This window comes from Miniopterus natalensis, chromosome 17, assembly GCF_054644295.1.
Source record: "Miniopterus natalensis isolate mMinNat1 chromosome 17, mMinNat1.hap1, whole genome shotgun sequence".
In the NCBI taxonomy this organism is placed as follows: domain Eukaryota; kingdom Metazoa; phylum Chordata; class Mammalia; order Chiroptera; family Miniopteridae; genus Miniopterus; species Miniopterus natalensis.
In genome coordinates this window covers 27,687,961-27,756,141 of record NC_142097.1, presented here as the reverse complement: position 1 = coordinate 27,756,141, position 68,181 = coordinate 27,687,961, and the positions used below count along the sequence as shown (strand labels likewise).

At 54.3% G+C, this 68,181-nt stretch overlaps 4 protein-coding genes across 4 annotated transcripts in view; 3 read left to right on the top strand and 1 right to left on the bottom strand.

The window, feature by feature from the left end:
* The first annotated feature begins 19,627 nt into the window (after nt 1–19,627).
* COL1A1 (collagen type I alpha 1 chain) lies at nt 19,628–36,576 on the top strand. Its single transcript, XM_087826190.1, has 51 exons — nt 19,628–19,724; nt 21,221–21,415; nt 21,557–21,591; nt 21,693–21,728; nt 21,811–21,912; nt 22,641–22,709; nt 22,966–23,010; nt 23,155–23,208; nt 23,376–23,429; nt 23,966–24,019; nt 24,134–24,187; nt 24,510–24,563; nt 24,651–24,695; nt 24,813–24,866; nt 24,982–25,026; nt 25,184–25,237; nt 25,479–25,577; nt 25,663–25,707; nt 25,805–25,903; nt 26,009–26,062; nt 26,230–26,337; nt 26,416–26,469; nt 26,744–26,842; nt 27,037–27,090; nt 27,171–27,269; nt 27,862–27,915; nt 28,073–28,126; nt 28,239–28,292; nt 28,400–28,453; nt 28,869–28,913; nt 29,000–29,098; nt 29,371–29,478; nt 29,880–29,987; nt 30,195–30,248; nt 30,442–30,495; nt 30,732–30,839; nt 30,928–30,981; nt 31,097–31,150; nt 31,285–31,446; nt 31,532–31,639; nt 31,796–31,903; nt 31,998–32,051; nt 32,158–32,265; nt 32,690–32,743; nt 32,859–32,966; nt 33,289–33,342; nt 33,663–33,770; nt 33,860–34,142; nt 34,256–34,446; nt 34,728–34,970; nt 35,094–36,576. The coding sequence occupies exons 1-51, from the start codon at nt 19,634–19,636 to the stop codon at nt 35,238–35,240; spliced, it is 4,380 nt and encodes a 1,459-aa protein (XP_087682316.1). The 5' UTR covers nt 19,628–19,633; the 3' UTR covers nt 35,241–36,576.
* A 6,134-nt stretch (nt 36,577–42,710) lies between these two features.
* Nucleotides 42,711–52,616, bottom strand: SGCA (sarcoglycan alpha). Its single transcript, XM_087826501.1, has 10 exons — nt 52,574–52,616; nt 51,710–51,829; nt 51,452–51,606; nt 51,207–51,279; nt 50,692–50,890; nt 49,256–49,418; nt 48,189–48,397; nt 47,961–47,987; nt 43,331–43,523; nt 42,711–43,060 (listed from the first exon to the last, which is right to left on the bottom strand). The coding sequence occupies exons 1-9, from the start codon at nt 52,614–52,616 to the stop codon at nt 43,343–43,345; spliced, it is 1,170 nt and encodes a 389-aa protein (XP_087682627.1). The 3' UTR covers nt 42,711–43,060; nt 43,331–43,342.
* On the top strand, nt 46,570–47,351 carry LOC107539178 (histone H1.9-like). The gene has a single exon (XM_016215599.2). It carries the CDS (start codon nt 46,755–46,757, stop codon nt 47,298–47,300), a length of 546 nt encoding a protein of 181 aa, XP_016071085.2. The 5' UTR covers nt 46,570–46,754; the 3' UTR covers nt 47,301–47,351.
* Nucleotides 52,617–65,814: 13,198 nt separating the features above from the next.
* PPP1R9B (protein phosphatase 1 regulatory subunit 9B) overlaps nt 65,815–68,181 on the top strand; it is a 16,719-nt gene continuing 14,352 nt past the window's right edge. Inside the window, exon 1 of the mRNA XM_087826183.1 lies at nt 65,815–67,651. Coding sequence (XP_087682309.1) covers nt 66,278–67,651 — 1,374 coding nt within the window. The 5' untranslated portion in view covers nt 65,815–66,277. The remainder of the gene's footprint in view (nt 67,652–68,181) is intronic.

The following is a 68,181-nucleotide window of genomic DNA, read 5'->3' as shown; positions in this document are numbered from 1 at the left end:
GAGACACAGAGGAAAATGAGGGCCTGGGGACGGTGACCCGCTGGGGCGTTGACGTGGCGCAGAGCTGGGGAGGCGAGGAGCGGGGCGGGGGGTGTGATTGAGGGACGGGAGTCGTCTAGGCGGAGGATTCAAACCCCGGCGAATCCTGGCTCCGGTGGGGCGGGAAAGCTCACCGCGAGCGGCCAGCCCTGTAACCGGGCGCTGGAAGGGAGCGCGCCCCGGGCCCGCGGGCCAAGTGCGCCCCGGCTCCGGCGCAGCGCCCCGCAAGTTTGGAGCACGGAGCGGCGGGGGGGGGGGGGGGGGGGGGGAGGGCGCGGGGGGGGGCGGGGCAGGGCGGCCGGGAAGCAGGGCCTCGGTCCCCCCCAGGCGAGGGGGAGGAAGGAGCGGGCAGGTTCTGGAGACCACTGGCCTTTGGGAGAAGGGGTTGGACAGGAGCGAGGTGGGGGGGGGGGGGGGGCTGATGCAGGGCTTCTCACAGCTGGCGGGGCAAGGCCAAGACAGGGCAGCTCAGACCCGATTCAGGGATCCAGAACTTTAGATCTTTAGATGGGGAGGCTCGGAGCCCAAAGCTCTGGCCATTTGGGCGGGGGGGGGGGGGGGGGGGGGGTGTTTAAAAACTGACTCTTGCCTGTCAGGCCTCAGTTTGAGGCTGATGTTGCCACTCCCTAGAGATGCGACAGAGGGCAAGTTACTTAACCTCTCTGAACCTCAGTTTCCTCATATGCAAAGTGGAGCTAATTAATGATCAATATTACTCACAGGGCTGCCGCGAAACTGGACGGGGGCAGGGTCTGGCGCTCATTCAGTCCGTAGCCTATTCTGTAGTTTAAGTTATTTTGCAGACATTTAAATGTGAGGGAAAGAGCCTTTCTGCGGACATAAAAAGGCTTGGGGTTTTTGTCCGAGCCCTTCCCCCACAGCCTTGGGAGAAGCTCCCTGGACTTTGGGTCCTATCTGTATAATGGGAACATTAATACCTCCCACAGTAGACTTGGAGTGGAGCAGATGGGACATTGTGAGCAGGAGTTTGTGACTCACCGGGAGAGGCTGTGATGGAGGGCCAGTCCAGCTGGCAGGCGGCCTGGACTAGACAAGCAGGGCTGCAAGATCTTAGGGCCTCTCTGGATTCCCTTTAGGGATTTCTTTATCTGCTGTGGAATGCGGCCATCGTAGGCAGTATGGAAAAATGTTCCCCACGCTCTTAGCATCAGAAATCCCTTAATGGGCACTGAGCTCACACACCAACCACCACATCCAAGCTAATTTAAAAAGAACATTGTATTTCTAAAGTAATAAAAATGCAGCTTTGTAATATGAAGGATAATTGTTTCCTATCTGTGAGAGAGATGACACTGTCTGAAAAGTCCCACCAGTATATCTATGCCCTGTGTGACAATAAGGAGCCATAGGAGTTTTCACATCCTGTCAGTTTCTTTTCTTACTCCTATTTGTACTAAATTAGAAAATCCTAAACCACAATTATAGGTCATTAGAAATGCCAGCAAATGTTTGGTCGCTCTGTCAGACGGTTGCGGATTCAGACCAAAGAAGCATCCAGAAATCACAGAACTGTTTCTCCCTGAAGACTATTTTCCGCTCTCTCAGACACTAACTAGGTCAACAGGTACAGAGCTTCCAAAAGTTACAGGACTGAGTATTTCACCTGGAGAGAGAAGTTGACCAAAGGAACCATAAATCCTGTCTTTGGTTGAATTTGACGTCAGAAAGAATTCTTTAAGTTCTGATGTAATATTTGGATGTGGTTTTTAAATAATCTTAATACCATGTCACTGATTCCTTTGTCCTGCTCAGAAACAAAAATCACCAAGTGTTGAGAAAGAATCAAACTCACATAATGGAGGAATGACGCTGCAGTTTGGTTTGAAGAAATTCTGCTAAGTTGATACTCAACAGTAAACATCGTAATAGTCTGGCGATGCTTGGGCAAGACAGATGTGGAACTTATGGCCACCTGAGCAGGTCACTGAAGATCTTAGAAGTGGTCTTGAGTGGCATTATCAATAACGACATAAAAAAATGGTTTTATCTCATTGCTCTTCTCAAAACTTCTTGTGAAACCCTTTTCCCTCCATAGCTAGACTATCTCAGGGTGGAAAAGTGGACTTGAACTTGCTGCCGTTGTCTTTGCATAGGATGCTGAAAAGACGTGTACTCAGTGAATGAAATGGGATCAGAGTTACGCTTTTCACTATTTCCTTCAACTGCATATTGGGTAGGATTTCGGTTTGACCATTCATTACAAGACAGCAATTCATTTCTCTTCCATCTAAATAATCCAGAGACAGGTGGTCCAGGGCTGGAAAGGTGGTTCTTGCTCCCTACTTTGGCCAGAGACCCAGGATCCTTCTATCTTACTGTTCTGCTACCCTTAGGCCTTGCCCTCACCAGTATGCTCCAAAGTGGCTCTTCACAACATGAGGTTCCAAACAGTAGTTGGAGAAAAACGTGGTAGAAAGACATGCCCACTCCCTCTAAAGACCCGAAAATCAGACTTCAGCTCACATCCCACTGGCCAGCACATTGTCACCTGACCACACCTAGCTGAAAGGGGGGAGGGGAAATGTCTTTTTTATTCTAAGTGGTCCTGTGTCCAGCTAAGAATTGAGAGTATTATTACTATGAGAGAGAAGGGGAGGAGAAATATTGAGGGACAACAACTGACGTTGCCAACATGCTGGGGAAAGAGCAGGAAACAGATAGGAATTGGCTTTTAGGCACAACCTCTTTCATCCTCGGAGGGGTGCCCTTCCTGGTGCTCCCTCAGCAGCAATAGCCAAGCCATCTTTTCACGTCATACTATGATTCACAAATAACCACTTAAGCAAAGAATCTTTTTTTCTTTTTTCTTTGTTTTTTTTGTTTTGTTTTGTTTTTGGGGTTTTTTTTGGTGTGTGTTTATTTTTGTTTAAAATATTATAGATGTCCCTTTTTCTCCCCAATGACCCATTCCACACCTAAGAACCTTTTTTCTTGAAGCATGGACTCTTAGTGATAAAACTGAAAGTTACTGAACCCTTTCCTCTATATATGAACCACACATATGTTAATGTGTTTGGCCTCTGCACATCATTGATTTAAACTAACTCACACACATGGGCCCACATGAATTTTTCAAAAGAGAAATGAGCTAAAAACCATTGATTATGCCACTGGAGACCAGTTCTAGATCTTAAGCAGTTTGCTCAGAAGGCAGTATGTTCAATACCTGTGATAATCCAAAGCTAACCTTAGAAAAGCAAAATTTTACAATTTTTAAGGAGGAGTATAGGATAGTAGGATTTATTAAAACCCAACTATTTTCTCATAATGTGTGCCATGGATACTATGTGGTGCCCAACCCTGTCACTTGATAAAGGAAATTTGCCAAAATGTGGTTTTATAGTCTCTCTGATAAAAATGTATATCCTCAATAAGCTGTTTTACAAGATTCTCAGATAGTGTTACGTGTATCTGAGTTTTACTAAGAGGAATGCAATTTTAAATGCTGCCTGAGTAGCTTTGTTTTTCTTCCTCCCTTTGGTGGGGTGGGGTGGGAGAGGGATGGGGGGGGAAATCCATCAATGTTGTCCTGGAAAGCTTATTTTACTTTTGTTCTGGGGGGCGGGGGGAGCTCTAATGGTTTACCAGAAAGGTCACTGTGCTGTGTTTGAAAATGATGTGAAAGTCTTGATGGCTTTATGCCACTATTTGACAAAGTTTCATAACAAACGCACACTGGGGATTAGGATGGGATGGGTAGCCAGGCCATGAAGTCCAGTGCTGGCTGGTCAACTTCATACTCACTATTTACACTTTTTTATCACAGCTGCTTGTGCGAAATCATGATGCATGTCCTGGTTTTTAGAGATTTACATTTTTAGACTGGATTACTCTTCACTATTTACTTTTTTAACACTGTTCTCAGTTGTAGTATTTGGGTTACTATTTTCATCAGTCTTTTATGAGCCATTTTTTGGAAACCATTGACTTCTTATTTGAGTTGAGGATATTACACATCACAAAGTAATCACCAAAAACCCATAATTGACTTGAAAATATATCACCTGAGACAAACTTCCAAGATAGATTAACCAAATTCAAACCTGTAGTACATGCACTATGTTGAAGAATGTGACAGTTATTAAGAACATAATGGGATGGCTGTGAAAATCTTAATTTTGCATTTCAAATTTATGGGTAAAATCATTCCACCCTTCTTCCTTGGAAACCTCCAGCACCTGTGGACAACTTGTAGACCTTGGGAAAACCGCCCCCCACCCCCACCAATGGTCCACGAACAACACTTTAGGAAAATTTTTATAGCCATTAAGTCTTCCATCTGAGTCATTGGATGGAGGGGTGTGTATGTGTCCTGTTACTCAGATCTCCGGCCACATCCAGCTGGAAGCACATGTTCTTGGCTGACATGTTAAGTGGAAGGAACATTGATAGCCACATAAGGGGTCCCTCAAGAGAGATCTAGGCAATGTAATCACCAGAAACCCAGGCAGTTCAGTTAGAAGGAGAGGAGACTCATTGAAACATGGTAGATGTGTCAGAACCCAGCTTATGATAGGCAGCTCCAACCACGCGATCACCTGGTGTCCCTGGTTGTTAGGCACTCTACCTCTACCAAGGCCCCGCAGCATGACAGAAGCTGTTTTTAAACAGTGTGCAATCCTCCAATGCAGATTGCCTTTCTCTAACACCCTAGGAATCTACATTGTGATGCCCTTATTGAAATGTCAAAGTCTTTTTTGATGTCACAAATACTTATAATACCATAGGGTCTGTGGATCTTATGGTGCAAGTGGCCACACCTGGAAGTTTTGTAAAGCTCTTTGCTGCTTTGGGTCTCACTCAAATTTGCAGCCTTTTATGTCACCTGTAAATGGGTCAGAGCAGTTTTCCCAAGTGTAGAATGTTTTCTCCAGAATTGGAAGAGGCCTCCCAGATGTGCTTTCTTGTGAGATATACGAGATGCAGTAATTTTCCCTTTTCTTTGGAAGGACATCCAGACATGCCCCAGACACTAAACTCTTAAAGACTTCACCAGTGTTATGAGCCTTAAATCTCTGTAGGGAATTTTCTTCCCACCTCCTGGAATGCATGTCTCTTACCAATGTTCCCTCCACTTCTTGCTCTTCTGGCCCAATTAACATGATGTCAAATGTAGATCATCAAAATCATAGATCAATTGGATATTCTGCAGAATGTCCAGATCATCTAGGTCCCTTCAGACTATATTATGACAGAGAGTGAGAGAGTAACAACACACCCTAGGACAAGGCCTTAAATGTATATTGCTGTCCATCCCAGGTGAATGTTCCTCCCTCCTTATAGGGATAAAAAAGAGTTCATTTGCTGGATCAATACCATAGCCACATACTATGCACCTAAGGCATGTTAATCTGCTTAGTAAAGATACCACACCTGGCCCAGCAGCTGCAGTTGTGGCTAATACTTGGTTGCATTTCAACAGTCCTGTCACCCTCTAGCAGATATCTGGTGAGTTTTTGGTTTCACGTGCCTACTTCTCTGAGCTTCTACTATTTCCTATGGTACTTCCAGCATTTCTACTTTACTTAGTGTAAAGCTGGCCAGTGGGCGATCCAGGTCCAAAATCCTACTGTGGAGTCTGCTTCCTTGGACCACTCCTGGTACCAACTGTCTTAGGACAGGCCCCCAGGATACAGATTCTGAAATGGAAGTTGGTTGGAGAGTGGATGAAGTAGGACGGGGCAGAGGGAGGTCTTTAACTGTAAAGGCCTCATCCCATCCACCATAGCTCTGGAACTGAGATGGCCCTTCAGAGTTGTTCCCCCTTGAGACAAAGGGTCAGGACTTTTGCACCCTCACATCAACCAGTCATGGCAAAGTAACTGTTTTTGGCTGGCAAAAATACTTGGAGAGGGATAGGGAGCCTGTCACCTTTCTATCAGCTGGGGAAATGGGTGTCCCAGTCCTGTAGGGTGTACAGGACACCCCAGGTGTGACTACAACAGAGGCTGCGGGGGAAGGGGGGCAGATTTCAGTGTTCTTTCCAGTCATCAGAACTTCCTCAAAAAATAATGATGGTCCTGTTCTTTCCAGTCATCAGATGGTCCTGTCACCAGAAGTATGTGAGCCTGAGTCTATCTCTACCTGTCCAGGGCATTATAGAAAAAAAACATGCAATGAGCAGAGTTGGCCTCAAGTAATGGTTTTCAAACTAGGCTCCGTGACACCATAGGAATTTCTTAGAGTTCTTGGGGGGAGGGGAGGCAGGGAGATCCATATTCAGCTCCCCCCACGGCCTCTCCCATTGCTGCTAGGACCAGAGAACTCCATTTTTATCTCTGCTCATAGCCCAGGACTCTGCACAGGGTTTCGTTTAAAGGAAGGCTTTTCCTGCTGGGAAATAACACTGGGGAATTGTACAGAATATGTAACCAGGATGCCTCAAAACTATTCAAGCTGTGGAAAGCAAGGAAATGCCGAGAAACTGTCACAAACAGAGGAGACCAAGGAGACACGATGACCAAAGGCAATGTGATATCCCAGGTGGGATCCTGGAACAGAAAAGGAACATTAGTAGAAAATCTAATGAAATCTGAATAAAGTCTGGAGTCAGTTAATACTAATGGACCAGTATTGGCTTCTTAGTTTTGGCAAACATACCATAGTGATGTGGGATGTTAACATTAGGGGAATTGGATGAGGGGTATGTGGGAGCTTTCTATACTCCTATGGTAACTTTTCTGTAAATCTAAAATCATTCCAAAGCAAAGGGTTATTTTTTTCTAAATAAAATTAGGAAACCATCAGGCAAATGAACTCTAAATACTTCCAGAAATGAGGAGAAAGACAGGAGGAATTTGCTGGGCCAGGAAGGCTTCCAGGAGGAGACCAAGTTTGGATTTGGGGTAGGATCTGGATGTTGGAACACTGGTGATTGGGCAGGATCCCTGCCCACAGATTTTTCTGTGGTTTGTTGTATAGTATTCCAGTCTTCCATATCTCCAGACCCCCCAGGGCAGGAAGGACCCATCTGGGAGGGAGGACACTAAAGTTGGGCTCACTAGAGTGGGGTGGACATCAAAACATTAAAGTTTGAATGGGTTTTGGAAGGAGCTCTGGAGGGTGGGGAGCACTTCAGTCCCTTCATCCCTGCTCAATACTTCCCAAGGCAGAGCCCAAGCTAAAGACCGGGAGACCCAGAAAAATGAGGATATGCAGGCCCTGCCCCCAGTCTGATGGAGGAAGCCCAGGTCATACCTTCAAGGAACCCCAGTCTGGTGGAGGAGACACCTTCAGGGAGCTCTTGGTCTGAATGAGGAGACGCAATCCTCATCTTCGGGAGCTCCCTGTCTTATGGGAGGGATACAGCTTCTTCCCCCAACCTGAAGGGGGCGCAGGACACATCCCAGACCTGCAGTCTAGGCTGACTTTCAGATATTAGTATTCAGGGACAGAAAGATCCTGGGAGGAAGGCTTGAAGAGGAGAGAGCTGCGGTCCTTTGTAGACAGGAGGCCGGTAGGAGGGATCCTGAGACAGAGCTGATGTCCACTCTGATGGTGGGTGACCAAGCCTCGGAGCCATCATCCCCACGGGGCTGATAGCATCTGATAAGCAGTGAAGGGACAGGGAAAGACAGGAGACAGATGGATATACACAGGGAGACAGAAATGGAGAGGATCAGCCAGAGATGCCAGGAGAGGGTCTGAGATGAAGAGACACAAAATAGAGTGAGCCTAGGACCAGAATGGAGGCAGAAGTAGAGAGATGGCTCCGCTCCACCCCTGGCGCAGCCCTGGCCCCCAGATGTCCTACCCTATTTGCATCTCCCTGCCTCTGTCCCCATTCAGGCTTTGGCACCACTTCAGTATTTTCCCTCACTAGGTGTCAAATGCAAACCAGAGCCAAGATCCACATATCCTGGCTGGCTGGAGAGGAGGCTCTATGGGAAGGAAGGGGAGTGAGTGGCGGCACAGCTCCCATCTATTGTGTGGTGCTGGGTAGGGCAGGTGGAGGAGGCAGGGAGGACCTGTGCCTTGTTCACTTCTGTGTGCCTAGGGCCTGGCACAGTCCTGGGGGCAACAAGGTGTTCGGTAGTGGTTGCTGACTGGTTGACTGAGTAGTACCCAGTCAGTATCAGAAAAAGGGCTATAGCAGAGTAGTGAGAGCCAGGGTTCAAATCTCAGCTCGGCAGCTTCCTAGCTGTGTGACCTTGAGCAAGTTACTTAACCTCTCTGAGCCTTGGTTTACTCATCTGTAATATGAGGATAAGGATATTTACAGAACTTACATCATTGGAATTGTTGTATCCATTCAGTGAGCTAATGCATCTACGACCCTTAGGACAGTGCCTGGCACACAGAAAACACCAAGAAACTTAGCCTGCATCCTGCAGGTGCATCATGGGTATAATTTCTTGTATCTGTTACAGTCCTGTGTGCTTGGCGGGGATGGGATGTGTGCAGGGGTGCTTCTGGGATGGATGACAGTGAGGGTGGCAGGTAGTATAGTGAGATAAGAAGAATGCTGGCTCTGGGGCCAGGCCAGGCAGGCACGGGTTCTAGTCACAGCCTCACCACTTCCTGGCCAGGGGCCCCCAAGCACAGGGCTTCCCCTCACCTCCAGAATGAGTATAACACCTTCCTGGGGGGACAGTGGGGAGGAGCAAAGTGCCACTTGACACAGGACTGAGGGCTGAATCTTTCCAGTTACACGTGGCCTGTTGGACATGGCTATGTGTGTCTAGTGGTTACGTGGATTTGTAATTAGGGAGCACACAGGGCAATGAGAAGAAGCTTGGCCTGGCACCTGGGTTCCCTCTCAGCTCTAGGAGGGGTTCTTAGATAATGCCTGGACCCTGCTGAGCCTCAGGTTCCCCATCTGTACAACAGAAGGATTAAGACTGACCTCCCAGAGCTGTTATGAGGATTAGATGGGATGACCTGCGTGGTGCTGTCAGCTCACAAAAGTTCCTCCGCAGTTGGGAGGGGGACGGCACTTCCAAGGAGCCTTCCAGCCGCAATGGTGGGGCCTGCGGTCAATTTCCAGCTACGTGACATGACGCTGTGCTCCTTCCCACGTGTGCGCAGGACGGGGTGGCATGTTAGCGTAACAAACGCTTATTCAGACTAGGCAGGGGGGCACCTCTTGGCAACCCACCTGGGTCTCTTAAGCCTGTGGGCTCTGGAGCCAGGCTGCCTGGGTTTGAATCCCAGCTCAGACGCTTCCTAGCTTTGTGACTGCAGGCAACTGACTTAACCCCTCTGTGCCTCTCTTTCCTTTTCAGAAATTGGAGACAATAGCAGCACACACCTCAGAGGGCTTTGCGGGGGATACATTAGTTCAACCGCGTGAAGCGCTGCGCACAGCCTGGTACAGATGTTCGTGGTTATCCCTGAGTCAGGCCGGGTCTGAGGGGTGAGGGCCGCTGCCCAGTTCCCACGCCTCTTCTGGCCAACAGATAGCTCATCCCCTGGAACGGTCTTTTCTGAGCTCTGACCAGATTCCCTTAGGTAGAAGTTCCTAGAAGGGTACAGCCTGGGGCACACAGCCAGCCCAAGCTGCTAAAATCATACAGAAAAGGAGGCCCCGGGATGTCCAGGGTGCAGAGATTTTTGAAAGTGATTGTTAATGAAGTTCAGGAGAGAGAAGTGAGGGGTGTCCCTGCAGGTCCCCAGCTAGAGGAGAAGAGCAAGCCTTTCTCTGCTCTGTTCCCTCTCCCCCCTCTCATCCCTCCCAGCCAGAACCCCAGCAGAGCCCAGCGACCTGAGAGGGTGGTGGGAGTGGGCTGCGGGGGGAGGGGGGTCAGATGTCTGACACTCCGAAGTTCACATCTCACATCCCACTCTTTCTTGTCTTTACCCTGCCAGTGACCTCAGGAGGGGGAGAACCAAGAGGAGGAAATTACAAAGGGGTGGTGAAGGGGAAGGAGGTGTGATAGGAATGAGAAAAGAAATGGGGGGACAGTGTCAGTCTGTCAGGAAGAGAGAGAGGAAATGTGGAGGCTGCTGCACCCAAAGCAAGCCGAGGGCCATGTGCACACGCAAAGGCATGTGCGAAAGGGTGTGAACTCGAGTGTGTGGAGGGGTGTGTGTGAGACAGTATGAGTGTGTGTGTGTATAAGTGCCTGAATGTCTGTCTGTCTCACTGGGAAGACACAGAAATACAGACCAACCCCACTGGTAGGGACTTTCCCTGCCCAGACCCTATTTTGCAGGTGAGGAAACTGAGGCTCTGTAATGGATATGAAATGCCCAAAGTCACTAGGTAAGTCAGATACTAGATTCTTGGTCTCTAGACAACAAATCCAGGGCTGAGGGGCAGGAAATTGGGGAAGAAGGGGACAAGGGGACACATTGAGGTGGAGGGCATTGGGAACTTTCCCCAACTCCTGTCCTTCCCCTCAGTCTCCCCTCCACTATCAGCTGTTTCTTCTGACTGGAGGAGGAAGACTTGGAACAGGGCTGCCCAAGAGGAGAGGCAGGAGAGGAGGAGGGGATGGGAAGCAGCCTCACAGGGTGCAGGAGCCCTGTGGGAAAGGTCCAGGCACCCGGCACCCCCCTTTCCTGCAGACGTGGACTCCCCACCCCGGCCAGGACTTGTCATCCTTGGAGTCTGCGGCAGTAGCAGTGGCCTCTCTCCAGCTTTCCTGCCAGACCTGGCTTTGAATGTAGGGAGGGCCCTTCAGAAAGAGGTTTGGGCCAGTTCCCAGCTTGGCCACTCTGGGTCCTAAAACAGAGGGAGGAGGAGCCTGAGTCCACCAAAGTTCGGGCCCTCCCCCGGCAGCCCCTCCTCAGTTTCCCCACCTAGGAAATGGGGAAAAGGACTGGAAATTCTATCTCTGGAGTCTGGGAGAGTCCTCTCAGTCCCCTCCTCGCTGCACTGGAGGGGCAGGGCCTCACAGGTCTTGCGCGTGGTTTCCCTCCCCCTCCTCCAGACCCCCTGCCTGGGAGGGGCACCCTTGCCCTTAGCTTGTTGGAGGAGGGGACAGGGGTCCACAGCCTCAGGAGGGAAGCAGCAGCCAGAGCAGACATTCCCGATGACTCACAGGCCTGGAACGTCTTGAGAGGAGAGGCAGCGAGGGGACAGCCCCCTGTTCAGCTGGGGCAGCTGGAGAGAAGATCTAGGGCCTGAGGGGCAGGGAGGCAAGGGGAAGGCAGAAGGTCAAGAGGCTGAGCTGAGGAGAGGCTCTGGCCTGGGGGCAGGATGAAGGGAAGGTCACAGAGATGCCCTGGGGGAGGGGAGACGATGTGCTTCCCCCATATGTCCTAGCCAGGAATGACACTCCCAATGCAGCAGGAGCCAGAAGCCTAGATCAGAGACTGTCTCCACCCCCAGACACACACCTCCAAGGAACTCCCTCTCTTGAAAACTGTTTGAGAAGAGGAAGATGTCCTTTCCCTACCCCTTTCTGGATCTGAGAAGGCAAGGGGATGGCTGACATCACCTCCAAAGAGCACCCTTGGTTTTGCCCACTCCAACTTACTTCATGGGCGTGCTCCTCCCAAGACCCCAGGCTACTCTGTTTATTGGGCTCATCTTTGGGAGGGGAAACAGGCCCAGAGTGGGCTCAGGGAACACAACTGCTGCCCCAGGTCTGCCTAACCTGGCAGGGCTCTGGGCTCAGGGCACCCGTGTCGGTCTGCTCTTCCTCCCAAGCAGTGGATGCAGCTAAAGCCCAGTCTACGTGGCAGGCAGAGAGGGGCCTGCAAGGGAGGGGAGCTGGGAATGAGGTCAGCGGGTTGGATGGGCCAGGCCATGGCTGTGAAGGCATCTGGGCTGCAGCAGTCTAGAAGGTAGGGGCCTCTGGGCTGCCACTCCCAGCCCCAACCCGCCATCCACCCGCCCACCATGGCCTCTTTCCCGGCTCCTGCCCCTCCCTCCCTGCAGCCCACACTCCGCCCAGGCCAGATGGTTCACATCAAGCCTCTACCATGTGGCAGTTCTACCCTGCCCACCAGGCTCCCTTCCCCCTCTGGCCACATGGCTCAGCTGAGAGTTGGGAGCAGCTCTCTCACTCTGTCCCCACAAGCCTGGACTGGTATTCTGTGGGATCCCCATGTCATGTTGATACCCCCTTCCATCCACAGCTGCTCTCCTGTCCTCTCTAGTTCCTCAGCCCCCACCACTCAGGGTCTTGAAATGAGGCAAAGATCTTACCTCTGACCCCACAATCTCACATGTGTGACTTTAAGTAGGTTTCTGCTCTCCTCTGGGTCTTAGTTTTCTCCTCTGTGCAAGTTGGGGGGGGGGGGGGGGCAGGGAAGAATGAGCTCAGCATTCCCTTCCAGAACATCTATTAGTCTATGATATGCCTACCTTAAGATCACAAGATTCCAAAATCTAGCAGAGATCGCTTCTCGGCCTTTTGGCTAAGATCAAGTGCAAAATCTAGTAGAAATTGAAACCTAGCTATGGAGGGGTCATCTGATCTACCTCCATGCCTGCTCCCAAGCCACATTTTCTTATTGATTCAAGACTCACAAATCCCACCTACTTTCCTTGTATCTCACCCTTCCTTTAAGGACCACAGCCTTCTAAAGAGTTCTGCTGTCACCAAGTTATAGGTTCTCTGGGCAAGTCTTTGGCAAAAAACTCACAGCCATATCCTGCTCAAAAACAGTTACTGGCTCTCTGTGGCCACCAAATTGATTATAAATCCTCTCCTAGAATTCCAAGCCTCTGAGAAGTTGTCCCCAGTCAATCTTTTACTGTCCATTTATTGAACATGACACAGGCCAGCAAGGTGGTTTTACTACTACTACCCCATTTCACAGATTGGAGAAATGAGGTTCAGAGATGAAGCAACTTACCTAAAATGACACAGCCAGTGCTGCCTTGGGTGAGAGACATTTTTGTGTGTATTTCCCTTCCTGACTCTCCACTCTGAGGGCAGGACCTGTTGTCCCCTGAACACTCTTCAGCACAGGTTGGCCCCAAGAAGTCTGTGTAACCATCCACGGAATAGTCAACTAAAGTGTCTGCAGTAGACACCGAACTCAGGATCTTCCCCAAACAGGGTCCTCGCCCAGCCGCCTCTCTACCAGAGCACCACTCCCGTGGTCTCTCAGGTAGAAGACCAGGAATCAGCTGTGCTCCCCACCACACTCCATGTCCAATCCAACCCGGTGCCTGTCAATTATGCCTCCCAGTGGTCTCTTGAATCCATTCTTTCCTCTCTGCTCCATTCCCTCCAACCTGGTCCAGGCTCTCATCAGCTTTACCTGGGCACCTGCCGCAGCCACCTTCCACCATGGCCTTCCTTCAGTACCCACTGCACCTAGTGACCATGATGATCTTTTCAAATGCGGACATGATTGAGACCCTCTCTGCTCCAGAAGCTCTAGGGACAAAGATTAACACCCTTACTGGCCTTCTCTGGATTTCATGGGCATATAGAACTTGCCATGCTCCCTCCTGCCTCAGAGCCTTTGCCTATGTGGTACCTCAATCCCCTACCTTGCCACCTACTCCTTACCTAAGTTATCTCTATTCATCTGTCAACCTATTCGGGGATGCCTTACTGGGTCCCCAGGTCTAAGGTGGACTCCCTGGAATGCCTGCCACTCAGAACTCTATATTTCTTTCTTGTATAAACTTTATACTTGCAGTTACATGTTCATATATGTGATTTCATTCATGTCTGTCTCTACCAGACATAAAAGCTCCACGAAGGCAGGCACTGAAATCCCAGCACCCATCAAATAATTGTTTCATGAATAATTCTGGGTCCTTTCTGGGTCTAAGCCAGACTATGTCCAAAGGGGTGCTCTGCCCAGGGATGGTGCAAGCGAGCAGAGTAGGATCTCCCTCTTTGGCCCAACCCACCCCGGCTCAGAAAGTCCAGAATACCAGGTTTGCCAGGAGGAAGGATTGGGAGCTAATGTGGAAGACACCAGACATCTGTGGCTGGGGCTTATCTGTGGGGGAAATGTGAGTGGAGGTGAAGGAAGGAGATCAGGATCTGGATAGGTGCCTCTGCCTCACACAGGCTTCCCCTCTCACTGATTTTTTTTTTTTTTTTTTAAATCTAAGCTTCAAAGGAACCTCTGCATCCATCTCCTGAATATTTCAACCAGACATCTGGTTGTGACGCAGGCCTCGGGCCCCCACCCCGCCCAGCTGCGCTCCCTGGTGGAGCTTAGGCATCGGGAGACAGGACAGATGGAGCACCAGAGAGGCCGGAAGCATGTGTGGGTAGAGGGGTGGGACAACCAGCCAGAGACAGGGGACAAAGGGAGAGGGAAAGGAAAGAACTAAGAAAAGGCAGAATAATACCTGAAGAGGGAAATGGTTAAGGGTGGGGGAGATAAAAGAATTGAAAGGAGAAGTGGGGCCTGGGACAAAACAAGCACAGTATTGGACCAAACCAGAAAGGGGTAAATAATCCTTCAATAAACTCACTCACTCAAACCTGTGCTGAGAACCTGCGCTGCTTCCAGACACAGTGATGGACAATGATGAAGACCCTGACAGGTCCCTGCCCTGTAGCTCTTGGTCCAGCAGAAAAGACAGGAGTTGCCCCCTCACTTGTGATCAGCACAGAGTAGAAGAGAGGACTTGGGCGCCCCAAACCTGACAATGGCCCCATTCAGCCCATTATTCTCAGCTGAGACTGGCTGGGACCTGGAGGGGTGGCTGGAGTTGGGCCTGGGGAGCAGCATTAGCATGACAGTCCCAGTGTTATCTAAGGACCATGCTCCAGCCCTTTCTTCCCACCTCCTCCCAGCGCTTTCCCTGGTTCCTCTGCCCCCAAGTTTCCCCCTCTTGAGCTGGAGGAGGGTACCATAAATGGGGTAGGATGTGCCAGGGCTAGAAATCCAGCCTTCTCGCCAAGGTCTTGGGCCGAGGGCTTGCTCTGGAAAGTGAGGTGGAGGCTGGGCCTGGTGCAGGCATCTGAGGGCTCAAGTCACCTGGGAGGAATAGAGAAGGGGGAGGAAGAACAGAAGAGGCACATGGAACCCACAAAAAAGGTCCAGAGAGGGGAAGGGTTTAAAAGAAGCAGAGTCCCATCTGGCCGGCGTGGCTCAGGGATTGAGCACTGACCCATGAACCAGGAGGTCACGGTTCGATTCCCGGTCAGGGCACATGCCCCAGTTGTGGGCTCGATCCCCAACAGAGGGCGTGCAGAAGGCAGCCGATCAATGACTCTCATCACTGATGTTTCCATCTCTCTCTCTTCCTTTCCCTTCCTCTCTCTGAAATCAAGGCATATTTGAAAAATAAAAGTAAATAAATGAAAGAAGCAGAGTCCCACTGAGAGAAAGTGAAGGGAGGCAGGGAACAGAAAGACAGATAGGAGTGGGGGTGGGGAGAGTGGAAGAAAGAAGGGGAGGGAGGGAGGGAGGGAGGGAGGGAGGGAGGGAGGGAGGGAGGGAGGGAGGGAGGGAGGGAGGGAGAATCAGACACCCACTTTCCTCCCCCTCTCAGCTAAGCTCCCCTGAGTCGTCTGCACTCCGACCCCATTCCCAGGTCTCCCACCCACTCCTCAGCCCACTCCAGTCTGGCTTCCTCACCCATCACTCCACCAAAACAGTTCACCTTTAGCTGCCATGTTGCTAAATCCAATGAATATTTTCCTCCTTATACAAGTTCTCTCTGTATAACTGTCCCTCCTTCTAGAACAATCTTCCCTCTCCTTACATGATACCCACCACCCCTCTCCTCCTTGCCATCCCACTTCTTTCATTCTTGTCCCATCTCCTGTTCGGGCTCCTCCTCCCCTTCCCAACCCTAAAACCCAAAGGGTCCTCTGGGCTCCTTCCCAGCCCTTTGTCTCCCCTCCATGCTTTCTCTGGAGACAGTGCCATCCACCATGGTGCTGGGGGTCCCACATTTGTCTCCTCTGAACTCCAGACCCAGACACCCAAGTGTTTTCTCCTTGTTTCTGACTGGATGCCTCATAGGGACTCAACACAGACAAACTTAATCCATCACCTTCCCTCTAAGCCTGGAAAGAATGAGAATCAGAGGGAAATTTCAGAAAGCCAAAGGCCTTGGGTTGAGCTGAGGCCTAGAAAAGTTGAGACGTGCCTAGAAGCTAAGGAACTTAGCTAAGGACCAAGCGCCCTGGGTGGTGCAATGCTGAGGAGGGGAGGAAGAGAGGAGCCCATGTATCTGGTCTTCCCCGGGCTGCACCCCAGGCCTCTCAACAGGAAAGGTGCTGGGGCCCTGTTGGGCATGGCTCAGCGGTTGAGCCTTGACCTAGGATCCAGAAGACCACAGTTTGATTCCTGGTTGCGGCACAAGCTTGGGTTGCGGGCTTGATCCCCTGTCAGGGTGTGCAGGAGGCAGCCGATCAATGACTCTCATCATTGATGTTTCTATCTCTCTCTCCCTCTCCCTTCCTCTCTCTGAAATCAATAAAGATATATATTTTAAAAAAAGAAGAAGAAAAGAAAGGCTGAGGACCTGAGCAGGAGATGAGGAAGCGCTGGAACACTGTGGTCTTCCCCGCAGCTCACTCTTAGACCCTCCCCTTCTCTCTCCTCAACCCCGCCCTCTCCTGTGGCCCTTTCTCCGCCACCAGTCTGGGGCCAGGGGGGGTGAGAGGAGTCTTCTGGAGGGTCAAATTGGGGAGGGAGAGCAACAGAACTGGGGAACCAGAGCAGCTGGAAAAGGCTGGCCCACCTGCCCACCAGGTGCCCCACACCAGGGCGTCCAGGCCTGGGGCTTGAGGGGCCCCTGAAGGAAGGAGAGTGGGGAGCACAGACCTGCCCCCCACTTCATGGAGGGAGGGCACTTGGGGAAAATTGGCGAAGGAGTGAACTCAGCGCTCAGCACTTTCCTCTCTGGTTTTCTTCTTGAGGAATTTTTTCCCCAAGTGCTGATGACTTTACCATTTCTTGGAGGTGGGGGAAGGAGACTTTGGCTTTTGCTCCCCCCACTCCAAATGCCGAACAAAGTCTTACATTCCACAAGAAGCCAGAGTTTCAGAGTTTCCTAAAGATGAGGTGGCGTCTCCTCCCCTCTCCAGCCCCAGTTCCCTCCCTCTTCCCTCCCCCCAGTCTCAAGCCCTCAGTCCTGGCCAAGGAGGCCCAGCCAGGCTGGGAGGAGACCCCAAGCACATTCTTCCTCTCACTGTCATGCTGCAGAAATTAAAGACACATCTTCGGGTTGGGCACCCGCCAAGCGTTTTAAGTCAAAAAGTGGCAGAGAAGGCCCTGGGCCTCAGCTCTGTGCCACGTGTAAAGGATGCTCAGAAACCCTCTGCCTGGAGCCCCTGGGATGGAAGTCTGACACTGGACATGGGGCAGTGGCTGTCACATACTACACCCACAAAGCCCACCCCCACCCCCAGGGATCCCTGAACACTTCAGAACCCCAGGCCCATGATGTAGTAACTTCCAGCCCACATCACTGAGGCTTAATCTTTTCTTAAAGAGGAGTAGGAGGGAGGTGGGGTGGGGAGAGATGGCCTGGACAGGGAGCACTTGGGGAGGGGGCTGTAAGCAGGAGTCCTTCTGGCTATGAAAACTCAGCAAGCAGGGAGGTGGCCAGGTAACACCAGCCATCACTCCAAGCCTGTGACACCCTGCCCCAGACAACTAGTCTAAATGGCTGACCTCTGAGGAATGAGACCCTCATCCTCAGTTGGGGGCACCCCTTGTCAATGGCCCATCCTGGAGGTTAAAGGAAGTGCCATCTCAGCATCTCAGTCCCCTGGTCCTGCCCTGCAGTCGCTGGCACTAGGCGGGGGCAGATCCTGGGCCACAAGTTGGTGCCACATGGTGGGGATAATTGATGAAGGCCCAGCCCTCCTTTGCTGTCTCCAGCCTGCCTCTCTGGAAACTGTATATTTTCCCTTTAATTATAGCCCCTGCAGTCCCCTCCACAGCCCCACCCGCACCGCTCATCCTGGCTGCCCACGGCCTACGTGGCTCCCTCCCCTTCTCTTCCCTTGGTCTTTTTTTTCCCTTTGCCTTCGTTGCACAAAAACCAGCTGGGGGAGGGCGTGGAGAGGGGAGGGGGGAAGCAATGGAATCTTGGATGGTCTGGGGGAGGAGGGACTCCCCACTTCCACGTTTGCAGCTCTGGAGTGATGGGGGAGGGGGCTGTGCGGGAAGGACTGGAGTTGATGGACACTGCAAAGGGACCCCCATTGCCTTCTCTTGGGCCCACAGATTTTTGGCAGGACCAGGACCTGGATAGGCTGGGGTTGGGATAGAGCACTGTTGGGAGGTTGGTACATGGAAAAGAAAGGACGCTGTCTTCTAAGAGACATCTTCCCCAAATATAGCCTGTTGTTCTTGGGGCTCCCAAATCCTATCAGGGTACAGATGACTCTCTCTTGGTGCCAGAGGCAGAGAGCAATGGCCTAGGTTCTCGGGAAAGAGGTTGGGCATGGGAAACATCCTCTAAAATAAGGTCATTCACCCTCTCCTGCAATTTCATCCGAAACCCCCAAATTCAAGTCTCCCCCAGACATCCAAATTTTCCCATATGCCCCCAATCCTGAGTCCAGGTACAACCAGAGACAGGACTTCATGCAGCTCCCAGAAGGAGCACCCTCTCTCTGCTGAAGCGCCCCCCACCTGAGCGCTCTCCTGTTTCTCTGTGCTGCATCCTGGCCGCAGCCACCGCAGACCCTAACCCAAGACCCTTTTCTAAGTCACCAGTTGTCACAGACTTTCCCATGTAAACTCACTGTCCCTGGGGTGGAAAGATCCTAGCAACTCCCCACCAAAACCGTGTTGCCCCATCACTCAACACCGAAGCTTCCTTCTGGAGAGACCCTGAAGTCCAGTTTCTCGCCCAGTGCCTCAGCCTCAGCCTCCCACCCCATCTCTCTCAAGCCTAGGGGCTGGGAGAGAGCGTTTGAGCCTTGGAGCTTCAGGCATGGTAGAAGAATTGTCATCCTCAAAAACCCTCTTGCCAGCATCCCTCCAACTATCTGATTCTCAATGGCTTTAAAGGCATCTCTAATTCGTTCCCCAAATATTCCTAAGCTTCATACTCAGGCCACACCAGAAGACACCCCTAAACAGGCACATCTTTTTAGTTCTCTGGTTCTCCTGTTTGAGAGGGTCCCCAGCTGGCCTCTTCATATCCATCCTTTAGCTCTTGCCAAGGCTGTCAGGAGGGTGAACGAGGCATGGCCAGGAGGACCCTCCCTCAATCACCCCCAATCTTTCCACCTTTGGAAGGCTCCCCACCCTGTTCTCCAATTCCAGTTCTTCCAGATTGGGGAATCCCAGGAAGAAAGTGGAAGGGGTGCCCCTGCCCACTCTTTAGCCCACACTATATTGAGGACCCAGACGCACCCCAGCAGCAGCATCTCTGGCCCAGGCTGGGCTGGGGGGCTGGGGAGGCAGAGCTGCGAAGGGGGAGATGTGCGGTGGACTCCCTTCCCTTCTCTTCCCTCCTCCTCCTCTCGGTTCCAACTCCCAAATTGGGGGCCGGGCCAGGCAGCTGTGATTGGCTGGGGGACGGGCGGCCGGCTCCCCCTCTCCTAGGGGCCGGGTTCCTCCCCACTCTCCATCGGGATGGTATAAAAGGGGCCCGGGCCGCTGGTCGGAGCAGACGGGAGTTTCTCCTCGGGGTCGGAGCAGGAGGCACGCGGACTGTGAGGCCACGCATGAGCGGACGCTAACCCCCACCCCAGCCGCAAAGAGTCTACATGTCTAGGGTCTAGACATGTTCAGCTTTGTGGACCTCCGGCTCCTGCTCCTCTTAGCGGCCACCGCCCTCCTGACGCACGGCCAAGAGGAGGGCCAAGAAGAAGACAGTAAGTCCCAAACTTTGGAGAGTCCAGGGCTACTTGGGTCGCACCCTGCGCCCGGTCTCTGGAGTCCGCGACTTAAACGGAGACTCGGGATGCTCCGGAGACCCGGGGGTGGAAGGGGGATGATGGGGGCGCTTCTTTGGCACCCTGGGAGAGAAGGGAGTGCACCCTGGGTGGCTGGGTGGAGATGGACCCCCCCAGAAGCGAGAGTGGAGGCTGGAGCGCAACTTGAGTTAGTGCAGGAGGGAGTCCTGAGCGCGCACGGTGGGGTACAACCTGGAAAAAGGGGGTCTGAGGGCCGGGCGGGCGAAAGTACGTCGAAGATGGGATGGGGGCGCCGACCTGGGAATTTGGAGCCCAAGATGTAAAAACGATCAGGAAGGCTGTGGGATGATTCATAAGGAAAGATTGTTTGCCCTCTCTGCAGGCTAGACAGTGTTGCTGGGGCCGCGGGGGTGCTGGGCTGAGGGGGAGGGGGCGCGGAGAGTGGGCGGGCTGGAGCCTGAGAAACTTTGGAGAGGACTGGGCAGGGCGGGGGTCCTTGCGCCCTCTGCTGATCAATATTGAGAACCGCTCCTCCCTGTCCAGGGCTTCCCCGCGCAGGAGCTCGAGCGGGAAGACGGGGGTTATTGCCGAGTGTGAACCCCACCTCTAGACCTAGAAAATAAAGCTGGAAGTGGAGTGGCCCCTCTCTCTAAAAATGTCCCATCCAGGGAAATTGCTTAGGGTTGCCCGCCACCTAGCGGCCGTCTGGGTAGGCGCTCCGGCGGTGGCCTGGTTAACTACTTGACTATTTGCCCACTGGTTGGTTCTTTGGCTGGGAGTGACCCAGAGGCACTGGCCTGCTTTAGGAAACGAGGGTTGTCCCAGAGAGGGTTTTTGAGACGTCTGGGCGCTGGAGGTTAGGGCGTATCCAACTTTGGGGGTATATTTCAAGTCTTTGGGCGGGACCCCAAGCAAACCAGCCCCTCCCCATCCTCGTAGCCCCGCCCACGCCGTCCCACCTGCCTGGGGAGTGGGGCGGATGAGGGCTGGGCCTCCCATCTCTCCTCCCACCCCCTCCTCCTGTCGCCACCCAGACCACTCCCCACAAGCCTGCCCTCTGGATGGGGGCCCCTCCTGTTCTCTCTCCTCCCCCCACACACCGCCCCCCAACCCAATGGCTTTTTATTTCACTTGGCCTAAGCACCAATGGACTGAGGTTGGAGTTGGAAACAATCCCCGCCTAAAGCTTTGTTTAAATTCCTGAGAACTGGAAAGAGTTATAGCCGCTCTGGCCAGGCGCCTCGGCGCTGTCACTGGCTCTGATGAGGAGCAGATGAGCTTATGAGCTTTTAAGGATTTGGGGAAAGGAGGTGGGGGAGGAGGAGGCGGGAAATGGAAAGTCTAAATATGTCTCCAAGTCAGAAGGGGCGGGCGGGTAGGGTCGGGGTCCCCGGAGCGCTGCGATGCGGACTCGGGCGCCGCTGACGGCCCCGCTTTTCCCCTTCGTGCCCCAGTCCCACCAGTCACCTGCGTACAGAACGGCATCAGGTACCACGACCGAGAAGTATGGAAACCCGAGGTCTGTCAGATCTGCGTCTGCGACAATGGCAACGTGTTGTGTGATGACGTGATCTGCGAGGACACCAAGAACTGCCCCGGCGCCGTAGCGCCCCCGGGCGAGTGCTGCCCGGTCTGCCCCGACGGCGAGGGTACGGGGCCTGGGGGCTGGGCCTGGGGCTGGGGCTGGGGCTGGGGGGGCCCGGGCCGCTCCCTCGGCCCAGGCCTGGGACGCCCCTGCGGCCGGTGCCCAGAGCAAACCCCGCCTGTAACACGCGTCTCTTCCCCCCTAGTGTCGCCAACGGATCTAGAAACCGCAGGAGTCGAGGTAAAGCTCTGCCCTCGACTTTTGCCACCCCTCCCATGACTCCCCGTGGTCCTCCCTCCTCTAACCCGGCTTTTTTTGTTTCTTCTCTCCCAACCCCAAAGGGACCCAAAGGAGACACCGGCCCCCGAGGCCCGAGGGTAAGCGAGGCGCGTGGGGCTGTGCAGGGCTGAGGGTGGGCGTGGCTCCCGGCGCGCGCTCACCGCCGCCCTCTCCCCGCAGGGACCCGCAGGCCCCCCCGGCCGCGACGGCATCCCTGGGCAGCCTGGACTCCCCGGCCCCCCCGGGCCCCCCGGACCTCCCGGACCCCCTGGCCTCGGAGGAGTAAGTGGAGAGCGCTCCTCTCCTCCCTCCCCACCCCGTATGTGGGGGTGGGGGTGGGGGTGGGGGAGGGGCAGGTGGCGTTCTTTATGTTTTTTCAGTCTGCCTATGTATACGTATAATTATGGTCATTTTTCTTTCTGAATCATTTGTTTGAGATAAGTTGCTGGTATTATGTCCCTTTGCTCCTAAATTCTTTAGTGGGTATTTCCCGAGAAAAAGAACATTCTCTGACATGACCATTGCACAATGTTTACATTTTGGACATTTAACAATGAGAGTACTATGTCTAATATACAGTCCAGATTCAAATTTCACCTGTGTGCTTATAACGTCCTTTATCGCATCCCCCCCTACATCACCACCCCCCGCCCCCATCCAGATCCAAGATCCAAGTCAGGATCATGAATTGTGTTTAATTGTCATGTTTAGTTTTCCTTTCATCTGGAACATTCCTCAGACTTTGTCTTTTATGACACAGATTTTTTTTTAAAGAGGCTGGTTGTTTTGTAAACTGTCCCTCTTTTTCAGTTTGGCAGTGTGTCTTCATGGCCTGATTCTGGTGATGCCTTTTTGGCAGGACTCTCTTACATGTGGTGGTGTCCCACTCAGTGCATCCCATCGGGAGGCACATCATGTCCGTTTGTCCCATTATTGGTGCTGTCTTCTGCCTTTCGTCTCACTGTCCTGACCCCACTTTCTCATGCACTCTCTCTTGTGTTTTTTTCTAGAACTTTGCTCCCCAATTGTCTTATGGCTATGACGAGAAGTCAGCTGGAGTTTCCGTGCCTGGCCCCATGGTGAGCCACCAGGGGGAGTAGAGATGATAGAAGAAGAGTGATGGGGACCCAAACAAGATGGGCCGGTGGCCGCATATGAGGGTGACAGAGATAACCTAGGAGGTGTCAAGATGCCCCTTGGGATCTCAGAGTCCAGCAAGAATGCAAGACAACTGGGTCGTGCCAACAGGAACCAATGAGAGACAGCAAGACCACAGCCATGTTGCATTTTCCCGCAGAGGTGTCATTATGGCTCCCTTTTCTTTTTCTTCTGTAGGGTCCTTCTGGTCCTCGTGGTCTCCCTGGCCCCCCTGGCTCACCCGTAAGTATCCAGGATATCTTCATACACCACCTTGAGCTTTGGGCTTCTGGAGGGAGGATTGGGATGAGGGATTTCTTGGTGAGATGGGAAAAAGTTGGCAGGGATCTGTCCTTTTAACCCGACCCCTCTTTCCTTGTCCTCCAGGGTCCCCAAGGTTTCCAAGGCCCCCCTGGTGAGCCTGGCGAGCCTGGAGCTTCGGTAAGTGCCCCCAACTTATACTGTGTACAAATACACACTCCATCTGGAAATACATGGATTCTCCATTCCCATCTGGAATCTTCCTTACCTCCTCCTTTCAATCCCAATCTCCCCTCATTTTTTCCTTACCCTTGTAATTCTAACCTCCTCTCTCCTATCTCCTCTAGGGTCCCATGGGTCCCCGTGGTCCCCCTGGCCCCCCTGGCAAGAACGGAGATGATGTAAGTAACCCCCGTGAGAAGATACCATCTGATCCTTACTGCCTCTATAAGCTAAGGCCTATAATACTCCAGCCAGTGCCCCACCTTTGGGGGTAATACCCAGAGAAAAGAGGGAAATTTCTCCCTGATGCACGGGACTGACCTTAAACAATGATCTTCACCCTTTGTGGGATGTTTCTCCATTCTCTCCAACAGGAGCGACTATTCCCCCCCTCACCCCCAGCCACCTTCAGGCAATTCCCACCCCCGCCCCTCAAGGCAAATGAGTTTTTTAAGCTTAGTTGCTCTGGGCACCTCAGATTTGCCTTCCATATGATGAGATGAAACTGCTGGTGACAGAAATAAACAGAAATTCCTCTGGAGGGAATTAAAATCCACCAAACAAGGTTTTATGGTAGATTTAAATTGCACTCTAAATTCAAAGATGAGGTTCTGCACCCCTAAGCCTGACCTTCAACAACCCCAAGAAGATTCGGATCATCCACAGGTTTCCAGCCCATGGGCTTGGGCATGAAGGTCTTTTCTTTCCCTTGCAGGGTGAAGCTGGAAAGCCTGGTCGTCCTGGTGAGCGTGGGCCTCCTGGACCTCAGGTGAGCAAGATAGTGTGGCCGGCCCCCCATGTTGCTGTGTTTGGGCTTCATTTGGGAGCTGTGTCCAGAATGATGTCTTCTAATGGCCCTGCCTTTCTTTTCTTTTTCTTCCAGGGTGCGCGGGGATTGCCCGGAACTGCTGGTCTCCCTGGAATGAAGGGACACAGAGTGAGTCTCCTTTGAGTCCTCTAAGTTCTCATCATCCCACCATTCTAGCCCCTTCCCCAAAGGACCCTGGTGTGTGTCATGGTGGGTGGCAGCTACAGAAGTCCCAAGGGATAGAGAGTAGACATCCAAAAGAACTTCCATCCATTGGAAAAGAAATCCCGATAAAGGGATTGATGAGATCTTGGGCCAGGTGGGATTTAGTCTAGCTCAGAGTCAGAGAATGAACGTGGTGACCTCCTGAGGCTCCTTCTTAGGTCTGGGTGGGTGTCAAGGTGGTCTGCTTCCTCCACAAGTCTTACCTTGGCTCTCCTTTCTATCTTAGGGTTTCAGTGGTTTGGATGGTGCCAAGGGAGATGCTGGTCCTGCTGGTCCCAAGGTAAGAGGCTGCCTCAATGTCGTGGATCTCCACCTCCAGCCCAGTCCCACCATGAACAAAGGCCTAATTCTGTTCTCTGCTCTATAGGGTGAACCTGGTAGCCCTGGTGAAAATGGAGCTCCTGGTCAGATGGTGAGTGTGTCTAGTTCTAGAAGGAAGAGAGGGAGCAGGGTGTAGGGGCAAGATGGGGGCTTTAGGGAAAGGGGTGTGCCTCTCATCTCACTTGGTTTTTCTTGGTTTTGTTGCCAGGGCCCTCGTGGTCTGCCTGGTGAGAGAGGTCGCCCCGGAGCCCCTGGCCCTGCTGTAAGTACTACTGGCCCCTTGGGGGATCCATGGGCTCTGGAAGGAGTCCCCTAGGAGCTTCAAGGACCGGCCAATGCTCAGTGGACATAACCGAGGCTCCCCCTCTCTCCCTCAGGGTGCTCGTGGAAATGATGGTGCTACTGGTGCTGCTGGACCCCCTGTAAGTATGGCCTCTAGACCTCAGTGCCTGGGAGTTAGCTATTGGGATAGCACTGGGGATGGGCCATGTTGGTCTGAACCCCAAGGCCTCTTCTGTCCCAGAGTGTGACTTGCAGCTGCCACTTTCCTTCTTGCTAACATCTCCTTTTCATTCACAGGGTCCCACTGGTCCCGCTGGTCCTCCTGGCTTCCCTGGTGCTGTTGGTGCTAAGGTGAGACCCCTGCCCTCCTCTGAGCATAGCTCCCATGGGCCAAGGTGTCTCCTTGCTCCGCAAACCAAGGGGACCCAGAGTGGCAAGAGAGAAGTCCATCCCCAACACCTTTGTCCCAGGGTCCCTTTCTCTGATCTTGGAGTCCTGATTCTTGGTCTCCTGTCCCTACCCTTCACCCTCCACCTTCCAAAGGGAGGTTGGGCTCCTAGGGTGGCTCCTGACCTCTTTCCTTCCCATCCAGGGAGAAGCTGGTCCCCAAGGAGCCCGAGGCTCTGAAGGTCCCCAGGGTGTGCGTGGTGAGCCCGGCCCCCCTGGTCCCGCTGGTGCTGCTGGCCCTGCTGTAAGTATTGCCTCCTCGGTGCCCTGTGCCCCTCCCCAACTCAGAGTCCTTGCCTGTTGCTCACCTAACTCTTTCTGTGCCACAGGGAAACCCTGGTGCTGATGGACAGCCTGGTGCTAAAGGTGCCAACGTAAGTGTCCTGCAGGTTTCAGAGCTGCCCCTGATACCCACCTCCCACCTGCCCTGTGCCCTTCACTGGTAGGCTCAACTTGTTCTGCCCCCTACAGGGCGCTCCTGGTATTGCTGGTGCTCCTGGCTTCCCTGGTGCCCGAGGCCCCTCTGGACCCCAGGGCCCCAGTGGTGCCCCTGGTCCCAAGGGTAACAGCGTAAGTACCATTCTTACTTCTGCCCCATTCTGTTCTGGCTCTAGTGTGGTCCTCATGTGGCGACTGTGCCCAGCTCTCTGCTCACCCTTTTCTCCCCCCACACAGGGTGAACCTGGTGCTCCTGGCAACAAAGGAGACACTGGCGCCAAGGGAGAGCCTGTAAGTCCACGTGCATGCAGCTCAGAGTGTGTGCCTGGGGGCCCCGTGAGGGATCTGGGGAGGAATGAGAACCCCTCGTGCTGGAGGCCCTGCCTCAAGCCAGCGTGGGAGCTGGCACCAGGAGGGCCCCTCACTACAGGCTGTCCCCTCCTCTCTGCTGTCTCCAGGGCCCCACTGGTATTCAAGGACCCCCTGGCCCTGCTGGGGAGGAAGGAAAGCGAGGAGCCCGAGGTGAACCTGGACCTGCTGGTCTTCCTGGACCCCCTGGCGAGCGTGTAAGTGCCCCCTTCGCTGTCTCCAGTGCCAGCTTGGTGCCCCATGTCTGAGCTCACTGACCTCCTCTCCTCCTGCAGGGTGGACCTGGTAGCCGTGGTTTCCCTGGCGCAGATGGTGTTGCTGGTCCCAAGGTAACCTCTCTTCATGGCTGGAGGCAGACTGCTGCTCCTGGCCCTTTACTCTCCCCTTTCAGATGTAGGCAGGCCCCACCTGCCCCATGGCCCTGTCCTTAGTGTTCCATGCTGTGACTACAGACCTCTCTCTGTTCACTGGCCCCACCTTAACCTTCCCACCTCCAACAATGCCCCTCAAAGCCCCCCACCTCCCTGGGAGGAAGAAGATGCTGGCCCTTGGTAGAGGCCTGGACTTGAGACCCTAATTGTTCCCTTGACTCCCCCAAACCAGGGTCCCGCTGGTGAACGTGGTTCCCCTGGCCCTGCTGGCCCCAAAGGCTCTCCTGGTGAAGCTGGTCGCCCCGGTGAAGCTGGTCTGCCTGGTGCCAAAGTGAGACCCCAACCCCCTGCCCTGCTTGGCCCAGGACCCTGCCTGTCCTATGTGGGGTCTGGGATGAGGTACTCTGGAGCAGGACAAAGGACCTGCCTGCTGGAGTGCCATCCACCCCAGCCTCCATTCTTCTCAGCCCCCTCCCTTATTCCCCTTCCTCCCCAGCCCACTCACACCTCTCTGTTCCCTCTTAGGGTCTGACTGGCAGCCCTGGCAGCCCTGGTCCTGATGGCAAAACTGGCCCCCCTGTAAGTATTGCTCCCCCCCTTCTACTCTTCTCCCACCCACCCTTTGTTCTCATCTCTGCTTTTGTGACTTCCATCCTCAGGGTCCCGCTGGTCAAGATGGTCGCCCCGGACCTCCAGGCCCCCCTGGTGCCCGTGGTCAGGCTGGTGTGATGGGATTCCCTGGACCTAAAGGTGCTGCTGTGAGTATCAGTGAGGAGCATCACTGAGTCAGGGACAGACACACTGGGAGGCCAAAGTCTTGGTTTCTGGACCCAGCTTTGCTGCTGTCTTGCTGTGTGGCCTCAGGCCACTCACTGCCCCTCTCTGGACCTCAGTCTCCTTATTCATAAAATGAGAGACCTCTCCTGGTACCACTACCACTGCTCTATCCCTGGAAATAAGTATTGTTGGCATCCCTCACACACACACACACACACACACACACACGGAGATGGGGGGGCCCTTTATATAATAGTCACCCCCAAATCTTGGGGGTTCTTTGAGGTTTAAAAGGAAATATCAGAGGAGATGAAAGTCCTTTGCAGCTCAGGTTCTCACAGGCACATGATGGGGAGAAGGGAGGGAGAGGGTGGAGAGACGAGCCTGAAGGGGCACGTGCCTGGGGGAGAGGCTAAGGGGTCAGCAGTAGACAGTCAGCAAAGGCATTGCCCCAGGGCCAGAGCTGGTAGATAAGAAAGTCCCTTTAAAAATTCCACCCCAAGTAAATAGGAGGGGCCCAGGAGGCCCTGGTTTCCCACTTCAGCCCCCTCAACCCTGACTCTTTCCCCCCAGGGAGAACCTGGGAAAGCCGGAGAGCGAGGTGTTCCTGGACCCCCCGGTGCTGTGGTGAGTATCTTACACCACCTGCTCACTGCAGGAGGGCCACAGGAGACTCAGGGCCTGCCACTAGGGTGCCAGGACCCCCAGTCCCAGGCCCCCTGCCTGCCCCCCCGTCCTCCAGCCACCTCACCACCCTGAGTTCTTCTTTGCTCTCTCCCCACAGGGTCCTGCTGGCAAAGATGGAGAAGCTGGAGCTCAGGGACCCCCTGGCCCTGCTGTAAGTGTCCCTGTCTGGGAGGCCTGGGGGGGCACAGTGGAGCAGGAAAGGGGAGACACCTCTGCCCCTCCTCTCCTGGCCTTCCCAAGACCACAGCATTCTCTCCTGACAGGGCCCTGCTGGTGAGAGAGGTGAACAAGGCCCTGCTGGCTCCCCCGGATTCCAGGTGAGGCCTCACAGCTGGCAGGGGGTTGGGAGAGGGTTGGGTGTTCCCCTTTGTTCTCTTCTGGGTTCTAATCCCTTTCTCTTGCCTCCCCCTTTCCCCACCTCCAGGGTCTCCCCGGCCCCGCTGGTCCTCCAGGTGAAGCAGGCAAACCCGGTGAACAGGTAAGAGGCAGGAGTGCCTGGAGTGCAGAGGGAGAGGCCAGCCTCCTAGCTGATCAGACACCATCAGCTAGAGGGATCGTGGTTAGGCACCAGGAAGGACTTCCCGTTATGAAGGGAGCTCCACAGAGGGAGGCATGATATGATCTGGAAGGAGCTGCTTGGTTGCTTGTCTGGATGACTTCTTTTTAGAGATGCTGGGATGTTCTGTGTCTTTCCCTCCACCCACAGTTGGGGGGGGGGTGTCATCTTGAGGAGGAGAGAGGAGAGGGATGATCCTAGTTCAGTGCTGCAAAGGTGCTGGTCTCTAATCCCAGATCCTGGGCCACCCCCACAGTAGGAGGGCAGGGCTGCTTTCTAGTGCTGAGGGCCCGGGTGGCCTTTGCTCACTGTCTGTCCCTCCCTCTTTCCCCTTCAGGGTGTTCCTGGAGACCTTGGTGCCCCCGGCCCCTCTGGAGCAAGAGTAAGTAGAGCCTCTGCTGCTCCCATCCAGATGCCCCGTGCTCCACCCTGTCTCTGGAGCCACCATCACGAGTCCTTTCCTCCTAGGGTGAAAGAGGTTTCCCTGGCGAGCGTGGTGTGCAAGGTCCCCCCGGTCCTGCTGGTCCCCGCGGGTCCAACGGTGCCCCTGGCAATGATGGTGCTAAGGTAAGGACAGCACAGGGACCAGGTCTCACCCCTCCTGCGGCAGGGGACACCTGGCTGTGACCACAGCCACCAACATGTGAGGAACGGGTGGGGAGACAGGGCTAGGGTGGGGCCCAGGTGCAGCCTGAAGGGCTGGGCCAGAAGCTTCTCCTCTGAGCTGGTGCCTGTCTTTAGCCTCGGAACCAAGCCTGGGAGATATTAAGAGGGGCTCAAGGCTATGGCCTAGTCCTGGGACCCCAGGCCTCACTCCAGTCCTCTTTGTTGTCACATAGGGTGATGCTGGTGCCCCTGGAGCTCCTGGGAGCCAGGGTGCCCCTGGCCTTCAGGGAATGCCTGGTGAACGCGGTGCAGCCGGTCTCCCAGGCCCTAAGGGTGACAGAGTAAGTTCAACCCTGTGTGGCTCCCATTCTTTGTGTACTCTCATCCCTCAGCCTCTCTCCCCTCCCTGTGGCCTTTCCCTCCTCTCCTGAATCCCCCCACTTCCCCTCTGGCCTTTTTGCTGATGAATCCTCTACATGTGGTCCAGGCCCTTCTCTCGCCATGAGTTACCTTGACAACGAGAGGTGGGGCTTCCTCCTGGATGGGGTACTCCCTACGCATCCCTATACACAGGGCAGGGCTCTTAACTTCCTCCAGCAGGCACCTTTTCCTCCGAGAAGTCTTGAGTCCTCTGCACGGGAGGGGGTCTGGCAGAGCTGGGGAGGGTCCCAGACCCCAGCAAGAAGCGATAGGTTACCTCCTTGCCCCACACTCGAAGTCTCAGGCTTTCCTATGTCTTTAGGGTGATGCTGGTCCCAAAGGTGCTGATGGTGCTCCTGGCAAAGATGGTGTCCGAGGTCTGACTGGCCCCATTGGTCCTCCTGGCCCTGCTGGCGCCCCTGGTGACAAGGTGAGGTAGCTGCCTCCCTCCCTCCTTCACTAGTGCAGTTTTCCCCCCAAGCCTGGGCGTGGCTCTGCGGCAAAGGCAGGTCCTGCCATTCTGAGCTGACAACCCGACGGAGGGGGAGGCGGGAGGGAGGGGAGGCTCTCCTGGGATCATCTGCCAGAAGTATTTAAGGTGGGCGCTGACCCTGAGCCTCTTGTCCCTCCCTCTCAGGGTGAAACTGGTCCTAGCGGCCCTGCTGGTCCCACTGGAGCTCGTGGCGCCCCCGTGAGTACAGAAGACCCGATTAATGCCCCATCCCTGGCCCTTCTCTCCCCCTACACCGCCCCCACCCCTTTCTATCCCTCCTCCACCTTTGCTATCATCTCTGGTCCCTGGAGAATGCTCCTGGGGCCCCTCCTTCTGGCTTGTCCCTCTGCCACGCCAGGGCATCTCTCCACTTCGCCTCCTTTTCTTCCAGGGAGACCGTGGTGAGCCTGGTCCCCCCGGCCCTGCTGGCTTCGCTGGCCCCCCTGTGAGTATCAAGACTCCCTTCATTTTTTATCACCAACCAGGACTGGGGACCTTGGGTGACTGGATGAAGACAGACAGAAGCATCAACCAGAGAGGGAAGGGGGAGGGGGAGGGGACTGTCTCCCATTCAAGCATCCTCCTGCCTGGAGTTGCTGTCACAGCCCAGCCTGTGGAGCAGCCTGACTATTGCACTGGTGTATCCATCTCCTCTGCTCACCACACTCCCTCCTCCTCCAGGGTGCTGATGGCCAACCTGGTGCTAAAGGCGAACCCGGAGATGCTGGTGCTAAAGGCGATGCTGGTCCCCCTGGCCCTGCTGGCCCCGCTGGCCCCCCTGGCCCCATTGTGAGTATCTCACTTGCTGGGCCCCGAGCTGCCAACAGGCCTGGATCCAGGACTGGCCCAGCCTTGACGCCTCTATGCTCTCCTACAGGGTAATGTTGGTGCTCCTGGACCCAAAGGTGCTCGTGGCAGCGCTGGTCCCCCTGTGAGTATCTCCCTCTGTGTCTCTGCGGAGAGACCCCCAGCTCTGATTTGGAGGTGGGGCAGCTGGGTCAGGGGAGGGCGCTATTTTCCTGACTACTCATTGTCCCCTTCTGTAGGGTGCTACTGGTTTCCCTGGTGCTGCTGGCCGAGTTGGTCCCCCCGGCCCCTCTGTGAGTATCTGTGGTGGAGACTCCATTGCTCTAGGGGCGGTGGGGGGTGGGGGCCAGGAGTGTAATGGGCTTGACTGAGGCCTCAGTGGCGCTCCAGAATCCACTGGAATCTGACAGTCCCTCTCCTCATCCAGGGAAACGCTGGACCCCCTGGCCCTCCTGGCCCTGCTGGCAAAGAAGGCGGCAAAGGCCCCCGTGGTGAGACTGGCCCCGCTGGACGTCCTGGTGAAGTTGGTCCCCCTGGTCCTCCTGGCCCTGCTGGCGAGAAAGGATCCCCTGGTTCTGATGGACCTGCTGTAAGTGTGAACTCCGGAGGGGTCCAGGGCGGGGCCTTGGTTCCTGGCCAGTGCCAGGCCCTTCACCACCATCTGTCTCCCCCAGGGCTCTCCCGGCACTCCTGGACCTCAGGGTATTACTGGACAACGTGGTGTGGTCGGCCTGCCCGGTCAGCGAGGAGAAAGAGGCTTCCCTGGTCTTCCTGGCCCCTCTGTGAGTGCCTCCTGGACCCTGAGAGGAACTGTCACAGGACTTAAAGGATGCAGGATGGGGGGGTGGAGCCAATGAAGACTGATATGCTAGATGACCAGGGGACTCTCAGGACCTCCGCACCCCATCTCTGTCCTGACTCTCTTTCTTCTACCTCAGGGTGAACCTGGCAAACAAGGTCCTTCTGGAGCAAGTGGTGAACGTGGCCCCCCTGGTCCCATGGGCCCCCCTGGATTGGCTGGACCCCCTGGCGAGTCTGGACGTGAGGTAAGCAGTCACCAGCCCTCAACATGGCCCTTTTGGCCTTCACCTGAGCCTCCCTCCCCCTGGATGATGCTGACCCCTCTCCCTCTCTCTGCAGGGATCTCCTGGTGCTGAAGGCTCCCCTGGACGAGATGGTTCTCCTGGCCCCAAGGTAAGACGGCTGCACCCTGAGGTCACAGCAGCGTCTGCTGCTCCCTGGGCCCTACCTGGCCCCTTCATGTGGGGTTGACCTGGACTTTCCTCCTCTCCCCTCCCAGGGTGACCGTGGTGAGACAGGCCCTGCTGGACCCCCTGGTGCTCCTGGTGCTCCTGGTGCCCCTGGCCCAGTTGGCCCTGCTGGCAAGAGTGGTGACCGTGGTGAGACTGTAAGTAGCTGGGCTCCCGCTTGCTGCTTGTGGTCAGGGCGGGGACTATCCTGGCATGCCTAGGGGCCTGCAGGTGGACACCTGACTTCAACCAGGTGGGGGGAGGACAGGAGGTCTTCAAGGTAGCCAAACCCTTGGCCCCCCTGAAAACACTGAGCCACAGCTCAGCCTCGAGACCCCTCTCCCAACAGTACCCCATCTCCCCCAGGGAATGGGGTTGTCCCCAGGTTACTGCCCCAGCTCACATGAAGTCTGAATTTCCATGAAGCTTCATCTGGAGCTTAGGAGAGATGGGCATAGTGGGGAAGGATGTAAGGAAAGAGGGATCTAGCCGAGGGGAGGTTTCATCCTGCAGGTAATGCTGGGGCAGCCCTTGGCTGTGGCCTCCCTGGCCAGAATCTAACGCTCTCTCTGCTCTCCCCAGGGTCCCGCAGGTCCTGCTGGTCCCATTGGCCCTGCTGGTGCCCGTGGCCCCGCTGTAAGTGCCCTACTCTGGCCCTCGTGTCCTCAGAACCCTCGTCCAGATGTGGACAGCACCCCACTCGGTGCCAATGGACCTTCCTCCTGACATCCTGTCTCCTCTGCTCTTCTAGGGACCCCAAGGCCCCCGTGGTGACAAGGGTGAGACAGGCGAACAGGGCGACAGAGGCATAAAGGGTCACCGTGGTTTCTCCGGTCTCCAGGGTCCCCCTGGCCCTCCCGTAAGTACTTCCCCCACCCCCTGCTGCCATTGAGTCTTCTCTTATCATGTCCCGATGCTTTGTCGTGTGATGGCAGGGGTGGGGGGTGGGGGGACACTGACTCAGTCTCCCCCTCTGGGTAATCATTCTCACTCGTCCCTGGTGATGACTGGGATCTGAAGATTTATGGGCATTTCCAAGGAGCTTCTGAGAGGGCGAGGGGTGAAAGAGCATTGTGGGAGGAGTCTCAGCCTAGAGACACCCTGAATAATGGAGGGGGGGCCGGTTGCTGGCTGCATTTGACCCACACTGGGCTGAAATTGCCTCTGCATCTGTCCTTCAGGGCTCTCCTGGGGAACAAGGTCCTTCTGGAGCTTCCGGTCCTGCTGGTCCCCGTGTAAGTCACACCTTCTACCTCCTCTTGGGTCCCAAGCCCAGGCTTACTTCAGGGCCCGTTGCCTAGGACGCAGATGTTTCTCCCCTCTCGGGAGAAGGGTCCGGGACAGGGGTTGGGGGAAGGGAAGAAGAGTCTTAGACAATCTCCTCCAGCGCTTGGCACCCTCCATTCGTCCCACCAAGTTTTCCTGGCCCGGGTGTGGGAGTGAGCAGCCATGAGCACTGGGGGAGAGGGGTGGGGGGGTTGAGGGGGGGCTTCTCCACCAGAGTCGGTGGTCCTGTGCTTTCTGGCAGACTCTGTAACCATCTTCCCCTCTGCAGGGTCCCCCCGGCTCTCCCGGCGCTGCTGGCAAAGACGGACTCAACGGTCTCGCAGGTCCCATCGGCCCCCCTGGCCCTCGTGGTCGCACTGGTGATGCTGGTCCTGTTGTACGTACCTCCTCGCTCTGCCTGCTCGTGGCTCCAGCCCCGAGATGCTCAAGCCTTGGTGATCCTCACTGTCCTTCCTTTCCTTGCAGGGTCCCCCCGGCCCTCCCGGCCCTCCTGGTCCCCCCGGTCCTCCCAGCGGCGGTTTCGACTTCAGCTTCCTGCCCCAGCCACCTCAAGAGAAGGCTCACGACGGCGGCCGCTACTACCGGGCCGATGACGCCAACGTGGTCCGTGACCGTGACCTCGAGGTGGACACCACCCTCAAGAGCCTGAGCCAGCAGATCGAGAACATCCGGAGCCCTGAAGGCAGCCGCAAGAACCCCGCCCGCACCTGCCGCGACCTCAAGATGTGCCACTCTGACTGGAAGAGCGGTGAGGACACGCGCGCCCTGTGCCCGTCCGCCTCCTCCTGCCAGGACAGGGCTTAGCCCCGCGCGCCCCACCTCCCAGGCCTCCCCTGACCACCTCGTCCTGCCCCATCGCAGGAGAATACTGGATCGACCCCAACCAAGGCTGCAACCTGGACGCCATCAAGGTCTTCTGCAACATGGAGACTGGTGAGACGTGCGTGTACCCCACTCAGCCCAGCGTGGCCCAGAAGAACTGGTACGTCAGCAAGAACCCCAAGGAGAAGAAGCACGTCTGGTTCGGCGAGAGCATGACCGGCGGGTCCCAGGTGCGTGAGCTGGACCCCGGAGCCACTCACAAGAGGGCTCAGAAGGGGAGTGGGGAAAGGTCCTAGGAGCTCTAGACCTCTGCTGAGTATGACAGACAGAGCCGGGCTGGGAAGCAGGGGCTGGGGCCAGCGACACTGGCTCAGACATAGAGTGCCCATGGGCAAGCGCAGCCACTCCTGCACACGGGCGGTCACAATGCTCTCCGAGGAGCCCAGCGGGGAGGCCAGGACTAGAGGCTCCAGGACAGTCACTCACTCTCTGCTCTCCCTGTCCCCTGCAGTTCGAGTATGGTGGCCAGGGCTCCGACCCTGCCGATGTGGCCATCCAGCTGACCTTCCTGCGCCTGATGTCCACCGAGGCCTCCCAGAACATCACCTACCACTGCAAGAACAGCGTGGCCTACATGGACCAGCAGACAGGCAACCTCAAGAAGTCCCTGCTCCTCCAGGGCTCCAACGAGATCGAGCTCCGGTCCGAGGGCAACAGTCGCTTCACCTACACTGTCACCTACGACGGCTGCACGGTGAGTCCCACCCCCGCGGGGCCCCCTCTCCGGGCTTTGACTTTGCAGGCAGGCCATAGTTGTCCTCATCTCACCTTTCCCACCTGGTGACACTCCTCTCCCATTGTCTCCCCTTCACCCCAGAGTCACACTGGAGCCTGGGGCAAGACAGTGATCGAGTACAAAACCACCAAGACCTCCCGTCTGCCCATCATCGATGTGGCCCCCTTGGACATTGGCGCCCCAGACCAGGAATTCGGCATCGACATTGGCCCTGTCTGCTTCCTGTAAACTCCCTCCACCCCAACCTGGCTCTCTCCCACCCAACCCAATCGCCCCTGACCCTGGAAACAGACAAACGACCCAAACTGAACCCCTCAAAAGCCAAAAATGGGAAACAATTTCACATGGACTTTGGAAAAATTTTTTTCCCTTTGCATTCATCTCTCAAACTTAGTTTTTATCTCTGACCAACTGAACATGACCAAAAACCAAAAACGCATTCAACCCTACCAAAACCAAAAACAGAATAAATAAATAACTTTTTAAAAAAGGAAGCTTGGTCCACTTGCTTGAAGACCCACGTGGGGATAAGTCCTTTTCTGCCCGTTGGGCTTATGATACCCCAACGCTGCCCTTTCTGCTCCTTTCTCCATGCCTGCGTGGGGCCTCCCCGCCACTGCTCCCCAAGTCTCAGTCTCCCTAAAAGACACAGGAATCCATGCATTGTCTGCCCAGCAACCAAAGGCAATGCTAGAACACCCGAGTGGCCTCCACTCCCAGCCCGCTTCCCTCACCCAGCACCCCCAAACCCTGGGGGGACCTGGGCTTCTCAGACTGCCAAAGAAGCTCTACCATCAGGCGTCCCCTGGCCCGGGCAACACACCCCTCTTCGTTTTTGAGGAGGGCATGCCGGGGGACCACTGGCCCTTCATCGCCTGGTTTGGAGGAGAGTCAGGAGGGGCCACGACAGAGCAGAAACGTGTCGATCCCCGTGCAACAGGGCTGACGGGAGAGACTGCTCTGTTCCTTGTGTAACTGTGTTGCTGAAAGACTACCTCTAAATGTGTCACCAGGGCAACTGCGTGGGGGCGGGATGGGGGCAGGATGGAAGGGGCTCCCATTTTATATCAAAGGTGCTACATCTCTGTGATGGGGGGGGTGGCGAGGGGATCACTGGTGCTATAGAAGTCGAGACGCCCCCACCCCTACCACCAGGCCAGCAAATGTTCCTTTTTGTTCAAAGTCTTCTGAATTCTTTGTTTTTTTTTCTCTTGTGGATGGGGACTCATGTGAATTTTCTTAAGGTGCTATTTAACACGGGAGAGAGTGTGCCACTCACTCCTCGCCCTCTCTCCCCGCCACCCTCGCCTGCTCAGGCCTCTCTCTCAGACCTCTCTCCTCTGAAACCCCTCCTCCTCCGCCGCCTCCCATCCTCACCCCTCTTGGTCTGTCCTTCGTCTTTTCTCCTGGGTTTCAGAGCACAAATTTCCCAAAGCACAAAGCAGTTTTCCCCCTGGGGTGGGAGGAAGCAAGAGACTCTGTACCTATTTTGTATGTGTATAATAATTTGAGATGTTTTTAATTATTTTAATTGCTGGAATAAAGCATGTGGAAATGACCCAAACATATTTGTAGTGGCCTCCTAATTTCCTTCCTTGGAGTCCGGAGAAGGGAGACCTGGGGAGGGAGCCTTGGGGCGGTGGGAGGTAGGATCTCCTTCCTTTTCTTGGCCATTTGGTCGTCCGCTGCCCCACCTAGCACCCTCCATGGTCCCTCTCCTTTCCTCTTGCCTTTCTTACACCTTAAACCACTTTCTTCCCTTTCTCATGCAATTTTCCATACATGTCTCTCCCAAGCCCTCTTCCCCCTTACAGTGCATGCAGGCAATCCACGCGTGCAGCAACACATACACACGCACACGCACACGCACACATCTCCCTTCAGATCCTGGGCTGCCCAAACCTCGTGCCCACTCTCCCATCAAAGCCATCAATTCTGCTGCCCTCCCCACTGCTGTGGGCACTCTGCAGGGTTGGGGGACCTGGGAAGGCACTGCCCGTGGGGCCCTGGGAGGCCCTGGGTGAGGGAGGTGGGACTGGTGGGTGAGGACACCTGGAAGCCCTCAGCAAGGCTTCTCCCTGGACAAACAAGGAGGGTCATCGGGCCTCCTCCCTCCTTGCCCTCTCTGAGCTCCTCCAAAGGAGAAACAAGCAGTAGAGACAAGAAGGAGGACCCTGAGCCTGCGCTGAGGGCTGTGAGGAGACCTGGAGCAGGATGCCTCCTGCTCGAGATCCAGGGCTCCGGGGTAAGGAAGGAAGGAAAGAGTCTGCCCAGGGGCCCGGGAGATGCAGTCAAGGCATTTACAGGGTGCCACTTGGAAGGTGACAGGACTGACCCTGTTGAGCATGTACTGGATCCCTCTTGGCCTTCTAAGTCCTCGAAACATGGGACCCCCTGGGTGTGGGGCAGGCTGTGGGGTGGCCTGGAGAGGTCTTTTTGCCCAGCTCCTGCCCCTGCCTTCTCCTTCTCCTTTTAAAAATCCTTGCCTCTTTCTACTGCCTCTCCCCACCCCCGCCCCTTTTCCCTTCCCCTCTGTTGGCCCCCTCCCTGCCTGCCTGAGACCCTGAGGCCCCCAGGGGGAAGGTGACTGGTCAGCTCCCCACTCTCAGGGAAGGGGGACAGCAGTGTGCAGTCAGTGGGGACACAGAGGATCCAGAGAGTCAGAAGTATGGGGCAGACCAGGTGCCTAGAGACCTGGAGACAGGGAGAAGTTGACAGTTGTCCCCACTTCCCACACCCCACCTCCCACCCAAGGTCTTAAGGCCTAAAGCTCAAAGGCAGGAAAGGCCCATGTTCCTCCCACAGGTCTCCAGAGACATGAAAAAGTCTGCAGTGCCATCCTCTGCAATCCTCAGGCCCCTGCTGTCATTAAGTAGTCATGGCGATTCATTAGGGCCTTGAATAATTCATCATTAGCACTTCTGCCTCAATCAGGACAGTGTAAAAGGGAATTAGTCTAGAGAGGGTGAGAAATCTTGGCAAGAAAAGGAAGGCTTATTCATATGCAAGTTACTTGGTGACCTAGTGAAGGACCGATCAATTGGAAACCCTGCTGGCACCTCCCTCGGCAGCCCCCATCTATCTGGACTTCTGGCCCCTGGGACCCTTGGCCGTCTCACCCCTTCCCCACCTGCCTCCTGGGAGATCCAGAAGCATCACCCCAAGCCTGGTATCCAAGGCTCTACCTGGCCTCTATGTACCTGGGCATTCTCCCTGTCCCCTCCCTGCCCACACCTGTACACCAGCCAAAACGGGTGGTCAAAATTCCTGCATATGCACCCCACTTCCCACTTCCAGGCCTTTCTTTAGGCCTCTTGCTCTTCTGGAAGTGGCTTCCTTTATTTCTGCTTTTGCTCGCCCCTCCCCCCAGGCCATGCTCAAATGTCTCAAGTCCCCTCGTTCTCATGCCCAACCCAGGCTCAGTTTGCCCCCTCTGACTTTCCAGAGCCCTCCATGTCTACAAAATTCATCTTAGCCTTGATGCCGGACAGTGCTGTCGTTGTACGCTGTGCTGTTTTCACCAGGCCACGAGCAGCGGACTGAGGCCAGAGGCCAGGCGCCAAGGCCCGGGGCTGGCACAGAGGCTGGGCATGGATATTGGAAGACTAAAGAGAGAGGAGAGAGCAAGGAGGGCCTTCTAGCTGAGGGTGTGGAGCTGTGTGCACCTTCCTGAACATGAGTGGGCAAGTGTGAGAGGAAGAGCAAGCCAAGCACCCACGAGTGGGAGCAGGCGGCGATGGAAGGCCCCAGGCTAGTGCTTTCTGCAACGACGGACGCGCACCCCATCCGGACCGTCCACACTGTGGCCATAGCAACGCGTGGCTGTGGAGCACTCGACATGTGGACAGAGCAGCTGAGCAACTCAATTTTAAATTGCATTTACCTGTAATTGACTTTAGTAGCTACTTGCAGCGACCCTGAATGTCAGGGCCGTGGTGGTGGCAGTGCCCCACCGTGCAGCTCCGTGCCTGCATCACGTGGTGTGAGGCCAGGCTGCGGTTTCAGTGTGTGCAGCACCGGAGAGGAGGGGGACAAAGGGACCATTGTCCCGCATTCCCAGCCCAAGCCCTCCTTCCTGCTGACATCACAGCTGCCCTAAATAGAGCCGCGCAGACCGCTCCCCCAGACCCTGCTGTCCCCCGCGTGGTGGCACAGCGCCCTCCTTCCCAATGCTGCTCCCAGGGACTCACCTCTGCTTCTCTGCCAGGAGATGGGCCACCTTCCTGTGGATGATTTTTCAGTCAGATCCAGATGGAAAATTCTAGAAAAGAAAGAGGCTTTGTTTGGATGTTTCATTTTTTCTGCTCTCTCAGCATCCTGGGTCCCTTCGGTGAGGTGAGCCCGTCTCCTGGCAGGATTTTCTATAGCTGAAATGTGGCGATTTTCCCTCCTTTTTGCCCCAGCTGCTCAGCCCTCAGCTTCCCAGGTGCCTCCAAGACTTTCCTGGACGGAGCCGGGTGAGGTTTAGAAAAGGGGAGCTTGGGAGGGGGCTTCCCAGCTGGAGTGTAGGAGCTTCAGGTGAGGGGCACGTGGAGTGTGTGGGACGGGGGGGGGGGCGTGGGGCAGCTGAGACCCCCCAGGAGGTGGCTGTGTGGTGGCCCTGCGTGCGGGAGTGAGTGAGAGCATGCAGCCAGCCGTCCCCGTGTGGGTGAGAGTGAGTCTCACTCTTGGGTGCCACCGCCCTGAGCAATGCGGCTGTGTCCACAGGGGCCCTAGGTGCGTGCGGGTGTGTTGGGAATGGCTGAGGGGGGTGTGAGTGTGGGGACAGCTTTCCCACACGCACGGCCGCAGAAGAGACCCTGTATGCACGGAGCCCGCATAGGTCTAGCATTGGGGACGTGAATGCGTAGGTGTGACAGGGCATAGGAGGGTCTGCCTGTTGATGAGGAGGAACAGGGAGGAGTGTGGGGGAAATTAGGAGAGGCTGGGCATGGGGGAAGACCACCATCCTGAAGCCCTAGGGCCAGTGGATCGCTAGTGTCTCTGTGTCTCCTCCCTGGTGTGTGCCCCGGAGGGAACCAAGTAAGGCTGAGCGATGTCCAGGGACCAAGGGGCAAGAGCCTGGAAGAAGGCTGGCCTTTGTCTAGGAGGGCAATCGGACCATCGCACACTCGGAGACTTCCATGGTCTGCAGGCGACGCACCTGGCAAGGCCCGAGGGAGGTGAGTTTGGTGCACGCGGGTGCTGGAAAAAGTGGGGTTTTCTTTGCGTAAGACAGTGGGAGGGAGAGAAAGATGGGATGGAGTGGTGAGGAAAGCACATTTTAGAACAGGGAGGCCACATAATCAAGTTGTAGGTGACTTCACCGCTGTGGGGAACCCCCTCCCGCTCCGCAAGGCTTTGGAAAACTGGTGCACACACAGAGGCCTGGTGTGAGCAAGTGTCCTGGAGGAAGCAAGGGGAGGGGCTGAATTGTAGGTTTGGGTCAATTTGAAGTGGAGATAAAGGAAGAGCCATGAAACCCATGCTGCCCAATAAAAATATAATGCGAGCCATGTAAGTAATTATAATTTCCCAGCAGCCCTAATAAAACTATAAAAAGAAACAGGTGAAGTTAATTTTAATCATAGATTTTATTTAACCCAATATATCCCCCAATATTATCGTTTGCATTACATTTGCAGGCCATCTCAGTTTGGATGGGCCACATTTCAAATGCTCGGTGGCCGCAGGTGGCCAGCGGCTGCTCTATCAGACAGCCCAGCGCGGGGCAGCAGGAGCAGGAGGATTTCAGTCTCCACCCCAAACTCAAGGAAGAGCTTGAATTTGTCACAGGGTGCAGAATAGAAATTGAACCCACTTGACTTGGGCCTTAGGGGGTAGGGAGACCCCACGGACCTCTGGTTTTACAGTGATCGTGTGAGGGCTTATATGTAATAATGTCTCCATGTTCGGGAGCTGCCAGATGCCAGGCACTCGCCAGGCCCTCACAAATTCTCGCATGGGCCAGAGGCAGCGATGATTAATGTCTAGGAGTAAAATATGTGTCAGAGCTGGAATTCGAGTCCTGCTCTATTTGACCCCAAACCCCACCAAATACACCAAGGCGCTCTCTGTGAGATGAAGTGTGTGTGTTTCAAGATAAAAGAGAAGGGTGCCTGTGAGGGCTGAGGCCAACCATGGGCGGTGCCCCACGTCGCCACGTCTGGCAGGATTCCTCCTCTCTGGTTGAGAGGCGGTGAGGAAACGTCTAGAGTCAGGCCACATGTGGGGGCTCTGTTCAGGATGAAGGTGGAGGCCACTCACTGGGTCCTGTGGGCAGTGCCAGCTGAGGGATTGCAGGAGCCAAGGGTGGAGCAAGGTGTGAGGTTGAGTCTCATGGTGGAGATGGGGGGACACTGTGGCTATTTGTCTTGGGCTGTGGAGGGAAGGGCAGGGAGGGGATGACTGCCCAATGGAATCTTACCCCTCAGTAAGTTGAGGGGTGCTGAGTGTACCTGTGCCCTGCCCTGTGCTGCCAGGGTGGCTGGGCTTGCGTGCGAGTTGACCAGGCACAGCCCAGTGTCCTATGCAGTCACGCCATCCTCTCAGCTACTTGTCTGGGCCACTTCCTCCCAGGCCGGCAGCCAGGCTCCCGTGTGCTTCTTGAGCAGGGAAGAGGCGCTGCCAAGATCCCAAGGCAGAGCAGGGAAGTGAGGGGCTGGCCTCGAACTCTTCCGATCCCAGCTGGCACAGAAAGAGGGCAGAGGCCTAAGGTGGGAGCACGGAGGGCAGCCCCCTCCTCAACGGGCAGGATTCAAGGAAGAGCTGCCCCAGGGCACTGGCCTGCTGCTTCAATCTGGGCAGACTCTGTGCAGCTCCTGGTTTGGGCCAGATGAGGGGCCCCGGGAAAAAGAGGAAATTTCCAATAAGAAGTCAGAGGCACCTGCTTGCCAGAGAGCCCATGTGCTTGGGGGTGGACACCCAAAGAACTGTTCAGTCAACAGATGCCTATTGAGCACACACGGTGCAGACACAGCCCCAGCCAGCCTCCGCAGATGCTTACGGGATTAGCTAACTAATGGCTATGGGATGCCCAGCAGGGAGGGGGCCAGAACACAATGATAGAAGCTTTAGCAATGGTTTTGCTCACCCTCTGCCCAGCGAGGAGCAACTCAGACCTTCATTCCTTCAGAACATCTTTCTAGAGTGCCTACTGTGTGCATGCACGCAGATTCCAACCCTCCTGGAGCTTAGGACCCCAACAAGGCGCCATATAGAGCAGCTCTTCTGCTCCAGAGGCTGGGCCAGAGAGGGCTCTCTCCAGAGGGGGACAGCCTGTCTGAGGATCTGACATTTGCAATGAGGAGGGAGTTGTGTGGACTGGGGGGACTCTGGGTTCCTGGCGGAGGGAACCGCAGAGTGTGTTAGGAGGCAGTGTGGCTGGAGCTGGCAAGTGAAGGGAGGGTGGGGTGCTGAGGGCAGAGAAGTGGACAGGTCCTGCACCTGACTTTTTCTTTTAAAGGATGGGTCCAGCTGCTGTTGGAGATGAGACTGGCAAGGCAGGGAAGAGGCAGGGAAGACAAGGGGAGGCGGTTGCTGGGGTCCAGGAGCGAGATACTAACACAGGACTGGAAAGTGCAGGCCGTGAGAAGGGGAAGGATTCAGGACATATTTTGAAGGTAGGGATTCTGAGGAGTGAGACAAAAGAGAAGGGGGTCCAAGGACAATTTGGGGACCTTTGTGACCCCCTTGCCTATCCATTTCTGAACACCGGGACACAGTATTCAGAGACTCAGCCCTCCTCAGGGATCCTTGGCCAGGAACCACCACCATCAGACCGGGGGCTCTTCCACTTGGTCACCTACCCCATTGGCCCCGAGGCAATGAGGGGCAGGGAGAGGCTGCCGAGAAGAAGGCACTGGCAGCAATAGATTGGCAGGGCTGCAGGTGTTTATTTTGGGGGTCCTGACCCCAGACACCCTCACCCCGCCCCACCTCCATCTCTCTGCTTGCTCCAAGCCTGGAGTCCATCAGACCAGGAACCAGAATCAGGAGGAAGGACGTGGCCCCGGGTGGTGGTTGCTCTGCGAGTTGGGGGAGAAGGGAAGACAGGGCCAAGGCTGGAGCTGGAACAGTGGAGGGAAGAGAGAGTGGGGCTGTAAGGTCCAGGCCCTGGTTCTCCTGCCTTCCCCACCCTGACACTCTGACCCCCAGTGCTTGGCATTGAGGGGCATAGCTCTGGCACTGCTAAGCAACCCCTCACTGCTGCCTCAGTGGGGTGGACAGGTCTGTGTGTCCCCCCTTTGACCTCCCCATCCCCCATCACCTGCCCCAGACTGGAGACAGAGGTCACCATGTTCCCAGAAATAAGGCTGGCGCTGCCCAGCTGGACCTACCTGGACGAGCTATCAGTGCTGGTCCAGGATGAGGGGCACCTGGGCGCTGTCCACTTGGGGAGGCAGCCGCTCGCCTGTGCGCACGTTGAACATGGGCAGGGTGGAGAGTGGCCTGGGTACCTCTCGGCTAGCTGCCATGTGGCGCAGCTCCTCTGTGTTCCCACGGATGGTGCAGTGGTGGACCATCTGGATGCTGGGGGCACAGGACCGCAGAGTCATAGGCTCTGGGAGTCAGTCTCCCAACTTTGGAGTTCAACCTGGCATTGCCTCTGAGCCACCCTACAGTCTTCCCTACCTGCTGTGTAGGGGAGACGCACACACAGGATGGGTGGAGGGAGGGCAAACAGGACGTTCTACGGGGCCAGCTCAGTGCCAGTGACTGAGGCATGGGCTCTGGGTGCAGACAGCCTGAATTCAAAGCTATATGTCCTTCACAAGTTGCTTAACCACTCTGTGTCTCAGTTTCCTCAACTGTAAAATGGGGCTAATGATAGGGCTTACCTCTTAGGATTGTTGTGGGACTAAATGAGTGTTTAGAAAGTGCCTGGCATGTGGTAAGAGCTCTCAAGATGCTAAGACATGAATAAATACCCACAGTGGATATATATTTCCAGGAGCCAGCATTTACTGGGCTTTATTTTCTCTTTTTATATTCTGATGACCCTCTAGGACCCTTCTAGGGCTCAGTTCCCTTCCCTAATACTCTCTCCCACCACTGAACACTCAATTCTCCTCCCCTCCCTATCCCTGCCTGAGTCTGGCAAACCTACACCTTCCACCTTTTCCCACCTTCTAGCTTTCGACCAAGCTCTTTCTCCATGTCCTGCCAGGCCAAGACCGGGTCATCTTTCGGTTCCTCAGACCTGTCCTCCTCTCCCTTTGTACCTTGACCCCTCCCCAGCCCACCCTAGCCATCACTGACTAGCTCCAGACACTGCTTCTTGTCTCCCTGTCTTTGTTTCAAACCAAGGCTCTCTGAGGTCTGTGCCGCTCCACCCCCAACAGGCCTGAGTGAGCAGATGGCCACACCCTTTGGGCAGTCCTTCTAGAGTCCTGGCTCCAGTTTCTCCTCAGAAGGCTCAGCCTCATTCTCGTTTGACGTTCCCATGGGCTTGCTTTCTGCTGTCCAGGGGCAAGCTTTAGTTCATTCTGAGAAGATGGGCAGCACCATGGTTAAGCATGAAGACTTGCTTTGGGTTTGAATGCGAGTTCCACTGCTTACTGGCTGTGTGACCCTGTGCAAGTTACTTAACCTCTCTGTGCCACCATTTCTTCAACTGCAATGCAATTGTTGTATGAATTAAATGAGTTAATACAGGAAAAACACTTAGAATGTCTCCTGGTCAGCATGCAGCAAGTGGTAGCTATTACTATGGGAAGCCTTCAGTTACTATTATTATCACTGGTGTTAGTTTCTTATGGTAAGTCCACTTGGCCTCCAGTGTAGGGAGGTCTGATGAACTTGGCCTTCAGAAAAGGGATGACTCTAATTCCTTCTATACAAACCCACCCATATTTATGGGGCCCAGTCTGGACACATTTCCCCAGACTACCTGGTTGCCAGGTCAGACAGACAGCCCAGACTTTTCATTACAAACAATAAGAATTGGTTTTCTTAAAGGAGTGGGTCCCCAGGTAGGCCTGAAGCAACCCTACCTGCCACTAGGTTATGGATCAACTGGGGGTGGACAAGTGGTCCCCATTCATGTCCAAGCCTGGATTAGGGCACAGACTCCAGCTAGAGCCTGACAGACTAGACTCCAGGAAGGATGGTCAGCTTCCTGCTGACTGGGCCACAAGCCTGGGGGGGGGCGGGGCGGGGGAGTAGGACACAGTGTTGTCTGGTCTCCGGGAGGAGGTGGAGTCACCCTCTAAGGCTAGGGGAGGGCCAAAATGAGCTCTTGAGTCTGGAATTTGGCAAGCAGAGTTGTCCAAAACACAATTTTCCGTTCCCAGGAAAGGGGAGGCTGAGGGAGAAAGGGAGCAAGAAAGCAAGAAGTGTGTGGCTGCTGAGGGCTGGAGGCAGCCAGGCAGGTAATGCCCCTTAGGGGGAAGGGCCTTAGTTAATGGGCCCCCTCCCCACTCCCAGCGCCACATCTGGGCCTCATTACTCTGGCAACACACACAGGTGGAAAAATGTTCTGGGGATGTTTTTCCAGAGCAGGAGCAGAAGCCAGAGCCGAGGTGCTTTTCCCCACAGTCCTTCCACATCAGCACTTGGGCAGATGGAGAAACAAACAGGCAGGCTTCCTACACACACACACTCGCACACGCACACACACAGGCACACACTCCACCACCAAGCACACAGCCCCTGGAGCCCTGCTCTGGCACATGGACCACGGGGGACAGTCACCAAGACTGCAGGACTTTCCACCCAGTGAATCTGACATAGGTGAAAGCAGGCAGCACAGTCACAATTTGTGGATAATTTGAAAAGCGGTAGTCACTGAACAAGAGGGGGGAAAAAGGATTTTGTAGAAATAAATCAACAGAAAATCCAAACCCACAAGGGCTAATATTGCAAATGGTAAAATCAGTTATTGATTCAAAACTGGTGGGGGAAGCAGATAGTCCTGACACCATCAGAGCTACAAAACTGACCATGGAAGGCAGGACGTGGTGGAAATAACTGGTCAGAAGAGAATATCCACGATCACGATGGCAGAAGACACATGGATGAAACTTGGCTCAGGCCAAAAGAAATTGAGGAATAACATCTCCCTTGTGAGACTGATGGAGAAAATCACTGATCTCCATGGGGGGGAAAATCTATCAAATAAAAGGAAAATAGAAAGAAAAAAAACCCAGGGTCTTCATTGCTTTGTATAGCAAGTTGATCAAGGAATTGAATCAATGTAGGTAGATCAGGGAATCCTTCTACCCACTCTGGAAATTTATTCCCCATAAAAATCCCTAAATACTGGTATAATTCTGATTCTAAAATGTTTGTATTTCTCAACCCAGTGGGTCGAGACAGTGGGGTCAAACTGGTGGATTTAAAACTGGGGTCTCAGAACACCCTGAAGTCGAGGGCGCTCACACATAAACATGTCCACAGCCCTTCTTCCCAGCCCACACTGTCTGGCACCCCCTGTCTGCCCCTCCCAAGAGGGAACAGCCGGGCCACTGTGACCCTCACAGGATTCTGGTGGCCTCACAATGCCCCTATGAGGTCACCACAGAGATAACCTTGCCACCCCCTGCACCAGAGGCACAAGTCTGCTGAGACCAGCCGTGGGTGATCATCCTTGGTCCTCCTGGCCACCCAGCGGAAGGCTTGGGCCAGAGCCCTAGGAGGGAGCCTCTGAGAGAAACAGAAACTAAGACGTACCTCACCCACCAAGGAGCGACCCAGTGGAGATTTCCAGCTGCCATCCTGGAGGTCCTCGCACCCAGTTCCCTTAACCCACCCCAGGAAGAGATGCAGAAAGACACTTCGATGCCACTCGCATCTTCGGCCTCGGCCTCCAACACCGCCACGGGTGCAGGCCCGCAGGCCAGTGTGTCGGGAGTCCCCAGCAGGAGCGAGACTGGGCGCCTCGCCTGCCCCACTGCCTACAAGAAGCCCAGCATATCCAAGGTGATCCTGGAGGTCATGGCGGACAAGGGGACACGCAATCGTGTGTCCCTGGCCACCCTGAAGAAGGCTCTCACCACCACAGGCTACAACATGACCCGCAACAACTGGCGTTTCGAGAAAGTGCTCAAGGGGCTGGTGGACAAGGGCATGCTCAGGCAGGTGGCCAGCAAGGGGACCTTGGACGCCTTCCGCATGAGCAAGAAGCAAGCCTCCAATTTCAAGTTTGAGACCAAGAGACAGGGGCAGCAGAAGCAGCGCCGACAGCTTGGGCAGCACCGGTCTAGACAGCAGCGGCCTGGGCAGCGCAGGTTTCTACTGAGCTCCAAACAGGGACACAAGCAGCTAATCAAGGGAGCTCGCAGGGTGGCCAAGTGCCCCCGCAATTAACGAGGCTGGCCCAGGAAGCAAGCAGAGGGGCCAGGCCCGCCAGAGGCTCAGAGCATGGGAATAAAAGGAGCCTTATTTAACACCTGCCTCCTGGAATCTTTGGGATTCAAGCGAGTGGGAGGGGGCTGGGGCATGGGGAGGGGTAAGGCCATGGGTGGGGGAAACCTGGGCCAAGTAAGGGTGAGATGGATTGGGGAAGGGCTGGGGGAATCGAAAGCATTCACAAGCAGCAGCTAGTCCAACCTCACCATAGCAACCAAGGCCAGAAGGGGTCACAGTAGTTGTGTGACAGCACCCAGCCTGGAGCCCAAGTGCCTGACTCCCAGGGAAGTGCGTGTGGGTGCGAGTGTGTTGAAGGTCTCTAGAGCTGCTTCTCCAACCTGTTCCCCCAGGGTGGCAGCAGATCTCCCAAGCCGGGCCAAGTCCCCTCCCCTGTCCCAGCCCACATCAGACTCTTCCATGGAGACCCAAAAAATCAGAAAGCCAGGCCAGGATAGGTCAGGCCCAGCATCCAACCCGCCCAAGGCTGGGCTTCAGAGGCCAAGGGTGGCCTCATCATCTCAGCATAATCTGGTTTATTTATGCTGCTCATGCAGGTGGGATGGTCCAGCTTGCCAGGGTAAGGGGCTCCCACCCAGCCCCCAGCTTTCCCTTACTCACTCAGAGGTGGCCAGGTCTCTCTTCAGCCTGTGGAAAAGCAGGGGAAGGGATTCACTGTTATCCACACCCCCCTCCCAGGCTCTGAGTCACCCAGAAAGGGGCCCCCTCTCCTCTCCTGGCTGAGTACCCCACTCCCTGAGGGGGTCTGGGTCCCCACGCAGTACAGGTGCCACAGGGAGTGCCACGATTGAGCACCAACCACAGTGCCCTCCCTACCCCCAGACTCACCGTCCTTCCCGCCGGCAGCACATGACGTAGGCCAGCAGCAGGGTGAGCAGCAGGGCCACCAGCAGAGGCACCAAGAGGGTGACCAGTGCATCGGTCAGGAAGTCTCGGGCTGTAGCCTCAGTGGGTGGGCAGAAGAAGGGATCACGCTCCAGGATCCCATCGCCTGGAGTGGGCACCTCGTCTGCGGGCTCTGGCACGGACTTATCCACCTGCTCAGAGAGCCCAAGGCTGACCCAGGAGCAGCTGGCTGGACACAGAGACCTCTCCCCAGGGGGAACAGGGCAGGGATTCCAGGGCACCACTACCTACTGCCCCATGAAACCACAGGGTTTCCTCCTATCTGCCTTCCCCAGCTCCAGCGACCCAGCAGGACAAGCACTAGACTAGGAGCCAGGAGAGTAATTCTCAGAGAGGCAGGACCATAGAATGGTTAGAGCACAGCTCTAGGGTCCAACTGCCTGTGTTTGAATCCTGACTCAGACAAGCGCTTGGCGGCGATGATTTACTTCTAGGTGCCTCCGTTTCCCAGCCTGTAAAGTTGGAATGCTAATAGTGGCACCTGTCTCCTGGGGTGGCTGTAAGAATAAGAAAGGTTGAATGTATGGTGCCCAGCGCATAGCAAGTGCTCCTGAATGTTGCTGAGTACCTCTGGCTGCGCTGTTGGTCTAGTCACAAGAACAGAGCACGCTAGGGACCTTAGATACCTCTACTCAACCACCAAAGAACAGTGGTGGGTGGGAACTATCTGTTCCTTGCCACAGGCAGATTTACTCCGTGACACCTTAGAAGGAAGCTGGCAGAGCTGTCACACAGAGGCCCTCCCTGGGGAAAGAGTTTCCCTCATTGTGAGAGTGATTATTCTGGGACTTTTGGAACCAGAGATCTCTGGGCTATGGACTCTGCCGCCCTCTTGTGTTAGAAGGTGGAACTTTGGGGGGCAGGGAGGGGGGGCCAGGATAACCAGAGAAAGATACAGAACACAGAGACTGGGATGGGAAGGGAGGAGGGAGCCAACTGTGATGGGGGCCATGCCCCATCCCCACCCCGGAGCCAGGGTGCCTCCTCACCAGGGACACATTGCACCAGTCAACTCGGAAGTGAGGTGCCAAGGTGTCATAGCAGGATAGAAGTGGAGGCTGGCCCCGGGCACAGCGAGCATGGCTGTCGGGAGATGCCACCATCTTCAGGCAGGTGGAGAAGGGTGAGGCAGAGCCCACCTTGATGTATACCCTGGGCCCAGATAGAAGCCACTGTCAGCAAATTGGGAGGGTCACTGAGCACTGGAGATTTGGGGGTTACAGGGCCACCCTGAAGTCTGGGGTTATGGTGATAGTACACAGAGCAACCAGGTCTTCTGGGGGCCTTATCCCTCCATGGATGTCCTTTAAAGGATGGACCTTGTATGTCCTTGTGGGCATAGGAAGCTGGAGTTCAGGGTAACAAGGGTTTGGGTGCAGAAAGGGCAAGGGAGAGATGAGGGGGTGACCAGAGGGAAGTGGACGGTGGAGTAAAGCTGGGAGGTGCAGATGGGCCTGGTGAGGGGTGTCCAAAGTCTCCTAGTAAACGTCTTTGCCACATGCATGTTCTCTGCATAACTAATGGACCGTAAGGCAATTTGACTGCTTGACTGTTTGGTTGACTCTAGCAGACAATGTATTTTGTCAGTTTGGTTTCATTTCTCCATTGACAAAGTTCTCCCAGAACTCCCATTTTTATATGACCCTTAACCCTCATAATGGTCTATACAGTGCTAAGGAGACATGGTGGTTTGAAAATAGCGGATGGTAACAGCTACCTGTAGAGCCAGGCTGCAAAGGTATGTGCAAAGCCAGATTTCATGCCCTACTAGAAAATGATCACGTTTCATTTTGCAAATCTTTTGGTGAGTACAGTCATCCTCCCCACCTGTCAAAACCAAAAGTGTACCAAGGTATGCAAATACAAAAGAGGTGGCCACCAACTCACAAGCCTTCAAGCACATTAGTCATTGATTCTTTGGCAGAAACTGATACCTCTCTTAATTAAGGAAGAAATTTTAGTGGAACAGAAAAATAATGTGATGCTGAACGAGACTAATCAGCAAGCAAAATAATAATAATAATAATAATAATAATAATAATAATAATAATAATAATAATAATACTATGGACGAAAACTCCAAAAACAATGTATTTTCATTTTTGGCAGTAAAGTCTTTTATTTTGTTATTAATTTTTTGTTTCATTATGTCCCTTTTAATGTCCCTCTGTTATTTTTTTGTTCTTTTATCTTTTATGGCAAAATTGCCTCATGGGCAATTAGTTATGCAGGAAAAAAATGTTTGCAGCAAAAATGCTTGTGGCAAAGATGTTTATGGGGAAACTATGTAGAACGGTGGTGAGGGGGCACAAAGGTAGGTAAAGCCCCAACCAGAAATTAGGGAGACCTATGTTCTGCGTCTACCACCCAGACAGAAGGCAAACTGCCTCCTCCTCCAGGAAGCCCTCAGGGGGTGCATGCCTACCCTTCCTTGCGGCCCTCAATGGGAAGGGGTACCCGTCCCCCACGGTCCAAGGCAGAGGTGATGTTGAGCAGCTGGAGCTCTACTGGCTCCCAGAGGCCCCCCAAGGCTGTGAGGAAGCGGCTGGCAGGCGTCGAGGGCAGCACCTCCTCCACGTCATGGCTGCGCACCAGGAACTCAGCCTGGTATGGCAGCAGGGGGCCTGGAAGGACCAGGTTGGCACCTCAGGCTGCACTCAGCCCTGCAGAGGTCCTTTCCAAGCCTCCCCCAACCCAGGCTCCTCCCTGTATCTCCTCAGACTCCTTCCTTCCTCCTTAACCCATACACCACAGGCCCCAAACGCCCTTCCCCAACACCCTCAGACTGCCAGCAGAGCAGCCAAGGATAAAACTCCAGAGGCATTTCAGGATGCCCTGCTCCCCACTACTCCCAAGTCTTTCCTTCCACACACCTCCTTCCAGGGGAGATCCCCCAAGACTGGTGTTGGTGGGGTGGGGGTGGGGCAGAGTAGGAAGTACCTTCTGGGTCCCCAATCAACAGCACCAGCCTCTGCCGGGTGGTGTCGAAGCTGTCCCGGTTGTAGGCTATGACCTGCAGGGGGCGGAAAGAGGGCCTAGAGCTGGGGTTAGGGGAGAAAAGCGGTGCAGCTGGGGCCTGGTGGGGAAGGACTGAGCTATTACCAAATTAGAGGCATGTAAATAATGTAAATGAGCATGAACAAGCACCCACATGTCACACAGCCCCCTGGGGTCCCTGCTGGTACCTCAATGACCTGGCGTCCACGATCTCCTGGGGTGGGGCTACCATAGAGAAAGCCAGGGTGTTGGGGGCTGCGCTGGGTATAACGGAGCCACCGAGGCAGGTCTGGGTGTCCCTGGAGGTGGGCGTGGTAGGTGACAGGGACAGTGGGTGGGACAGCTGGTGGAAGGGAAGAGAGGGGATTGGAGACATGACAGGAGCCTTCACCAGCCTTGGGCCAGGCATCCCCAACCCACCCTAGTGCCCATGAGTCCCCTCTCACCCACGTGCTCAGGAAGGCGCAGGAAGGTTTCACGGTCCAGGGTATGCACGAACAAACGGCCCACGGCCGGGTGTAGGGTGGTCTGCTGGGTCTCAGTGCCCCCCAGCCCTGCCAGGAGACCTGTGGGGACCCCACAGCCCCCAAACTGGTCTCAGCCTCAGTCCAGGACATAGGATATGCTCCCTTTCCCCACCATGTCCCTGGTGCCCCAAAGGGACCAGGAAAAGTGTGTGAGAGGAGAGGGCTCCTTTGCTAGCTCCCAGGAAAGGATAGAGCAGGGCCCTGGTGGTGCCACACACTTTATTCAGTGACGAGACCCAGAGCTTAGGTCGGTTTGAATTCATGGAGCTCCCCGCTCCTCAGTTGGGGCCCCTGGTGGGGCTCACAGTGGGCAAAGACTAATGTTTGGTGGGAGGGGTGGTGTGTGTGTGTGTGTGTGTGTGTGTGTGTGTGTGTGTGGTGAGGGCACTTAGAAAAGAACCCCATGCTGAATGTCTAGGTGCTTGGAGGGGTGGAGGAGAGGGAAGGAACCTTTGGAGGAGGAAGGTAGCCATTCTGGGACCCTCACCCACCTCCCCTAATATACAGGGGAACGGGGCCCCGCTAGAGGCTAACAAGAGCTGAGCAAAAGGGATCCAGCAGGCCCCACACTCTCCTAGGGCCAGATTTAGCCCAGGCCTAGAGTGAAGCCAGCCAGTCAGCCCATTAAAAGGCCCACAACTCTCAGGCCCATCCCGGCCTAGGACACCACCCCTCAGAGCTACCAGGGCCCACATCCCAGGGCCCCGCTCGCAGCCCCAGTTCCCTGGATTCCCCCACCAGCAACATCATTGACACCCCAAAGTCCTCCTGACCCCGCCTCACCCCAAGAACCCTCCCGGAGGAGATTCCTCTGCTTCTGTGTCATCACGGCTAAATCCCAGCCCCTCCTCCCGGGCCTCTCCCTGAAGAAGGCCCCAACTTGCCCGCAAGGAGAGGAATCCAGATCAGCGCTGCTGCCATGGCCGCCCCAGCCTGGCTGCCAGTGAGTGACAGAGACAGGAGGGGGGGGGGAGGGACAGGGAGGTGTCTCGCAGCAGCTGGGCCCTGATTCAGCCAGCGGAGCCCTCCCCCTCCCCACCCAGAGCAGGCACTGGGTCAGGGTGGACACCCTCCTCACATGGCGAGTTTCCTTCAATCACCCCCTCCCAGTGGCCAGAGTATGTTTTCCACCGCCAGTCTGACAACCACGGTGCCCCTGGAAAACCATACTGGCTCCCACTGCCCTGAGTTCCCCAGCTGCGGGCGGCCTGCAGGCCTTTCCCGTACCTGACCACCCTGCCTAGAATTCCCTCCTCTGCCTCCACCACACACACACCCACACACGCACACACACACACACACACACCGGGCTCTGCCCAGCCTCATTCTGCCCTCCAACCTGACATGCTCTCCTAAGTCTGCCCAAGCTGTGCCCTCTGCCCAGAGTTCCCTTCCTGCCCTCGGCCATCAGGCCAACTTCCACTCACCTTTCCAGACTCAGCACAGGCTTCCTCTTCTCCCTAAACCTCTGTCCTTCCCTAGGCCAGCTGGAGGGCCCTTAGCCTCGGTGACAGCCCAACCACACAGCTTTTGGGGTGAACTAGGATCATATCTTTGGACCCCTGGGCCTGGTCCAGGTCCTGGCAGCTAGTAGGTATCGGAGGCTAGGTGACAGCTTCCTCAAGAGCACACGAGGGTGCCGGCTCACCCAGCTCTCATCCTTAGACTAAGCATCTCCAGCGTGTACCCCAGATCTGAAGAGAGAGAGAGGCCTGGACAGGACCAACCAGGAGGAGACAGGGGAGAGGGACACAGACTTAGAGGCCTATAGGCCTAGACATGGATCCACCTTGACCATTATGGCAGATGTCGCCGTGGAAGAGTCAGCTGCCCTCTGGGCTTTGTTTCCACAACTGCAAACTGGCAAGAACAGTGCTCGCCCCTCGGTGCCCTTGTGAAGCATCCACAGCATCATGAGTTCGGCACATGTTAAAGAAGCACCTGCCGTGTAGCAGGCGCTGAGGATGCAGAAGTGAGCAGACTCCTGGCCTGTGGGGTTTGCCCGCTGGTGGGTAATGACAACTAAACCCGGCCTGCTACATGCTGAAGGCTTGACACAGATTTAGGTAGAGTAACTCATTCCCTCTCACAGCAGTTCCATGAGGTGAGTATTATTGTTGTCCCCGTTTACAGATGAGAAAACTGAGGCACAAGGCATGTATAGCTTCCCCAAGGCCACACTACTGAGCAGCTGAGTACATGTAAAGCACTCAGCCCAATTCTGACTCAATCCATGGCACCCTACCCCTTCCTTCTGTGCCAAAGCACCTAGTGCAGGTATGAATGGGGTACCCTTCCTCCTGGGGGCTTCCCACTCAGAGCAGGCAGAGGTGTATGCTCCCCAAATGCCCTGAGAAGGAGGCAGGGGCTCAAGGGTGCCAGGGTTTCAGAATTCTTGGTGCCTGTGTGAGCATCCCTCCTGGCCTCAGACAAAGGGCGTTGTCGCCTCACCCTGGAAAATGCCCCAGGCAAGGATATCTGGGACCTGCACTGGGTAGGGCCTGCAGGGGCAGGTGTTGGCCTGTAGATTAGGGTGTGTGTGAGGAGGTGGCTTAGCCCTTGTCCTTTCCTCTCTCTTCCCTCCTGACTGTCCCACCTATCCCAAGAGAGCCAGCAAATTCTAGAGTCAGCGTCCACTCAGGCTCTCAGGCAGGGTGGCATTTGTCCCAGAGTCACCTTGGCACCTCTCTGCCTTCTCAGAGATGGAGGGCAAGAGGGAAAAAAGGTTCTGCAGGCAAAGAGAGTGAGAGGGCTCTGGGGGAGCAGGAAGAGGTGCCAGAGCCTGGCCAGCTGCCCAGGCCTCAACCCCTCAGCAGCACCATGTGACGCCCCCCTCCCTCCGCTGTTATTTTTGGAGCCACCCTCTCATACTCTCAGCTGTCTTAAGGTGGCACTGCTGGAACCCAGTGCCATCAGGCCCAAAGAAGCCAGCCTCCCTTACTGATCCTTCTTCCCCTCCCCAAACCAGGGACTGTGCCAGGGACCAGCTGGAAGTCCCCCGAAAGTCTCTGGCCCAGCAGGGGACCTCCCCACCCCAGAGCTGTTTGGATTGCAATCTGCTTTATAACACTCAGCGCCTTCTATTCCTTGGGGCCTGTAGGTAGGGAGAAGGGTCACAGCCTCTTTAAACATATTTTAGGCATTTTTGAATAAAACAAATACACAGGATCATATAATGAGCCCCATCTGTCCATCACCCAGCTTCAATCATCATCAACTCATGGCCAGTCTGATTTCATCTATTCCCCTCCCAGTTTCCCCTATTTAATTGCCTGTATCAATAGATCAGTATGTATCTTTGGGAGAGAATAATTTTTTAAACATAATCACAATTATTATACCTAATCACATGATTAGACTGTAAAGTTAATAATTCCTTAATATCCGATCCATAGAGTTCCAATTTCCAATTTCTTATAAATGTCTTCTTGTTTGTTTTTGTTTGTTTTTGTTTTGTTTTTACAATATATTTGTTTGAATTGCGGTTCAAACAAGGCACACACAATGCAACTGATTGACAGGCCTCTTTTAAATCTCTTTAAATCTATAGGTTCCCCTTCCAACTCTCTCTCTCTTTTTCCTTGAGGGAACCAGGTTATTTGTTGTGTAATTTTCCACAGTCTGGGTTTTGCTGATTGCATCTCTACCGTGTTCTCTCACACATTCCTCTGACCTCTGTACTTCTTGTAAGTTTCATTTCCTGTACATTTTTATTTCTCATAAAATGTAATTGGGTCAAGAGTCTTGATCAGGTGTAGTTCCATTTTCTTTGGCAAGACCACTTCATAGGTGCTAATGTTGTTTCTTCCACCCAAAGGCACAGCAGCCATTGTTCTCAGTACCTCCTCCATCTGCTCGTTTTTATTTATTTTTACAAAACTGTGATATTCAAATTCAATCACTTTCCTTTATTAGCTGGAATAATTCTAGACAGAAAAACTACCCTTCACGTACTATTTGGTTATTGAGTGATATGCAGCTCATATAGGAAAGACAGGAAAAATGCTTGACTCTATTCCTGTATTTACCAATTTTCAAATAATGGGTTGCTTCTCCAGCATCCTCTGAACTGTGACCAATTAGCTTTTTAGAATTAGTAGTATAATTATGAATTTATGGCTTTAAATGTATTCGACTGTTTCAATCCCTCCGGGTACTAAGTTGTCCCATCTTGAGTCCAGATTTGGTCCTCACCAGTTGGAACATCCATCTCGGGGACTGGAGGGTCAGGTCTCTGCCTCTCCGTCTCTCTCAGCTTTGTCCCCACAAGGCTAGCCCGACCCTTAGCTAGCTGGTCCTCTGTCCCTGCTACTTTGCCACCTGCACCTGTCTCCCAGCTTTCTGCCAGATCTTGGCCCCTCAGTGTCTCAGTTTAATCCCTCTGGTCCTTTGTACCTGTCTCTCCCCATCTCAGTGAATGTTTGCTGAATGAATGAATGAATGAATGAATGAATGAATGAATGAATGAATGAATGAATGAATAAATGAATGTAATTGAATGAATGTATCGTCTCCCCAACTGTCTCATCCCACTTCCATCTCTATGCACCTGTCTCTTGATCTCTGATGGCCATATTTTCTTCGTCTGCATCTAAAACGAGGCATGATATGCTGTTTCAGGAGTGACAAAGGAAAGGGATTCTCGTCACAGTGATCTGATTGTCGCATCTGCTTCCCAGACTCCACCCACCTCTTTCTCCGCCAGCCTCTACGCTGCCCCCAGAGCCACAACAAAGGCTGAGATCTGTCAGCTCGCCGCCAGAGGGCGCGTTCGAGGCACCAGCCCGGACCTGCGCCTGCGCAACATTGGGGTCGAGGGGGTGCGGGGGTGGGGGTGAAGAATCCGGGTGGCGGCGGCGCGCCCCGCCCGGGGTTGGGGATGCGCGGCAGAGGGGCGTGCTGAGAATGGCGAATAGCGGGAGCGACGGAGGAGGGGACCCGCGCCTCTAGCGGGACCTCGACCTCCCCCTCCGGGGCCAGAGGATGTTCTTCCAAACGGGGAGGAGAACCCGCCTGGGGGCCGGGTGCTGGACACGATTCCCCCCCCCCCCCCCCCCCCCCGGCCTCCCCGTCATCTGGGCCAACCCTCCGACTCCAAGGACATTTCTGTATTTCTCCGCTCACCCCCACCGATGACATTAGGGGGCACCAGCCTGAGGACCTAAATGTACCTAGAATCCTCCCTTCTTATTAGTGTTCTTCAGCCCTCGAAGGGGTTCCTTGGGCCCCGTGACCCGCCAAAGCCATCAGTCATGAGTCTGAGAATGCCCGAGGCCATCCCTGGCCAACTTTTTAGTTTACAGAGAAGAGGGGGGTGGGGGGGTGCCCGAGGTCCCACAGCACAGTAGTCTGTACAGCAAGGCCTGTGGACGTGAGGCCCAGAGCCCTTTCCGCCAAGACACTCCTTCTCTGTAAAGGGAGGGTAATAAGGGCGGTGAGATAATGGAAGCAAAAGTGCTTTGTAAACTGTAAAGCTCTGGAGAAAGTAAGGGGTCTTTATTTATAGCTGACAGTGCAAGACAATAGCTGCCCAGGGCCAGTCTACTGGTGCAGCCTGAGAGCTGGAGAAGTCAGTTTTAGAAGCCACCACTCAGTAATAGAAGAATTAAGAAAATAAAAGAAACAAAATCTCTGACATTTTTTGCAGATGTTATTATTTATATAGAAAATCCAAGAGATTCTACAGGCATGTTATTGAGCAAGAGAGATCAGCAAGGTTGCTGGACAAAAATTAACATTCCAATACAAATAAAGTACAAAATTCAACAGTGATTCCGTAATGAGCAATAATTTACCTGAAACTATATCTTTTTAAAAAGAAATCATTCACAATAAAATTAAAATTGTACAAAACCCAGAAAAAATGTAGAAAAGACATTTAAAGATATTTGTGAAGAAAAACTATAGGCTATAAAAGGAATAAATTGAGAGATGGAGAGGTGTCATGAAGACAATTTCTCCATATTAACCTATCGATTTAATGCAAGTCTACTAAATATTCCAAGAGGATTTTTCAGAGAGCAAGGCAAACTGATTCTAAAATTCATATGAAAGAGCAAATATCAGGAAGAGACTAGACAATTTTGAAAAAGAGTAAGTCCCTAGCAGATACCGAGCGATGGTAATTAAAACAATGTGGTATCAGCACAGGGCTAGACAAAGAGATCAATAGAATAGAGTCACAGAAACAGTTCCAAGTGTGTGTGGGAATTTGATTTATGGTGGCAGTGGCAATGCAATTCAGTGAGAGAGAATAAGCTATTCGATAAAAAAGTGTTGTGACATTTGGCTTTTCATATGAAAAATCTTCACACCATCCATAAAGATTAATTCCAGATGGATTAAAGACCTAAAAGTGAAAAATAAAACTTTAAAATAATTAGAAGAAAATGTAGGAGATCTCAGGGTAGGAAAAGATTTCTTAGACAAGAAACACAACTCATAAGAGACTGATCAATTTATTTTACTACATTACCAACAAAACAAAAAAAAAAAGAAGAAAAGCTTTCTGCTATGAAAATGACATTATAAACAAAGTTAAAAGACAGCGACTGTAGGTGGTAATGTTAGCAGCACATAGTATCCAGGATATAAAGTCCTCCTACCAATCAATAAAGAAAGCAGACCTTTTCGAGTGCCACCCCACTGGCTTTCTCCCCTCTTCCTTGCTAATAAAACCGTATTGTGATTCAGGAATCAGGGGTCTGGGCTTTGCGGGGGGGCTGGGCCTGCCCCATCAGGTAGACAGTGATTGGTCTAAATAACATGATTTTTAAAAATAACATGAGAATTCCGTTCCTCTGAGCAATGATTGGCTTAGGTGTGGGCACGTATGCAATGCTGTCCACTGAGGCTGGAAGGGAGACCTCCTGCGGGGCCCCTGGGAAAGAGACACTAAGGAGGCATTCAGGTTCTTCTGCCTCTAAACGTTGTTGTCTTCACTTGACACTCAGAACCAAGACTGCCATCTTAGTATATTCTCTAAAGATGGTTCAGGCAAGTACAAGGGTGTTCACTGCAGCCCTGCTTATAATAGCGAAACGTAGAAATAACCCAAATCCTTGTCAGTAGAGGAAGTGACAATTATAAATTGTGGTATATTCGCATGATGAAATAATACACGGAAGTTGAAATGAAGGAACCAGTCACATTGTATCAATGTGGCTTCACTGTGAAAAACATGTCCTGTGGGGGGGGGGGAAAGACATAAAAGTAGGCAAAAAGGCATAGTCTATATTGTTATTATTACCCTCACCCAAGGATATTTTTTTCCATTGCTTTACAGAGGAAGTGGAAGGGCGAGAGAAACATAGATATGAGAGAGACACATCCACAGGTTGCCTCCCACGTGGTGGGTCAAGCCTGCAACCAAGGTTCATGCCTTGACCAGAATCAAGCCCGAGACCCTTCAGTCCACAGGCCAACACTCTAACCACTGAGCCAAGTTGGACAGGGCAAGTAGACATAGTCTATAAAGCCACATGAAGTTAACTGGCCCTTGAGGGTTAGTTATTAGCAGAATTTAAATTCTGATTCTAGCCATTTGGACTGCAAAGTAACGATGAGATTAAAGGAATACATAATTAGAGTACTTTGGGTTGAAGGCTTTTTCTTTTTTAATAGAAATTTTCATAAATATTAGCCATGCTTTAGATACTGGGTAAGAAATACTACGTTTCCCCTGAAGATATCACCTACTGGAGTGTGGATCCTACTGGAGTGTGGACGTGTGGGGAGGGGGTGGGGAACTCATTCACAACGTAATCTAAAGGAGATAAACATCTGTGGGGATAAGTATCCAGTGATGATTATATGCAGGAAAACAAGCCATTTTTGGCCTCTATCCCAGTGAACTTGAGGTACTCATGACGAAGCACTTGAAGCACTCGATTGCACTATGACCTCCTTGAGTGACCTGGGCGGTTCCTCTCTCACTATTTGTTTCTGTTTAATATGCAAATGTAGTGTGAGATGTTCAGTGTGTTTGCATACGCTGACTTAAAGTGAATTTAAGTACAGTTTTCTGAAATATTTCTATTGAAATAAATTACTAAAAAATAAAAAATAATAGACAAATGATACACAGTGTGATGGTTGTTATACACATTTTAATAATACAGAAAACATTATATTGCTTTATGGATATTTAAATGTGTAGGGGAAACATGAAATTATGGCTAGACTTAAGAAGGAAGGAAATTCTGACACGTGCTACAATATGAATGAACCTTGAAGACATTATGCTAAGTGAAATAAGCCAGATACAAAAGGTCAAATACTGTGTGATTTCATTTATATGGGGTACTGAAAGTAGTCAAATTCATAGAGACAGGAAGTAAAATGGAGGTTGCCAGGGGCTGGGGGATGGGCACATGGGGAGTTATTATTTAATGGGTACAGAGTTTCATTTGGGAAGATGAAGAAAGTTCTGGAGATGGAGGGTAGTAATAGCTGGGCAACAGCATAAATGTACTTAATGCCAATGAACTGTACACTTTAAATGGTGAAAATAGTAAATGTTATGTATATTTTACAAATAATAATAATAATTTTGAAAGTATGGGCTCCAAAGGATGCATTCCCAATTTGTGAGAGTGGGTAGGTGGGCAGCAGGACTGGGGGGGGCTCACTCAACATCTCATATTCTAGTTCTTTTATATGATAGGACCTGAAGGAAAATGACACAATGCTAGATTTGTAACTTCGGTTTGTTAGATGATTCCTGAACTTTTCTTATTTCTTTTTTTTTTTTTTAATCTTCACCCAAGGATATTTTTCCATTGCTTTTCAGAGTGTAAGGGGCAGGAGGGGAGAGAGAGAGAAACATCAGTGTGAGAGAGACACATTTATTGTGTCTCCTGCACACGCCCCGACAAGGACCAAGGACCAAGCCTGCAACTGAAGTACGTGCCCTTGGGCGGAATCAAACCCAGGACCCTTCAGTCCACAGGCTGATGCTCTAACCACTGCGCAAACCCGGCCAGGGCCGAACTTTTATTTTTAAAGGAACTTTTCAAACTAAGAGTAAAAAAAATAATAAGTATAAATAACTTTTTTTGGAAAGAGGAATTCTGTGAAGAAGCACTGCCCTGAGGTGGCAGGATTTGTGCCTCCACCGCTCACCCCCAAGACCACGTGAAGTGCAAGGCGTTGAGTGTGGGAGACTGGAGAGCTGGCCTTACCAAGGCTACACCTGTGCCAGGCGCCACGCCAACCTGGCGGAGCCTGGCAGAGCCAGTCAGGAGGGGAGCTGGCAGGGGCAAGATGCTCTTCCCCTTGACCCAGGACAGGTGAGGCAAAGGCTGGTGAAGGAAGGTGACTGTGAGAGATAGTGTCCTCCAGCACCCACTGCAGGGGATCCAGAGAGCAGATGAAAAATAGAAACCACCATTAAAACTCAGGAATGTGTATTATTAGCAGTTGGAGCAGGCAGCAGAAAGAATTCTTCGAATCTGCTGATGACAAAATGTATTGCCCAATCTTTCCGGTTATTTTTTTTTTCTTCTTTGACCTCCCTGCATATCTCTGGAGCTCCCACGGCTATGGCTGTCTGGGTTGCAAAATACATATTTACAGGCCCAGTGAGCCCAGCTAAATATAGGCTTTCTTTTAAAGCAACTGATGATTTGGAGAAATCTTTCCTATGTCCCACCCCTTCCCTGCCCCCCAACACACACACACACACACACACACACACACACACACACACACACACACATTCCTCCTTCTTGGTCTCCCTCCTAGATCTCCAAGTTGCATCCCAACTTTCCCAGTGGCACTAGAGTGAAGTGTGGAGGGTGAGTGAAAGAAAATGGGGCAGAACAGAGGGACACAAGGCAATCTTCTAGCTGTGGGACAACCCCAGGGAACCCCTCTCCCTGCTGGGCAATGGGGGACTAAGGAACCAGGAAGCAGGAATGAAAAACCCTTTGGAAGACAGGGAAGAGAGGTCACCTTCACTTCAAAAGATGATTCCAAAAGATCTGGAGGCTCTGTAGGCAGGGGGTGCATATATTGCAGAATTGCCTATAATAGACCTTACAAGGAAACAGAGGCCCATGCCTGCCCCATGAAGACTCATGGAAAGAGGCAAACACCGATCAATTTTCAGCCATACCGCCCCACACATGAGCACACGTGCAGACGCATTCATGCGTGTTCAGATACACAAGCAATCAATAACAGCCAACACCAAGCTCCTATTTTGTGCCAGGAGATGTTCGCAATGCTTTATATGCATTTTGAACTCTCTTAATCCCCATAACACTATGAGGTCAGTTTATTATCTCCATTTGGTAGTTTGGAATTTGAAGTCCCTTAACTGGGAAGTGGCAGCTTGGGGATTGTAATGAACATGATCCGGTTTCAAAGCCCACGTTCTGCTCTGCTCCACACTGAGTGGGGGAGATCCAGGGTCGCCCATGCTCAGGAGACACACTCAGACACCCAAATTAAGCATTTTGAGAAAATAGGGGCTTCGAGAGTAGAAATGACTAGTCCAAGATCACCCAGCAAATGGGTAGAGTTAGGACTCAAGTGAGACCTCTGAACCCTAGCCTGGTTTCTTTCCTCCAAAACTGGATAAGTCACTTTCCACATCTCAGTCTTCCTCATTCCTCCTGGGAAGGGGTCAGCCAAGGGCCATTAAAGGCCATCCAACACTGACATCCTGGATTTGAGTTCGGTACATAAAGCACATACACATATACATACACCTTTACAGCCTTCTTATAGCAGAACAAGTCCTTAGCAGAGGAGAACGGATAAAGGAGAGTGATTGGGGTAGGAACCACTGGCTCAACATAAAAGGGCTGAAGGCCAGCCTCTCATCTGATCTGGCCCGGGAAACACCCCTTTCAGAGGCTAAGTCTCAAGGTCCCAGGACTGGGAAGAGAAGCCAGCCTTGGCACCCAGCCAGGGCCTGAGCCCGGGGCGCTGAGGGTTTGGTACTTATCACAAATCAAGTCTCTCCCTGCCATCATCACCCATCTTTACAGTTACATCTAGTGTTTAAAACTAGCAAGCCTCAAGGAACAGGGGGTATGAAGGTCCTTATCAGATTTGGGGGTTGGTGGGAAAACAGGGAGGGGCTCTGTCAAGGAGAGTTGGGGATGGATTATGTCTCCCTATAGAAGCCTCCAGCCTTTTTAGCAAAGACTGTAAAAGACATCTCCTTCCTACACACCCGATCTTCTGTGTTCCAGCCACTTTCACCTGTTTATCCTCTCAGACCACAGAGGGGCTAAGTGACTTGTCCAAGGTCACATGGCTAGTAAGTAGTAGAGCCAGGATTTGAACTCTAACAGCTTAGCTCCTGGGTCAACTTGGGGAACCACTCCACCCTCTATTCCAGGGCAAAGGTAAGGAAGGAACTTTTATTCAAAGATCACCAGGCAACTTGACCATCAAGGTCCCCTCCACAAAGGACAATGAAAAAGAAAAAAAAAAAGAATGGCCAAATTATCCTGGGGTACTGGACTGGAGGACACAGGTGAGGATCACAGCCTAGGAATAAAAATTAGATTTAAACCCTCCCATTTGGATGACAACCCTCCCTAAAGTAATATCCTCCTCATCCTCACATGCATGGGGAGACCTGGCCAAAAATGTACTGCCCCAAGCAGGCAGGGAGGGGAGAAGGAGATAAATCTCTCAGGCCTGCTGGCTTGGTGTCTGACTCCAGGGAAGGAGTGATGGTAAAGCACTTATTGCTCAATAAAACTTCTTCGGGAATTCTGGCTGGGGTGTCACTGAGCTAACCAGGAGCCCATGAAATAATAATCCCACTGATTAGCCTCAGTCATCCAAGCTCTGGGCTGGCTCCACCCTCCTGCATCCCAGAGCCCTTAAAGGGGTTTCACTTTTGGAAGTCCCAGGGCAAAGGAGACCCAAGCATCCCAAGAATTCTAGTTCAATCCAAGGTGCTGTTGAAGATGTTGTTGGGGGTCCTAGGGCCCCTGGGCCTGAATGCTGGTTCTCAGCTCCTCCTCCCACCCTTAGGAGCTGTCTTTCCCACCTGGCCAGAAGCGTGGGCACAAACCCCTTGGGCTGGGACCAGTTAAGATGACTCACCAAAGGGTGTGGGAGATTCTGGGCAGAACACCCTGGGGCATTCGACCTCCAATTCACACAGAGTTTCTGAGGACACTCTGCCCAAACCCTCAACACCAGCTAGGTGAGATTTGTCTCACCCACTTCCATAGTGGGGTTGGGGGGCAGGAGGGGGCCATCAAGCACCAGACTTGTGCTTGGAAACCCAAGTCCCAAAGCTTGATCCTGAAAGGAGGGAGAGGAAACTGAGGTTGGCTTCTTCTCTCTGCCCCATGCCAAAGTGTAAAACTGGGGAGGGGAAAGTTTCCTGACCAGCTGGGCAAGGCAGAGGCAGGTGGCCTTGGAAAGCCTGAGGTCTGGGTTCATTTCCCGTCCCAGCTCAGAACCCAAGTCTTCCCTCTCACTTAGTCTCAGGCTTGCCAGCCTCAGGATCCAGTCCTGTGGTTCCTGGCCCCTCCCTGTCCCAATATTCAGGGTTCCCAGGCGGCTTCCCACACCCCATCCCCCACGCTCTTTTACACGTGCTAACCGGTTTCTATCCCACGAAACCCACACACACACCTACAGTGGAGGGGTGGAAGGATTCCCTTTGACCGCCCTTCCTAGGCAAGGGGGGGGGACTGGGAAGGGAGTGGGAGATTGGGAAGAAGAGGAAGAGGATGGAAGGGAGGAGGGCGGGGGAGGAGGCAGAGGCCGCAGGAAGGCCTGAGATGCAGGAAGCAGCTGGGAGTGGGGGGAGGCTTTGTGCCTGAGTTGTTCCCTGGGTCCTAGGGTCCACAATATTCGCCATTTTCTGGGATCTGTGGAGTGAAGCAGTGCATCTGGACCTGTCAGGGTTAGAGGGTGGACGTCCACTCCCAGGCCCCGGAAGCTGGGGAGGAGTCGAGGGCAACCTTAGGCCCCTTGTGTACACAGGGGGTGGGGAGAGTATCGAAACAGCTTTCTGGGGTGCCAAGACAGAGGATGTGTAGGTCACTGCCACCCTTCACCCTTCCTCCCTGCACACACTTGCACACAGTGGCCAGGATCCCTTAGAGCAGAGACCCAACCTAGAGTTCTCACTAGTGAAACTTTGGCCCCAGGCCTCCAGAATTGTTCCTCCAAAACTTCTTCCTCTTTGAAAGGCAAGATGCCCCAGAAGGGGCATGAAGACAGGGATCTGCTCCCTCCCTTCCAGCCTGGGTGCAGAGCAGGCAGGTGATAGGACAACCTCTTCAACTTCCCAAGGGAAAAGGCCAGCTTGGGTGAGAACCATTTCCGTTCTCTAGCCCCCTTCCTCCTCAGCACAAGGCCAGCAACACGGGGCCAAGGTTTCACATCTTAGAGAGTGGGTGCAAAAGGTTCCCGGTGGGAAATTGTTAAAATGCAGATTCCAGGGGCAGGCTGCTGAGATTCTGCTTCACAAAGTTTGGGGAGGGCCCCCATATCTGAAATTTAAAAAATTTTAAAATCCCAGAGTGACTTTGATGCTGATGGCCTTGAACCATGCTAGGGAGATCAAAGACCATGAAGGACATAATCCTTTGCTCCTTCCCACTAATCTCCCTTCACTTTTGGGTTGGAAAGGGGCGGCACTGAGACCACTGTGTTTGGATTGCCTCCCTGCAATATATAGTGGGGGTGCGGTAATGTGGGCTGTTATAAGCAGCAGTCAGAAGTTCAGATGGAAGCGTTGAAGAGGACTGGCCAGTGTCTGGGGTCAGCGGAATGCTGTCGGCGAGGGACCGGGAGGGGATACATTTGGGTGGAGGGGAAGGGGAGGGCTCACAGACGCCGGCCCCGGAAATCCCATCCCTCTAGGACCCAGAGGTGCCAGTTCCCCAGCGGCGGCGGCGAGAAGGGCAGCCGCTCGGTCTCTGGCAGCCGCGGCTCCGGCAGAGCCCGAGAAAGACCGAGGCTCGGGGCACGGGGGGGAGGGAGGGAGGGAGGGTGGCGCGGCGGCAGAGCGGCCGGGGCCAGCCGAGCAGCCATGGACGCCGGGGTGCCGGGCCCCCCGAGAGCCAAGGTCCCTGGCCAGGGTGGGGGGCGCCCAGCCTGCCAGCCCCGCTGACACCGCCTCGGACGATGTGAACCGGCGCCTTTGCCGCTGCTTCGCGGGCAGGGCGCGCGGTCCCACCGGCTCCGCCGCCGCTTCTAATTTGGTTGGGGGCGACCGGACCAGGCCGCTCGGGCTTTGGCAGAGGGGCTGGATGTCTTTGGCAGCTTGATTGGGGGAGGCGACCCACACAGGGCGCTCGGAGATTTTTTTCTCCCCCCCCCCTTTTTTTTTTAAAGCGGCCTTAACTGTCTTTGGCAGCTTGGTTTTGGGGGGAGCCTATAAAAGGCCTTTCGGGGTTTCTTTTCTCGGGGGGAGGGGGCGGTGGTTTCGACTTGGCCAGCCGCCTGTTGGAGGGGGGGAGCGGGAAGCGGGGGCATGCGAACCCGGCTCCCCCCATCATGATGAAGACGGAGCCGCGGGGGCCCGGAGGTCCCCTCCGGAGCGCCTCCCCGCACCGCAGCGCCTATGAGGCGGGCATCCAGGCGCTGAAGCCGCCCGACGCGCCCGGGCCCGACGAGGCACCCAAGGCAGCCCACCACAAGAAATATGGCTCCAACGTCCACCGCATCAAAAGTATGTTCCTGCAGATGGGCACAACGGCGGGGCCGCCGGGCGAGGCGAGCGGCGGCGCGGGCCCCACCGAGGCCCCGCGGGTGCCTGAGCGCGGCGTGCGCCTGTCGCTACCAAGGGCCAGCAGCCTGAACGAGAACGTGGACCACAGCGCCCTGCTCAAGCTGGGCACCAGCGTGTCCGAGCGCGTGAGCCGCTTCGACTCCAAGCCCGCGCCCTCCGCGCAGCCCGCGCCGCCGCCGCACCCGCCGTCCCGGCTGCAGGAGACGCGGAAGCTGTTTGAACGGAGCGTCTCGGCGGCCGCGGGCGGCGACAAGGAGGCGGCGGCGCGGCGGCTGCTGAGGCAGGAGCGCGCCGGCCTGCAGGACCGGAAGCTGGACGTCGTGGTGCGCTTTAACGGCAGCACCGAGGCTCTGGACAAGCTGGACGCCGACGCCGTGTCGCCGACGGTCAGCCAGCTCAGCGCCGTCTTTGAGAAGGCCGACTCGAGGACCGGCCTCCACCGCGGGCCCGGGCTCCCCAGGGCCGCGGCCGCCGGGGCTCCCCAGGTCAACTCGAAGCTGGTCAGTAAGCGGTCCCGGGTGTTCCAGCCTCCGCCTCCACCTACCGCCCCGTCGGGGGATGCCCCAGCCGAGAGAGAGCGCGGCCCCGGGGGGCAGCAGCCCCCGCAGCACCGAGTGGCCCCCGCCCGGCCGCCCCCCAAGCCCCGGGAGGTGCGCAAGATTAAGCCGGTGGAGGTGGAGGAGAGTGGGGAGTCGGAGGCCGAGGCTGCGCCTGGGGAGGTGATCCAGGCGGAGGTGACGGTCCACGCGGCCTTGGAGAATGGCAGCACCTTGGCAACCACAGCCAGCCCCGCACCCGAAGAGCAGAAAGCCCAAGCAATCCCCGAGGAAGAGGCGGCGGCCGCGGTGGCGCCTGAGAGAGGGGTGGGCAATGGCCGGGCCCCGGATGTGGCCCCGGAGGAGGCGGATGAGTCCAAGAAGGAGGACTTCTCCGAGGCAGACTTGGTGGACGTGAGCGCCTACAGTGGGCTGGGGGAGGACTCTGGGGGCAGTGCCCTGGAGGAGGACGATGAAGACGACGAGGAGGATGGGGAGCCCCCCTATGAGCCCGAGTCGGGGTGCGTAGAGATCCCTGGGCTATCGGAGGAAGAAGACCCGGCCCCAAGCCGAAAGATCCATTTCAGCACAGCGCCTATCCAAGTAAGTGAGCCCCCCTCCCCGCCCCCGCGCCGTTTCTGCCACGTGCACGCTGTCGCCCCCACCTCGACCGTGGAGTTTGGCAGGCAGAGTCAGCCCCCGCCACTCAGCCCCCTTCCCAGAAGTTACCACCCTGAGGTGTGTGTGGGGTGGGGGGAGTTCCAGCTGTTTGTCAGAAGGGGACAATTTTCAGGCCTTAGAGAGAGGTGGCCTGTCCCGACCTGCCCTCCAGATCCTCCGTCTGCTGCCCCGCCCAGGGCTCACGCCACACCCGCCCTGCCCCCACAGGGGTCCTAGGGCACCTGCTTTCCCTTCCATTCCCATACATTCTTCCTCCAGAGGTACCAGAGGCAAAGGCTTAGGTGGTGGGAAGGGGTGTGTGTGTGTGTGTGTGTGTGTGTGTGTGTCTGTCTGTCTGTCTGTCTGTCTGTCTGTGTTTGTGTGTGTCCACAGGAGAGCCTCTCCACATTGGTCCTTACCCCAGTCTGGGCAGGAGGGGGTCAGGGGAGCTCAGAACACCCGTTGTGTTCCCC

Bases quoted from the DNA above. Each gene is read 5' to 3' on its own strand.
- COL1A1 (XM_087826190.1), top strand. From the start codon at position 19,634: ATGTTCAGCTTTGTGGACCTCCGGCTCCTGCTCCTCTTAGCGGCCACC. The intron at 26,470-26,743 runs GTAACCTCTCTT...CCCCCAAACCAG, and splicing joins ATGGTGTTGCTGGTCCCAAG to GGTCCCGCTGGTGAACGTGG. The intron at 28,127-28,238 runs GTAAGTGTCCCT...CTCTCCTGACAG, and splicing joins AGGGACCCCCTGGCCCTGCT to GGCCCTGCTGGTGAGAGAGG.
- LOC107539178 (XM_016215599.2), top strand. From the start codon at position 46,755: ATGCAGAAAGACACTTCGATGCCACTCGCATCTTCGGCCTCGGCCTCC.
- SGCA (XM_087826501.1), bottom strand. From the start codon at position 52,616: ATGACACAGAAGCAGAGGAATCTCCTCCGGGAGGGTTCTTGGG. The intron at 51,830-52,573 runs GTGAGGCGGGGT...GGGTCCCCACAG, and splicing joins CCTCCGGGAGGGTTCTTGGG to GTCTCCTGGCAGGGCTGGGG. The intron at 49,419-50,691 runs GTAGGCATGCAC...ATCTGGGCCCAG, and splicing joins ATTGAGGGCCGCAAGGAAGG to GGTATACATCAAGGTGGGCT.